This window comes from Talpa occidentalis, unplaced genomic scaffold (genome assembly GCF_014898055.3).
Source record: "Talpa occidentalis isolate TD23 unplaced genomic scaffold, MPIMG_talOcc4v2.1 talOcc4.14, whole genome shotgun sequence".
NCBI classification, from domain to species: Eukaryota; Metazoa; Chordata; class Mammalia; order Eulipotyphla; family Talpidae; genus Talpa; species Talpa occidentalis.
Window position 1 is genome coordinate 41618838 of NW_023601433.1, and position 72089 is coordinate 41690926.

General features: G+C 45.0%; 1 protein-coding gene across 1 annotated transcript; it reads right to left on the reverse strand.

Annotated features, from left to right (window-relative positions):
* Positions 1-2862: 2862 nt before the first annotated feature.
* On the reverse strand, positions 2863-41882 carry GPR137B (G protein-coupled receptor 137B). Its single transcript, XM_037510384.1, has 7 exons — positions 41381-41882; positions 19965-20014; positions 16093-16315; positions 14020-14169; positions 11355-11483; positions 5063-5187; positions 2863-3359 (listed from the first exon to the last, which is right to left on the reverse strand). Exons 1-7 carry the CDS (start codon positions 41792-41794, stop codon positions 3248-3250), a joined length of 1203 nt encoding a protein of 400 aa, XP_037366281.1. The 5' UTR covers positions 41795-41882; the 3' UTR covers positions 2863-3247.
* Positions 41883-72089: the final 30207 nt, after the last annotated feature.

Sequence of the window (72089 nt, forward strand, 5' to 3'; positions counted from 1 at the left end):
GAAGACCACGTAGAAGTGTTAACAAATGAGAAATTGGAAGAACTTAAGTCATCTATAGGGGAAGATTAAAGCAGAACCAGCAATGTGGTGGACAGTGCCAAAATGTTTAAAACTGCAGATACTAAGGGACAAAATGTGGACTGGATTCCTCCGATGGAATAAACATTAAAGTCACCTAGTGATCATCAAAGGATTATGACCTTTGCAACCAACACTTAGCTGAGTTGAAGAGAAAATTTGATTATAATGTTCTTCTAAAAGGTTTTAGCAAAATAACCAACTACTGAGGGTCCCCAATCATCAACATAGTCTGTACCTAATAACCAGATCATCGATAATCCAGGATCATCTGAAGCACACAATCCTCCTCTGACATATTACCAGAAGGGCATATAGTAGCCTAAAGCTCATCACAATGCCGCCATCATTTCATCTCCATCTCATCGTGTAGGCACTGGATCATCCCACATCACAGTAAGTGTAAGTATATTATTCTGAGAGACCACATTCACATAACTTATTACAGTATATAGTTCTGTCTTATTAATCTGTCTGTTAATCATAGGTATTATGGGAATCAAAACTTCTTATAGTCCACAGCTGTGTATATAACACACACAGATGTTTTAACCAGCTAAATTAAATAGGTTAAATTGTAAAAAGGGAAAAAAGATAATGACTGATCTCTACACAAATCAGTTGAAATCCTTAGACAATTAACTGCAGAAGTGGACACCTATTATGCATATTTCCAACAGATGAATAGAAACATTCACATATAGCCTTTTCGTGCTGAATCAGAATTGGATAATAATAATGGTTCAAAAAATTTCAGGGATATTGCCTCTTTCCCCACTTTTCATTTTTAAATTATCAGAGCTTTAATTTCCTTGTGTTGCCTTTAAAAATAGGACATTTGGGTATTTCAGAACTTCTAATCACCATTCTTTGCCCCCTTTTAGCCTTAATATTTCACATAAAGTAATTTGTTAGTGTACTTAGTAGCACAAATAAATCTAGGAAATTAAAGGAGATGTTAATTTTCCTTTCCAGTCTTGCAGCAGTTTATGGAATATGTGATTGTTTACTATAAGAGAAAGATCATGTGACAGAATCAGTTTTTTTGTATTCCAGGTGTGTTTGTGACACTTGAACATTTTTAGCCTTATTTTTAAAAGAGCAAAGAAAAATAGGCACTTGGAACATTTTTATCCTTTCTAATGAAAAGTAATAGTTAAAATACTAGCAGCTTTATTATAAAAATAATAGACTATAGCCTGTATCAGTTAATGCTGGATATTTTCTTTCTGGTAATAACAGTATAAAAGTGTTTACATTATCATAGGGTGAGTAGTAATTACATGATTTTGTGACTTTTTTCCACTGAATTTAAAAATATCTACCCTCAGCTGACTTGATGTTGAAGAATTGTAGAACTTTCTCCAAAAGCATGATTTAAAGGAGTTTTAAGCATATGCTAAATCTGCCTTTAAATTCTTATTAGTAACAAAGACAGCATGACGAGTAGGATATTCCTAAAGCTATTTAGAATAACAGCTTATATTTTAAGGCAAACTGAATTGTCAGTGCAAATTTTGCTTCAGTGTAGAATTTTCCCTGACAGTGACTCTTAAATGAAATATGACCCAAAGTCTTCCATATAGTAAAGGGCAATATCATGTGAGATTATGCAGGATCAAAATATTCTAAGCAAATGAGGAACCCAATCATGACAGATTTAAAACTTGAGATTACAATCTTAAATACCATCAAAATAAGTAGTAGACTTGATTTCTGTGAAATCAATGTCCAGAGATAAATTATTCCTGAAGACCAAAATGGGAAGAGACATCTGAAATGGGTTTCATCATGTAAGTAGGACTTATTAACTAGTGTCAGTCCCTTTTTTTCTGCCCCTCACTCTGTCCCCAGATGAGATTTCCTAGGTAGGGCAGAATGATACTTTCTCTCTGGAAACAATATTGCCTCTAGTACCTTATTTCTGTTTTGTAGAAAAAGAGAGCCATGTACACAGTGTCCTATCATAGACCATTTTACAAATGCAGAATATACCCATGGTAGAAATTCTAGAATGGCACTTACGGTTAGGGAACTGGTGTTGCATAACATATTTTTCACATAAATGAATGACAACTTGTAAACAATTGTCTGGAACATGCCCTTTCATGAGACTATAGGAATCATGCTAGAGAATATTGCAATGCTGCTGCCATTTTAAACATGCAGCTTCCAGGAGGCTGCTTTCAGGGCCATTTTAAAACATAGGGGGTTATTTTGAATATTGGAGATTACAAAGCAAATAATTATGACTCTACATAGTTTTTATAATTCAAGGGTGACTGGAATTATTAATTCCCTTTTGGGAACGTCATCTTTTTTCCCCTAGTGTGATGAATGTTCAGTCACTTGGGAACGGTGTAGTCTTGCTGAAGTACTGAGGTAAGGGATATTAGATTTCATAGGGTTGGAAAACTATGCAAAATCTCTTACGAATATAGAAGAGGAGATTTAATAGTATAAGTCAACTCTATGAACAGTTTTAACATCAAATTATCACTGGAGTATGTACATTAGTGCCCTGTTGAAAGAGTACCTAACTTCTGGCAAAATTTAGGAAATTCTTTGAGGGACTAACTGAGCCATAAAAAAACCCAAAAACTCTTGAGCCATTTACCTTGTAGTCTGTCATTAATATTCTGCTACCTTACAACGTTCAACACTGGCATTGCAGTTGGCTTTCTAGATCTCAACTGTATTGAGAATCTGTCAGTGTGCAGCTCAGAATCTGAGTGACCTGAAGAGGTAAGCATTGAGGAGTACTTCAGTCCGAAAGTCTTTAAAAACTCTCAGACCATATACTATATACCTTTAAAGTGAATTATGCATAAAAGTGTGCAAACTACAACATACATTGCAATAACATTCTCAAAAACCCCTAGTTTAGCATTATTATTTAAGTTATATAAAAGACATTTTTATAAAAGTACAGATTTAAGTTTAAATTACACCTGCTGATGTAGGCAGCCAGGCTCACTTTTAGTATACTAAAATAAGGTTTTATCAATCTATATTATTGCTTAGTCCTATGGAGTCATTAGAAACCTGTAACAAGTAAAAATAGAGTCCTATATCTTAAGGAAAAGTGTCCTAAGAATTCAGCTGTCCTTAAGTTCATCTTTCTGAAGCTTTATAGCTGAGAAGTCTTCCATAAAACTGTTAACTGATCCTATTCATGGCTTGGCTTGTCAGGATCCAAAATTGAGTCTGGTTGTAAAGTTCCTACTTGTGCCAGGAAGCTGTTAGTTTGTTGTCCCCAATCATAGTAGTCTGGAGCAAAACTTAAAAAAGAAAAAAGATATTTCAGTGACTTGTAACGTTATACTTAAACTGATGACATGTTTATTTTAGATAGAACTAGGATTTATATAAACTATAGACAATCCCAGTTTTTTAAAAAGTAGCTTCTTGAAGCTCATTTCACCACTGCTATGCAGTAACTACCCACAAGTCTACTAAATTCTATAAAATTCAGTATGGTTTTACTAGAACCATTAACCAATCATGTATGTAACAAAATGTTTTAACAACAAATTGTGTCTGAATCCTAACAAAGTGTATGTAGCTCAATACTTGCTTCGTTGGGCAAATAACTTCTGTGCTTTGATTTCTTCATCTGTAGACTAGAAGCAATATCAATAATTATCCTCATTGGGCTTCTGTGAGTTCATACCCATAAAGTGCTTGGAACAATATCTTTGTGTATATTTATACACATATATGTAAATTGTCTTATAATTGATTTTCTATGTAATAGAAAAGTTTTTTCTTCTCCTACATAGGTTGTGAGGAATCCTTCAGTTCTCTGTTGCTTCTGTCAGGTAGGGGTTAAGGGTTCTAGCAGGTTTCCAGGGACATAGTTAGCAGGAAATGTAGTGTGGTAACGATAAGAGAACAATTTTAGGACAATTTTGACCTCATATGTATTGGCTCCAGAGTTATCTATGCTTTTTCATCTGCTGACAATGTAAGCTAATCTACTTTCTTCCCAAGTATCATCTTTTATTCAAACTGGCCAGGATTTCTCTGCTCCTTGATTCACTGAGAAAGCAATGTACCCTCCCAGCTTATCTTCATTCCTCCAGTCCCTAAAACAAGGGTTCATTTTAGAGCTCTTTTAAGGTTTCCTAAGGACTTTTATTGATAGTAATAAAGCATAGCTTCTTTACCATCTTGTCCCAGAGAAGAAAGATTTACATTAAAATGTTAATGGCAGGTCTTTAAATTCACAAGGGATTGCATAAAGGTACATTTTCACTTTTATTTTTTTAAAGATTTAATTATGTATACAAGAACTGAGGTGTAGGCCAGAGGTGTGGGGACAGAGTGGGGAGCAGAACAGGTGGATCTACTGAAATACACTGCTAAGGGGAGCAGCAGGCAATACAGGAGAGGTCTGCTGCACCATGTGGGTTATCTCCCTGGCCAGCATGGAACTCATGGTATAGGGGTTAAAGACACAGTGCTACCAAGCTATCGCAAGCCACTGCAACATTTTCACTTTTAAAATAAACTCTACCTAAAGCTCCCCTTTCACAGGAACAGTGCAGATGTCCTGGGAGGACAAGCATAAAGCAGAGATGAGTTTGGCATGCACAAGTCAGCCCTTTTTGCTTTTCTAGTTCTTGCTGGTCTTAAAGTCCCAGGCCCACAGGTGGAAAGAGGAAAGTGAGCCCTAGGCAGAGGAGTGTGGCTGAAGCATCAGCAGGCTGAGGAAAGGGGAAGGAATCCCAGTAACTACCACTCTGCAGAACTGACCAGGCCAGAGGCAGACATTCTTGAAGTGCACATACTGCAGGTGGGTAAGTAGGTCTCTACTATGATTGTAGTTAGTTTCACATACTTGGGTGCTTCTCCTTTTTCTATTTGCTATACCCTCCCTCTCGCTCTGGGGCTCTTATGTAAGAATCTGTTTAGTCCGAATCTATTTCATTGGTGCAGCTCTCACCCTCATACCTTAGGCTAGCCTGAAAGAGGGTCTTACCTTCCTTGAAGTCCCTGAGGAGCAATGTTCCATGCAAGGTCATCATCACTGTCATATCTTCGAGGGTTGTCAAAGAAGTAAGATCTAGGACTGAATCCATGGCTGGGGACCATTGCAGGGTTGGTCTGGAAAGAATTTTTCAGCATGTATTTCAGATATTGTGCCTTGCACTAGCCAAAAATAAACAGGACCTCTCTTGCAGAGAGTGAATATATTCTAGTCACCTGGTGGGGGCTGCCCTCGTTCAGCTGGAGTGCTCATTTTAGTTCCTTTTACATTTAAGAGGAATTAAATTCAGTATAGGCAACATCTTATTTCAGAATTCTCCCAACAGTTAATTATAATTGTTTAAATCCCTTATTGAAAAACCAGACAATGCCCAATTTAGTCAAACTGAAGAGTCCCAAATTGGATATAAACCTGTATAAGGGGGCATTCACAGTAAATTAAAATAATGAAATAGTTGGGTTTTTTTTAACAGATTTTTATACAAGAATTGGGGTACAGGTCAGAGGCACAGGAGGGTGAGAGGATTCACCAGAGACAGCGGGGAGCAGAACAGGCAGAAGGACCGAAATACACTGCTGAGGGGAGCAGCGGGCAGGACAGAAGAGGTCTGCCGCGCCATGTGGGACTCTCCCTAGCCAGCTGGGAATTGAACCGGTGCTGCAGAGGCTGTGGACAGCTTCACAGTGCTGTGCTCAACCCACTGAGCCACTGGGGAGGCCCCAAAATAAATAGTTTGAGAGGATTTTTTATATCCTGCCTTTATGAATCATTTCATCCTGTTTCTCTCCCCCAAGCCTACCAAGTTCACTCTTCAAATTTCAAATGACTAGTTTGAAGTAAACATAAAATCAATTATATTGTGGAAAAACTAGTCCTGTGATAAAATCCAGCATTTATGTGCTGTTCTTGTTGATATCAAGAGTGGTCCATTTAAAACTTAACCAATAGAGTATAAAACAAAGTCATTATACAATGGTCATCTACATGTGGATTCCTGCTTTTCCAAAATTAATCTGCCCAAATACAGGAAGCAAAGTGTAACTTTATACAAGTTGGGATACCTTAAAATTTACTCTTTGCAGTTCGAGAATGTCTATGCAAAAGAATGAAGTTGAACCTTACCTCACATCATAAATAGTAACTCAAGATCTAAATGTTGGAGTAAAAACCATAAAACTCTTGAAGGAAAATGTAGAAGCAAATCTTCATGACCCAGGATTTGACAAAGGATTGTACCAAAACCATTAGCCACAAAAGAAACAACCAGATAAATTAAGTTCATCCAAATTAAAAACACTTGTGCTTCAAAGGCTACCATTGAGAAAGTGGAAAGACATCCACAGAATGGGAAAAGGTATTTGAAATTCATATCTGATAAAGGATTTGTATCTAAAATATATAATCAATTTCTAACTCAATAATTCAAGTCAACTGAAGGACAAAAGAACTGAACAGACATTTCGCCAAAGAAGATATGAAATGTCCAGCAAGCATAAGAAAGGATGTTCTATATCATTAATCATCAATCAAAAGTTATGATACCATTTCACACCCCTCAAGATGTACAGAATCAAAAAATTCAGATAACAAATGTTGAGGATATGGAAGAACCAGAATCTTCACCACTGGTGGGAATGTAAAATGTTATGTCCTCTGAAAAACAGTTCAAAGATTTTTCACAGTTAAACACAAAATTACAATAGGATCAGCAACTGCACTTCCAGATATGTACCCATGAGAAAAAACATATACATAGAAACTTGTACATCGTTTACAGTAGCACTATTCATAAAAATCAAAAGATGGAAAAAACCCTTTGAATGTCCAACAAATGAGTAAATAAGATAGGATACAGTGATACAATGAAATATTGTTCAGCCATAAAAAGGAATGAAATATATGAATGAACTTCGAAAACATACTAAGTGTAAGAAACCAGTCACAGAACCACAAATTTGACATTATTCATATCGAGAACAGGGAGACAGACCAAAGTAAAGTAGTTGCTTAGGGCAGGGGATGAGAAAGATAAAGGGTATGGGTTTTCTTTTTGAGCTTATAAAAATGCTCTGAGATCTCTGGTGACAGCTGCACATACCTGAATATACCAAAAACCACCAACTTGCACGTGTGGAATGAGTGAACTATATAGTAAGGGAATTATATCTTAATAAAACTGCTCATTTCATTAAATATGATAGAGGTTCTCAAACTTCACAATGCACTTAAATAACTTGGGGTACTTGCTAAGTTATTTCAGATGTGGGTTCCCAGAACCTACCCCAGAGATTCTGATCTGGGTCTAGAATATTGTGCAAGAATACTCACAGCAAGCACCTTGGGATTCTGAGAGGGACTGCAAAACGCTACACCCTATACTATTACACTGGCTTGTTTATACCTACTAAATTACGGATAACAAATGATAACATTTTAAAAGCCCCACCTGTAGAGTCGTCTTTTAAATAAGCCAGTGACTATGAGTTAAACTATAAATCTCCCCAAAAGAATATTAGGCTTTGTTCTCCAAATGATTGCAGATAGTGATAGGATTACTGTCATATGTATTAGGAATTCATTTTCTTCTCCAAATCGTATTATGACAAAGAAGGCCACAGTGTAACATAGTAACTGGAATCATGGACTGAGGAGCTAGACTGCTGTGTATTAATCCTGCCTCTTGTCCTACCAGCCATGTGACCCTGAGCCTCAGTTTCCTCATCTGAGTATAAGAAGTTTCTACCTCAAGCATTATTGTGAAAAAGAATTTAATATTTTTTTAAAGTGCTTAGGACAGCACCTAGTATATATAAAAGTAATGTATAATTATTAGCTATTTTTACCAAATTGTGAATGTAATAATGGCATTTAACTCTGGTAGTCTTGCCTATGGATATTTCAGGAACACTAATGCTTCATCCAGCCAAATACGACACTCACATTACCTGCTAATTAGAGTGACCTCATCAGTACATTTTCTGTTTATGGTATTGCGTTATTCATAATGAGTTCACTCCTTCGTAGTGAATGTGAAGATAATGTTTAGAGCAGATGAGCAGTTTTCAGTGTCCTTGAAGCCAGAGGTCCCTGAGAGCCTTTCGTAACTATTTTCATCATATATTAGGCCGTTATTTGCCTTTTCCATGTGTGAACATTTGCACTAATGGTACAAAAGCAGTCGTGAGTACACCCGCTGTGGTAGCACATATTCAAAGATGGCACCACTGCACTAGTTACAATATTCTTCACATGCAGTTAAAAAAATCCCAACTCGGGCCTCCCTGGTGGCGCAGCGGTTGAGCGCTGGGTTGTGAAGCTGCCCGCGGCCTCTGGGGCGCCGGTTCGATCCCCGGCTGCTCCCCAGCCACCGGAGGAGGGTCCCACATGGCACGCAGACCTCTCCTGCCGCCCGCTGCTCCCCTCAGCAGTGTACTTCGGTCCTTCTGCCTGCTCTGCTCCCCGCTCTGGCTCTGGTGAATTCTCTCACCCTCCCGCGCTTCTGACTGTACCCAGTGCATGTATAAACAAAACAAACAAACAAAAACATGCCTCTATTAAAAAAAAAAAAATTTTAAAAACCCAACTCATTTGAGAATGTCCTTGATGAAGCAATAAAAATTAATGCTATTAAATCTCAGCCCTTGAGTCTGTCTTTTTAATAGTCTGTGTTACAAAATAGAACGTATTCATAAAGCACTTCTGCTGTAAAAATGGTGGTTTTAAGGGAAAGAACTTATACAACTGTTTTTGAGTTGTAGCTACTTTTTTGACAAAACTCAAACAATGGTTTTTCAGACATGGGTATTTGGCAGAAATTATCTCAAAAGTGAATTAAGTAAGCTGTCACTTCAAATAAAAGTATTATCCCCGATCAGATTTGAGCTTTTAAGCAAAATTAAAGCTTTGGGAAACTTGGGTTCCCCATCATGAGCTCCCCAATAAATGAAAGATTTTTCTGATGAAATCAGTGATAATAATGAATCAGTCTGTGGGTTTGGGGTGGCAGTAGTGGTGCAAAATTGTGTAATGAAAAAGTTAACAGTTGGAAGATCTACGTAACTCAATAAGTCAGTATTTCCAAATGACCCATGCTTGATATTATAAAACCATGCACAGATAAAAGACCTTGCATTCAAAGTGCAAGATAAACCAACAGATGTTAAGCAAGAACACAATTCAAAATGTTCATTGAATTGGCTTGAGATACCATATCACAACTTTTCAGAAACCACAACCTGAGTTCGAGTATAGCATCAGAGAATAATATTCACAGTTATGTAAAAGGATATTAAAACACTTTTTTTGCAACTACATATCTCTTTGAGGCTGGTTTCTCTTCATATACTTCAACCTAAACATTACAACACAACAGATTTCAGAAGCAGATACGGGAATCCAGCGGTCTTTTAGTAGGCCAGACATTAAAAAGATTCAAAAAATTTTAAAACAATAGTTCTTGTCTCATTTTGTTTTGGAAAATGTTCTTTTTAAATAATTTTCATGGTAACATATTCTGGGCTTAATGAATTCATACATATTTTCTAAAAATTACACACATGCATACCTCCAAAAGCTTTCTGGGTTCCTCAAAGTGTGAAGTGTCCTGAGACAAGTTTGAGAACCATTGTTCTAGATAATACCCTAAACAATAAATACATTCAGACACCATAGTATGTTGGAACAGCGTAGATCAAGGATGACATGTAGAGATTGGAGTATATTATTATTCTGTATTCATTAAACAAAATAACACTGAGCAATAATATCACATTAGCTTTTCATGCCATAGGATTCAGATATATATTACCTTGGGTTTAGGGAATGGAGTTCCTAAGACTCTGAAATACTAGAGATGAAAACTGGAAGGGAAGAACAGGCAGAACCTAAGTGAAGCCTTAATGAACACAGGTTTTTGTTTAAGAGACTCCTGTCTTATCCTTTAGGCAAAATACGGTCCCAGAAAACTTCAGCTATCTTCTGAAAAGACAGGAATACCAGGCACTGGATTCAGCCTAGTCAATGGACTAGAACCTTTCACGAATTTTTTTGCCAATGAAGTGTTTAGGAGCTGACTTTTCAGAAGCCTGTAAATGTTCCCAATGCAAGTAGATATAGTGCAGAACCACAGTTCTGCAGCTAAAAATAAGGTGGAGAAACAACATATAGAATATGTTGCCTGTGGCCACCTGCCCCACTCCTATTTCACCTTTTTCCCCTATTTCTCACACATCCATGACTAGAGATGAATCAGAAAAAAAAAAAAAAAAAAAACAGATGAAACATGAGTTGTTTAACATCTGTGCTTCCTTACTGAGTTGTTTAACATCTGTGCTTCTTTACTACCCACACTTTGCTCACATTGGCTAAAAACCGTTCACTGTACTTGTCTATGGGTTTCATGGATCAGTGATTCAAAATTCTACCACTAGTAAGTGTGGTTGAAATAATTTATGAAGTAAAGCTTCCAGGAGTATCCCCATTCTACCAGGTTTTGCATTATTCTGTCTTGCCCCTATAAAGGCATTTACATAAAGCTTACTGAGCAAATACGTGAATGGCTCCAAATTGGAGTGGCTTTAGAATTCCTCAGAATGTTTTTATTTCCCTAAGATCCCATTCCCTAATCACCATCCAGCATAATACAGGGCTGAAGAACTGAATTACTATTCTCTAGTTTCTTTTGCTGAAACATACATAAGCTGATATATTTGGTCCACAGCAAGTCAGGGCTCAGAATAGTGAGGCTGTGATGCATCAGGGAAAAGAGTCACTATCTCCAGGCCTTGAAATGAAACTCACTTTTCATTTCTTTTATAAAATTAAAAAAAAAATTTCCCCTGAGGGCTTACCCTGGTGGCGCAGGCAGTTGAGCGCCGCACTGTGAAGCTGTCTGCAGCCTCTGCAGCGCTAGTTCAATCCCAGCTGGCCGGTGAGGGTCCCACATGGCGCGGCAGACCTCTCCTGTCTTACCCGCTGCTCCCCTCAGCAGTGTATTTCATCAGTCTGCCTGTTCTGTTCCCCGCTCTGTCTCTGGTGAATTCTCTCACCCTCCTGCGCTCTGGCCTGTACCCTGGTTCTTGTATGTATAAATAAATAAATCTTTAAAAAAAAAAAAATTTCCCCTTAAAGAGAAGGGAAAAGAAGGCCTCAGATAAACAAAGGAACTTTAAAAAAAAAAAAAAATTGCAATAGGAGAGAAGAAACACTGTGCTGGAAGTCTAAGAGAAAAATGTAAGTATGGTTTATGATTAGCATTAGCAGATGCAAACATAAAATCACTTACCAGGTCTTTTGTAGGATTTCTTACTCGGAAGAAGTAAACTACTAAGGTGGTAGGCAAGAGTTCCCACACAAAAAGGACCACTCCAAACACTACATATCCAGCATCTCCCAACTGGTTCTTCAAATCTGCCTGTTGAATCGGAGGAGAAGAAAGGGAAAGTCACTAGACTGAAGACAGATTTGATTGGACTCTAAACATGAACAGAGGCTAATTCTAATATAATTCCCTGCCTCTAAAATGTACATGTTGACGTCAGGTAGTAAATACCAGACCTCGGGTGGGGATTACTTAAACCATACAGGAGAGATGATTATCTTCTTCAAAATATTCAGAGACAGAAACTGCCTATGTCTGATCTTCACCCTCCAAAATCTTATGGCCAAATTAAACCTCTCAAATTTAAGCAGATTTTCTTTTTAACAACTGAACAGTGAGAATGTTACGGTCCCCCCTCCCAAATTCTTGAGAGCAGCCTAGAACTGATCCCTTTATTAGCCTTGTCCCTCGGATAAATGTGTCAGTATTCAAACTTCTCTTCACGTTGACCATATCCTGTGATTTACCCACTAGAGTTTATTTCAGGCTAGCACTAAGAAAAAACTGTTCTGGGCCTCCCTGGTGGCCTAGGGGTTAAGCCCCAGCACTATCAACCCTATGGCCTGATTTCGACCCCTGGCCAGGGAGCAACCCACATGGTGCAGAAGACTTCTTTCTCACCCACTGCCCCCACTTGGCAGTGTATTTCAGTGGATCTGCCTGTTCTGCTCCCCACTCTGTCTCTGGTGAATTCATTCACTCCCACCCCCACCTCTGGTCTACACCCAGTGGGTCAGTGTGAGGACCAACTGGACATGTTCCCCCCTCCCTCTATGTGACTAACGTGCAAAGTTAGGTTTGGCCCAAGTCTACCAGTGAGGTGGACCATCATTTCCAAGAAATACAACTCACCAAAATCGAGCCACAAAGAGCCAATCACCTAATCTAATCCTTTTACTTTCTCTACTACATCCTCCTTAAAATACTGTGACCAAAACGAATCATGCTACTCTTTAGGAAGATGTTACTCTTCAAACTTATTTTATGAAGAATCACTGCCCAGCTCCAAGAGGATGCTCAGCTCATCTCAAATTTTACATCTCATATTCCATCTATAATGTCTCAACAGTAGATTTCTTTTTGCCAATCCACATGAATAATGGGCAACTCGTGGGCATTTGTTTTGCTTGCTCCAAGATTATTTTGGTCACAACATACAGGCCTGGATAGCCATAAATAAATATTTTTGAAACAATAGAATTTTAAAAATTGTGATATTTTAAATTCATTACAATTACAAGCACTTATTTGAAAGAAAAATAAAAATATTTTGTTAAGTTTGGAGAGATGGAAAATTCCCACAGGATGATGGTGTCACAATGATGTGAATGGGCTTCCTGCTGCTGACCTACCCTGGAATGGCTGTATTTTACTATAAACCATCCCAAATGCTTTGTGTATTATGACTAAGTCTCTTCGTTGTTTGAAGTTTAGAAGTTTACATATTTATTTGATTTTCTCAAAACAGAGCACACCTTGAGCACCTCGCTCAACTTTCTCCCGGCTGTATTTGTGGCATCGATGTGATTAGCAGTGGAAGGGGTCGTTACTGTTATTTTTCATCCTTTCCAACTGCAGTGCCTCACATGTGCCTTTTCTGAATTTCATCTTTCCGTGATCACAGGTCTGACTTACCCATGGTCATTTTATTCTTTCTTACCAAGTCTTTTTTTTTTAAGATTTATTTATTTTTATACAAGAACTGGGGTACAGGCCAGAGGCGCGGGATGGTGAAAGGATTCACCAGAGACAGAGTGGGGAACAGAACAGGCAGACTGACTGAAATGCACTGCTGAGGGGAGCAGCGGGTGAGACAGGAGAGGTCTGTGGCACATTGTGGGATTCTCACTGGCCGGCCGGGATAGAACCCGCACTGTCGAGGCTGCGGACAGCTTCACAGCATGGTTCTCAACCCGCTGCACCACTGGGGAGGCCATCTTCCCAAGTCTTAATGTAGTCCAGGTTTTGAGGACTAGTGGAATTCTCAAAGTGGATTTGCACATAGAGCACTGTTGGAAAAGTCATGACGCATTTTTGCTTGAAAAACAGAAAGAATATGTCATGACTTTTCTGACAACCCAACCGTTGGGTCTTCAATATTTTTCCAGGAAAACCTAAGGAGCTTTTGCAATTTAATCACATTGAGACCACTAGTAAAATGAGCTCTTTCTAACACCTGCATATCGTCAGTCGTTTGTCCTAATTTCCTCAAATGCTATTAGATTATATGTGCCAATTTTCTGAAACCTGAATGTAATGTTTTTACCTTTGCAAATTTCACCCTTTAATATAACATTTAAAGGGAGAACACTAAAAAAATGTGGGAACACTTAAAAAAACAAAGATATAAGCACTGCCTGATGAATGCCTCCAAGCACATACATGTGCATTTCCTAGTTTTCTCAGAAAATGTGCGCTAGGACAAGGTGGGTGCTGTGACTCCCTTGTATAGATGAAGAGGTCACCTAGCATGTTCCAGCAGACAGAAGGAGCTTATGCCTTTCTGTCACATGAAGGCTGCCAGGCAAAGCGCCGTGGGCCAGACAGCACCTCCCTGGCGCCCACTGACCTGGTCGGACACATTGTACCAGTCGTAATCGAAAGAATGGACAAGCTTGCTCTGAGAAAACGATAAGATGAACAGGTTGTAGCAGGCTCGAGAGGTGTAAAGCAGGATGACAGTCACACCGATGGCAGTCACTTGACACACGGAGGATCCCTGGAAAAGCAGGAGCCGTCAGGGTGCATCCATTCAGGGCCCAGGACACCAGCCTCCTCCCAGAGCACCAACTTACTCATCCCGGGAACTCTGCAAGTGCTTGAGCCAGTGCAATCTCATCAAGCCTCATGTGGGAACCCCCACCCGCTGCCAACCTCAGCTCATTCCACATTCAAATGATTGTCATAGAGACGATTTAAATCCTGATACTTGATTTGCAGATGACTTTAATGGGATTAAAATGTGGGCCATTTGCCTACAGCATAGGTTTGATACAACAAGAAAGGTGGCTTATTAAGTGCCACTGCCTAGGTCGAAGAGGATGTTCAGCTATGAGCAGAGCACCTGGCCTCTGTCCTGGGGACAACCAATCCATCTCACAGGGCGACCCCTAGGAAGGCTGTGCTCTGACTGTCTGGACAGTGAGCACTTGCTTCCTCAAAACCCAAAACCTTGTAGGCTGGGAGTAATGGCGTCCTAATGTGACTCAGGGTTTGTAATTATGTGCAAATAGTGATTTGTGCCCTGATATATAACGCCATTAATTTCCAGTCAAAGGAGACCTACTTAGACAGGCAGTTCACACAATGTAAAAGTTAAACATTTTTGAGTTTTGCCTTTGGAAGTCACTAGCTAAATCCAAGATATGATTTTATTTTGCCAGTAGTGGTTTGTTAGCTTGTTTGCAAGGGGGTATCTCAAGTGGTATTCTGACTATAAAAATTTAACCCCTCCCTTTAATGCCACAAAATCTGTTTTTAAAAGTCTTGTGTAGCCCTACAAGGCACACAATAGAAAGTTAAAGCAAAATCTAATCTAAAATTCATCAAAATTTATAAATGAAAAAAAGGTCTCTGCAGCACTACCTTCAGAGATTGTGCAGGAGTGCAGTAAAATCACAGAACACCCCGAGGAAGGCTCTGTTTTTTTGAAGTTAGAGGCACAAATTTTAATCTGTTCACTACTGAAGACAAAATATTGTGGGAGACAGGCCAATGATAGAGCCAGATGGGCCACATGGTAAAGAAAGGGTGTGCCGAAGACACACGGTCACTGGGTTTCTGAAGCAAAATTGCTACAGGAATCTACTCCACTGCTTTAGAAGCAAGCAAGCCAAGGCTCAGAGATGTGACAGCGGGGTGGGGACCCACAGCCAGGGAGAACCTGGGGCATCTGCCCCCAGCCTCCATACTGCACTGGGCTTCCCAATGAAGGGAGAATTTGGGATCAAGTTGATGAGGGGCACGTGGCACCTTAGCTCCAGATGGCATATCTGCCCTTGTCATCACTCCTAGGAAAGGAAAGGAGAAAGAAGATTCTAGGATGTGAAACATAGCAATGAAAAAAAAAGAGGGTTCAGGGGCTTGCCTCACATCCCATTCAGGCCTGTGGTCCTGAACCCCAGAAGGAAGCCCTTTTGTGGCACAGCCCACCCGGGAGTGAGCTGAATCTGTCTCCAGGGCAGCATGACAGGGTGCAGTAGGCAGACTGCCAGGCTCCATCCTGGGCCTGTACCTCCTAAACCGTGATCTCAGGCATGCTCCCAGCCACCTTGTGCCTCAGTTTCCTTAGTGAGGAGAATACCTGTGAGGATCATGACGCTTACAAAAGTGCCTGAGTAGAGTGAACATTAGAGATCTGTTTCTGTTACTATCACCAGCACTAATATCTCGTTCGTCCTATGTCAGTCTCTAAAAGCCATGTATAAAGCCAGAGACATCACTCACTCAGTGAGGCCACACCACCTGGGGTGGAATCGTCCACATACAAAGTTGGGTGGACTCCATGCCTGTTTTGGCCACCACAGCCTGGCTAATCATTTGTAGGAGGTCAGGTGTGAAAGGTATTGGTTGAGTTCTGTTGGCAAACAAGGAAACTGTTTTTAGAAAAGTATAATGGAGTATGAGCACATTTCCACCTTACCTTAGACTCCAAGTAGATGTTGGCTAAGGACATCTTAGAGATTTTGTACAGACAGATGGACAGAGAGACGGCGCACAGCACGAAGAGCGTGTCATTAATGGCCACTCGCACGGAGACAATAACTTTCCTCTCCCAAGTCCCTGTCTTCACCAATACTGCACAGGTTAAATTCACCAGCAGGAAAACCAGACTGATGAAGAGTGAGGCCAGGTAGAGGGGCAGCCTGGAAAAGACAAGAGGGAAATTGAAGGCACCGTTCCCTATATGGCGGCTGGCACAACCTCTAGACATTGGCTGCCCATTTCGGTGTCGATCTAGAATGAAATGGGATATTGTCTAGTTAACTGTGCAAAGCAAAACATGCACCAAAGTTAAACACTTAAAAAGCATGGCCTTTTGGAGTGGTAGTTCCTGGACTCAAATTACAAACGGACTGCAGATTGTACTCAGGAAGGTTCTGTACCTCCCTTTTCCTGTTGCTGGGAGGTTTGTGAGGACTGAGTGAGACTGTGTCCCTGATAGGGGAAGCACCTCACTGCTCCCAGGGACAAGCTAAGCATGAGGCACACAGGCTGGAGAAGCAGCTGCTTCTCAGAGCACGAGGAATTCTACACTCTATGAACGTGAGCGAAATCAAACTGCTTGAGCCTTAGTGTCATCTGGAAATACAATAAACAATATCTACCTTTCAGTTTGCTTTTCAGGATTGAGATAAATTAGGAAAAGGTTTTATCCTAAAAAAATCACTGATGAAGTGGGCATGTTGGGGACATTCACTTTTACCTGGGGACACTTGCTACGGGGTGCAGTGGTCTGCTGTGACTTGCTGAATGGACGCAAGCTGAGTCGCTGGCCATTTTTAACATGTGGTCTTTCTGAGCTACACACTTCCTAAGGGACTGTGTACAGTCTACACAAAGATTTCTTAGATTTACTAAAACTGAAATCATCAGCCTTGAATTCTTTTTCAGGACTGCCCCATCACGTCGATTTCAGGTAGATATCACTCAGTCCTCAACATGCAAATAAGGAACAGACCACTCAGCTCAAAAATAAAACGGCTTAGGGCCTCCCTGGTGTCGCAGGTGGTTGAGCAATGCACTGTGAAGCTGTCCACAGCCTCTGCAGGGCAGGTTCAATCCCGGCCGGCTGGTGAGAATCCCACATGGCGAGGCAGACCTCTCCTGTCTCGCCCGCTGCTCCCCTCACCAGTGTATTTCATCAGTCTGCCTGTTCTGTTCCCTGCTCTGTCTCTGGTGAATCCTCTCACCCTCCCACGCATCTGTATCCTGGTTCTTGTATAAAAATAAATAAATCTTTAAAAAAAAAAAAAAAAGCCTATGTTAACTCTTCTTGCAAGTCCCAAAACAGAAAACCATCAACAAAAGGTAGCTCTGAAGCTAGAGATGACAAGGGAGTCTTCAAAATCCATCAAAGATGGGGACATGGCATGTGGAGTCCAGTCCCAGCTCCAGACACTGCAACTGACAGGGCATGTGTCGGGGGCAGGGGAGGGGCAATGGTGCAGCTGTGGCTTTATTTCCTGCCCTCATATCAGGTTATATAATAAATCCTGACGGCATAGTTAATTTGAATGGGATTTTATGTCTTGCAATTAATAATTTACTATCCACTGGCAAAGTCTGTCACACAATTTTCAGAACCCACATTCTACCAAAGGAACATTGCTACCTCAGTCCTCAATTTCATGTCTTGGCTTAAAGGCGCTGTGATTTTGCAGATTCTGAAACCATAGAGCTCCTCTTTGAATCCGTGTTCTACCCCCACTCAATCGGTTATCAGATTCAGCCCATTCTTTACCCCCTCCAGTTTCCTGCCGGGGCCCTCTCCTATCACCGCCACTCCCACACACCTTCTGGCCAGAAACCACTGTGTGTCCGAATTCATCCCCGCCCTAAGCCCCTACTCCCTTATACTCTGGAGCCAGACCACTCTGTGGGCACCCCACATGCTAATGAAGTCAGTCTATGCACTGTCCCTCAAACCCGTCTTGTGTGCCCCCCAACTCCCTGTCTTTATGCAAGCTGGTCATTCTGCTTTCTCAAACCTCCCTGCCCCCTGGATTTCTTCTGATCAAATCCTACTCTCTGAGCCTATAGGACCACTTGCTGAGCAAAAACCTGATACTGTCTGAAAGAAACAGAAGGTGTGTGAGATGTGAAACAATGGAAAAGTTACTTATGATTGAACATGAAAATAAGAGGTCAGAAAGCAAAATTGGAAATGCAATCAGGTATCAGATTTGTCTTGGAAAATGTCTATGAAAACCTACAGTGAATTACGTCCTTTTATTTCCTTAGGGTTGGGGGGTAAGGGGAGAGTTCACAGACATGTCTTCTTTCTTTCCATATGTCAAAATCCACATATTTGCTGTCTTTTTCTATTTTATCACCTTCCCAATGAGCTTCTGTAATATTTATAATGAAAAGAAAAATAACTTGCAAGACATAACCTTTCCCCTTGGCCTGAAGTTCTGGAATTAAGAGGGAGATTTGGAGATAGAGAATTTTAAAAGGGAAGGCGGGGGGCGGGGGGAGGAGACCGTATCACAAGAGTGTGTTTCCGTGGGAAAAACATTTTGTACATTGACCAAAAAACACTTTCAAAACAAACCACAGGGTTACAATAACCAGCTGATAGGGAGAAAAAGACCAAAAACAAGAAAGTAAGTGTGACCGCACATCTGAGCAGAACACCTTGCTGCATGACCAGAAGCAGCAGCTTCTGGCTGGTCAGTCAGCGCAGAGGAGACACACTCTCGTGACCCTGTTGGCCTCAAGCAGGACATGCTGGAACCAGGACAGGAAGTGCAGGCCAGTGCTGCCAGCAAATCCAGTATTTGACCACCTCCCACCAAGACAGGAGAGTTGGGACTGTGAAGCCAATTTAAATTTCTCCCCCAGTAGCCTAGATTTCTTATAGAAAGGGAAAAGCAAAATCTGGCTCACATTTTTTATTTATTAAAAAAAAAATCAAAGATTTATTTCTAAACAAGGTATATACGCTGCAGACCCAGCAAGTGGTGACTCAGAGAGCTGATTCTTCATGCAATGGGTAAGATGCTTACAGCCCCTCACTTAGCAATGTTAAAAAAAGAGCGGGCGGGCAAAATGGAGCCGTTTATGCCTAGCCCCACCAAGACTTAACCTACTGTGGTTTTACCCTCTCCCAAAAGTGAGATTTTAAACTAATCAACCTGGAATTTTCTGGTCCACACTCATAAGGTAATCTGCATAAAAATCCTCCTACTCCCCTTACCCAAGGAAAGGTGACGGCCTGAAATCTTTCTTCTCTTGTCCCATCATCTTTTCCAGCTATAAAAACCTTCCATTTTGTACAACTTTTTGTGACTCCTTTCTACTTGCTAGAGGGAATGCTGCCTGATTCATAACCATTTAATAAAGTCAAACAGGGGCCTCCCTGGTGGCGCAAGAGGTTGAGCACAGCACTATGAAGCAATCCCAGCCACAGCAGCACGAGTTTGACCTGTCGGCCAGGGAGCTACCCACATGGCACAGCAGACCTCTCCTGGCTCGCTCGCTGTGTCCATCTACAGTGTATTTCAGTAGATCTGCCTGTTCTACTTCCTACTCTGTTTCTGGTGAATCCTCTGACCCCCACACCTCTGGCCTATAGCGCAGTTCTTGTATGCATAAATAAAATCGTTAAAATATAAAATAAATCAGAGCATTAAAATTAACTCAGTTTGATTTTGTTTTTTCAAAACAAGCAGCAGGTCTGCTTGGGGCAGCTCACAGTGATGTGCAATTCCCACCCCTGGAGAAACAGGCCTCACATGTGAGCCTTTTACTTACCATCAGAGATAGAAGCACCCTGGGGTGCAGACTTACCGGTACTTGAGTAATTCTGGAGAGTATTTTGACTTGGCTTTGAAAATCACCTGCAATGACAGAAAAACATGGTGGTTGGAGACACGATCTGCTGATATCTGATTTCCCTTTCAACTGATTTCCCTTTCCCTTCATACCCAAGAGTTGGGACAGTTTTTGAAACTGAGATGTCTGCTTTGTGAGAAAGTTTAAGCTAAACATGTTTTAGGCTGTACATACCATTTTCAAAGTAATAAAGTAAAATTCAAAATCCACAAGCAGCTATAAACCAGAGACACACTGTGGGGGGAGCGGTGGAGAGGGGAGGAGGGATTAGGGTCAAAATAAGGGGGGTGGGAATTGTATGGGGAATATAACCAAGATGAAAATGCATACATTGTGCAAAAATGAAAAATGATGTAAAAAATATATTTAAAAAATAGAAATAAAATAAAATGCAAAAAAAAAAAAAAAAAAAAGGAAAGGTTTGACTTGTTCACCACCGCCAAGTACTTGTCTTATTTGAAGATTTCAATGTGCGCAGCAGCAGGCCACCCTCACGCTGCATTAGCATTTCCCAAGGAACCCAGTTTACGCAGGGGGAGCACAAGGGAGTATAAGGGAACGCTACACTTAAAATGTCTCCGCTACAGAAGTGTCAAGCCCCTTCATTTCCTATAGGAGAAAAACTGCATGCTGGGATTACTCCAGCTCATTAGCAGCCTGCACAACTGCTAACGTGTCCACACAGGCCGAAGCAGCACAGCAGTAGCCTCTGGCCCAGGGGAGCCTTTGAGAAGGTGAAGAGGAGAGGACAAAGTAGGTGTCAGTTCAAGCTCCAGCCCCAAAAGACATGGCTGCTAGGTCCAGTGTGTTCATGGGAGCTTCTCCAGGACCTGGGCTAGAGGGTAGGGGGCGGGGGGTGGGGGTGGGGGGACAACAGCAGTACCCTGCCCTGGTGTTGGGGCTGGGAGCAGCACTGGGAAAAGGAAAGGGGTCTAGCAGCATGAAGAAGAGGGGGTATGTTCCCAGAGAAACCTGGTATCAGAAGCCATGTGTTGCCTGCTTCCAAGCAAGCCTTCTGCACGGCATTCCTGGTGCAATGAGCTTCAAGGTCCTCTTCACCCACCGCCACCCCCAACTCCCTTCACTCACCCCGCCCAGGCACACACACTGTCTCCCTCCTCTCAGCTCACTTTGCACGGACTGCTCTCAGCCCCTGCAAGTCCCTGTGGGCAGGAGCACACTGCCTGACTCGGAGCCAAGGACAAAAGGAGAACAGAATGGAGAGTGAGAAGGGGTTTCTGGAGGGAGGGAGGAGGGACAGGAAACCCGGGACCTGTGGGGACACCAAGGGATGAGACACGTTGCCCCTTGACTGAGGAGGAAGCAGCAGTGAGAAATCACCTTGCTGGCAGGATATCTGCAAGTAACCACAGGAAACCCTTCAGTGGATCCCAAAGGCCCGGCCAAGGTGGCTGATGCAGATCACACAGGGGCAGATGACATGACATCCCACATGACTCTATGGGCCAATTCCCAGAAGACGTGTGCAGTAGAAACCATTTCCCTTTGAGGGCCTCTTAAAGATGTTCTTCTGAGGCGCTTAGGTGCTCATTCTTGGACTTAATGTGTGCAGGAGAATATCCTGCGGAACTAATAAAGATGCAAGCCCCCTCCCAAGTGCCAACCTTTGGGACCAGGCTGGCCCAGAAATCTTCATTTTAATCAGCTCCTTGCCTCAATAATTCTGAGCACCTCTTGAGAAATAGTGTCCTAGAGGGAAGAAGCCGTCTGACCTAAAATTCTTGAATAACTCTGCAATCATTAATCTAAAACATACAGAAATAAGCGATGACAATATCTGCATGACACCGAAAGAGTCAGAGTGAGGCATAAAACCAGAGGCCGGGTACCCACAGTGCTGTGACAGTTTGAATGCACAGAATCTGGATCTGGGGGAGACAGGAATTACAGCTGTGCCTACAGTTTTTATTATCAACAAATCCACCTGCCCCCATTAAAATTTTTTTCACAAGATGAGCATTCCAAAATTATGGAAGAATTATTTGGTTTCTGGATGCATTTTGTCTCTGTCCTACATCCTTTCTGGAAGGAGATAAGATTTCAATCATAAGTTAGTTAAAATTGCTGCTAACAGCACAAATAGATGGCACAAGTCCAATCCCTTGCTTTGAAGGGTGCTGGGTACAGCTTTATCTGACAACCTTCCATGGGATTTAGGTAAGTCGCAATACCTTTGGTATTTCTCCCTGGTCCATAAGGAGAGCTATTCCAACTAAGCAACCTCTCTTGAGCCCTTACACAGTGTAGGTGGGGACATAAACCGGTACAGCCATTTTGGAAAACCATTTGGACTTACCTTAGAAAATGAAAAATGGAGGGGCCTCCCTGGTGGTGCAGGGGTTAAGTCTCAGCACTGTCAAGCTATCACCAGCCACTGTGGCCTGAGTTCGATCCCTGGCCAGGAAGCTAACCCACACGGTGCAGCAGACCTCTCCTGTCTCACCCGCTGCTCCCCTCAGCAGTGTATTTCAGTGTATCCACCTGTTCTACTCCCCACTCTCTCTGGTGAATCCTCTCACCCCCTGTACCTTTGGCCTATACTCCAGTTCTTGTATACATAAATAAAATAAATCTTTAAAAAAAAATCTAAAAAGGAAACTACCAAATGACCCAGTAATCCCACTCTTTGGTATTTAGTGAAAAAATAGGAAACCTAAATCTTCAAAAAAAAAAAAAAAAAAAAGAATAGGAAACCATCCACCTCCAAAAGTATGTGCTCCACAAGGTTTACTGCAGGATTGTTTACTTTAGCAAGGACACGGAAGTGAGTGAAGTGCCCACTGGCATAACTACACGGGGAAGATGGGTCTATCCACACAAGGGAATGCTGTTCAGCTACAAGAGGAACTGTCATCATTCACTGCAAAATGGAAGGAGCTTGTGGAAATTATGAGCAGTAAATAAGTCAGAAAGATAAAGATAAATACCGCACATTTTCATAAATGAGTAAAATGATGAATCATAGTAGATGAATTGACAAAGCAAAATAATTACAAGCTAGACATGCATAAGCAAAGTGTGGTTTCTGAGGTTAAGAGGGAGGGGAAGGGTCAGAGAGGTTTAAGGGAAGGTGGAGGGGGAAAAAACACTTCTTGTAGTAAAGGTTACAGGTTATGCCACTCGTACAAAAAAAACAAAATAGCCAAAAAATAGCCTCTCTGAGGAACAACCAATAATAGATTGATACATGATTCCAAAGTTCTGTGACAAAATACTGATTCATAATAAGGTAATAACGCTCAGAAAGCGCTCTTCTGTGACACAGTTCTGGGGGGTGTTGCTTTTAATAACTAAGAAAATTCTTCACCAATAGCAAAATGAAAAGAAACTATGCTATTTTAAAAAAGCATTTGACCTTGTTAAGGCTATTAGTTGATATCGTTTTAAGATTTAGCTATGCTGGGAGGGGTGGGGAAGGAGCTTCCAAAGAGGCAGGTAGCCTCAGCATATGTCGCTGGGTTTACTCTTGCTCACCATGGCCTGCAGAAGAGCTCAGCCACCACCCACAGGTCACTCCATGGGTGGAGTGACCCTCTTAACCCCCTGCTGGGCACAACTAGGTGGTCCTTTCCTATGGATTCAGCTCTATGCAAGGTACTGTCAGGAATCAAAAGAAAAATATGAACAACCCACCTTCAATAGGCTGATAGTCCTATTGCAGACTTAAGATTCAGAGAGACAAGACCACAGAGAAGTTGCAAACCAGAAAGGTTCTGGCTCCAAACTGGTGGGGGCACAGGTAGCTGATTCACCAGCCGTGGGCTCAGCCGCACAGTGCCCGTTCTTCTCTCCTGCCCTGTCCTGCATGTCCAGCTCCTAGACCCAGATGGAAGGCAGGAGTATGGGTGGACCGGGGTCAACTCAAGGTCAACTGGACCCCAGCTCACTCCCACCACTTGGCTAGTGCTTGGCCTTCTGGGCTGGGATCTGCAGCATGCTATTCCCAGCCAGGAGCTGCAAAAGCAGCGACATGCGGTTCCACCTGGAAGTGCAGGCTACCTACTCACTATCATCCTTTATGAAAAAGAAATACTTCCCCCCATCACCCTTGGCCCCCTGCAGCTCAATCCTCACATGTTCAATGGAGGAATAGAGTCAACAGTCAGCTGTGGCAATGGGAGTGGCAATGTTAGTGTGCAGACTGAGGGGCTCCCTGGGCCCCCCAAACTTATATGCTCTAAAGGGCTTCTGCCATCTGCTGCATAAAGACAAAGCATACTCTCAGTGCAAAAGAACTTCAATAGGATTAGTGTGCCTAGAGAGAGAAGAGAAAAAAGGATAATAGTTTCCCAATAAAACACCAAGTTACCCATCCTCTTGTGGGCAAATGCCCAGCCAAACAGGGCTGGCCTGAAGCAGGGTTGCTAAGGCCTGAAAACTTGTCACAAATCCAAGGCACCTTCTGGCAGGGAAGTACAGGAAAGGGACAGAAGGAGCCAGGCAAGTCTGGGATGAAAGGAGAAAAATCAAAGTACAAATCAAGGTAGCAACTGCTATTGCCAGCCTCCCCACTTGCCTCTCACCCACGTTTCTCTTCCAAGTGTCTCTGCATGTCTCAGCTTCATACGTCTCTCAGGCCCCTAGCACAAGTCCAAAGCGGAGAAACCAGCATGCCCTTTGCTTCCAGGTGCCTCCTCCAGTCTCTCCAAGTCTCCTGTAGCTTCTCCTGGCTGCTCTGCTCCACCCTTCATTAGGTGGGGCAGGAAGCATGGAACCTCCCCGTTTTATGGAGATTCTTCTATAACAACCCCTTTCTGTAACAGCAGGACAGCCTGAACCCAAGAACACCCTTCTTAGAATGCCCTGCCCTGGAATAGACAGGATCCCAGTCATAGCTGTCAAACATTTGATCCAGTATTAGAGCTTTATAAACATGCATATGCCTTGTCCCAAAATTCCACTTACAAGAATTTTCAAGTGGAAGGCGGGTCTTCTCAAGGTGTTCCCACAGAATTGGGAATTAATAACTGTTACTGGAATTAAATGCCATGTGATTCGATTTAGTAACTGCTCGGCTAAACAGCTCACTCCCTACCCCTGCAGGCATTTCCAGAACCTCTTCTGTAAACCTTCAAGGGAAACAGGGTATGCCGCAGTTTCCCAAACCTATTTGGAGGCTTAAGGTGTTCTTAATGAGTGTTTCAGGGAACAAAATTGGGAACCACTGCCCTGTGGCCCTAAGCATGGATGGCATATCTCCTGCAGTCTTAATAACAGTAACAACAATAATTAATGCACAATAATAACAACCACAATAAGAAGCAATGACAACTTTAACATGATGCTCAGTCATGGCTTCCATGAATATGGACAGAAATCAAGCAGCTGAGAACAGGTTAAACATTCTACCCCAAAGGGGACATAAAGCTCTATCCCACCCCAACCTCCTACAGGGACTCATGCAGCCTCTCAAAAGTCAAAAGTCATTTCATCATTGGCCCCCCACCTGGTGTCAGAAGGGGTTAAGATGCAGCACTATGAAGCTATCCACAGCCACTGCAGCACGAGTTCGATCCCCGGCCAGGAAGGTGACCCACATGGCACAGCAGACCTCTGCTGACTCACCTGCTGCTCCCTCAGCAGTGTATTTCAGTAGATCTGCCTATTCTGCTCCCCACTCTGTCTTTGGTGAATCCTCTCACCCACTGTATCCCTGGCCTACACCCCAGTTCTTGCATGCATAAATAAATCTTTTAAAAAATAATTTCATCATTAAGTCCAGATCCCTGTCTGAGGTGAAAAAGTCACCGCCAGCTAAGGGTACAATCAGATATTAAATAGATCATTTCAACCTTCCAGGCTAAAAGCAAAGGTGATAAAATAATTAAAATAAAACTTCTTGGGGGGCCTCCCCGGTGGCGCAGCGGTTGAGCGCCGGGTTGCGAGGCTGCCCACAGCCTCTGCGGCGCCAGTTCCATCCCGGGCTGCTCCCCGGCCACCGGAGGAGGGTCCCACATAGCGCGCAGACCTCTCCTGCCGCCCGCTGCTCCCCTCAGCAGTGTGCTTCGGTCCTTCTGCCTGCTCTGCTCCCCGCTCTGGCTCTGGTGAATTCCCTCACCCTCCCGCGCTTCTGACTGTACCCAGTGCTTGTATAAATAAATAAATAAATCTTTTTAAAAAAAATAAATTAATTAAAAAAAAAAGTCTTGGCCATGATCTATAAAAGCTCTACCCACCCTGTATCATCAGTGCCAATTAAATGCCTTGATATCAACTGGGCCTATTCAAGCCATGCTTAGGAACCTTCCTTGCCCCCAAGCCAGTTAATCTTTAACCTCAACTTCCTTAAAGCTGTATTTAAATTCCTAGCATTTTAAGCTGCAACTCCTGACATGTATATCAATATAGATATATAAATTGATTTGTATAAAATACAAAACTTAATATTTACATAACACTGTTTTTTAAATCTCATGAAGAGTCTGGACTAAGTTTAAAAAGAATAAATCCAAACTCTCCTACACACCCCACCCCACTCTATGCTCCCAGAGACTTCATTCAAGATTGACTATGCCCAGAACTAGAGCTCAACCTCCCAGGCCAACTCCTGCCCTCGGGCCTGCTGGTGACCTCTTATCTCACTGCCCATCTCCTATCGGCTCCCACAGACCTCAGCAGCAACTCTGCTGGGAGGAGGAGAGGCCTCCAGAACAGGAACAGGCAGATTAATCACTCCTATGTGTCATGGTGCTACTGACAGCCGAGGTTCTATCCACTGAGGGCAAAATCAGGCCTACAGACCCAGAGAGCAGGAAGACCAGGACCATGTGAGTGAAGATCAAATGAGGTCAGATAAAAACTCAAATTGTCCTCACATTCAAATTAGTGTTCACATCGTATTAACTGGCACTGAGCATTTCATCTAGACTGAAGAATTACAAAATTGAGGAACTAGGCAGAGACACACCAGTGGTTTGAGGAAGGTGGAGGTGTGAGGTGATATAAGGAGTAAAGAGGTATGGGAAGATGTGAGGTGATGTGAGGTGTACAGAGCTGTGGGGAGGTATGGGATGGTGTGCTCTGGAGTGGAGAGGTATGGGGGAGGTGTAGGGAGGTGTAAGGAGGTACAATGTGGTCTTGTCGGGGTGTGAGGAAATTTGAGAAGGCAGGGAGAGGAGGTGGCCAGAGGGAAGCAGTGAAGCCCTGGGGACCGCAGTACAGGCAAGAGTGAGACTGGGCTGGACGCGAGTCAGGACTGTGCACCTCCCTGGGTGAGAGAACACAGAAGGCTTTCAGCAGAGTTAATGCAATTAGAAATCAGATCTGTGCTTTGAGAGGGGGGCAGGGCCTGGACTATGATTGAGAGAGAAAGTAAAAATGAAGGTATATGTTTAAAGCAGATCAAAATTCCAGAACACAGATGAGTGGGTGTCTAAGTCTGAGAGACTGGGGAGAATGGGGAAGGGATGCTATTGGCCACAGGGTTTCTTTTGGGTACATAAAAATGCTCTAAAGTGGATAGTGGGCCCCCCTTGTGGCGCAAGGGTTAAGCATAGCACTGTGAAGCTATCTGCAGCCACTGCAGCACGAGTTCAATCCCTGAGTTTGATCCCTGGCTGGCCAGGGAACTAGCCACATGGCGCAGCAGACCTCTCCTGTCTGGCCTGCTGCTCCCCTCAGCAGTGTATTTCAGTCAATCTGCCTGTTCTGCTCCCCACTCTGTCTCTGGTGAATCCTCCTGCCCTGCACACTATTTCTCTGGCCTGTACCCCAGCTCTTGTATACATAAATATATAAATCTTTAAAAAAATAAAGTGAATAGTGATGACAGCTGCACAACTCAGTGAATATAGTTCACTCTTGATGGAGAATTGTCTGGAACATGAATTACATCTCAATCAACAGAAAGGAATAGTGAGGACCACAGAAGTGGCCCCGGCAGTCAGAGCAGCATGGGGCATCAAGACCTCAGAAACCATGAGAGAGATCGGGTCGGGGGGACAGTCAGGGTGTCCAAGCTGCCAGAAGGGTAGACAGAATGACCGCAGCGACTGGCCACCTGCTCTGGCAAATTGGGAAGGGCCCTGGAGGAGGGAAACAGGCAGGAGAAAGTGGGAGCTGTGAGTCAACTGTAGAACTTAAGCTACCTCTTAAAATCATGTTTGTGAAATGAAAGAGATTATTCAAGGAGACCAGGGCTGTTTTCAAGATTGAGAGACCCAAACATGACCAGGAGTCTGATGATGGCAGAGAGGAGGGAGGGAGAGTCAGAAGGGAAACTGAGGCAGAACAGAGGTCGGGGGAGGAAGCCAGGCTGGACCTCTGAAGTGAAGGCTGAATCCCAGCTGCTTTTTAGCAAACTTGATCAGGAAACAAATAAGGAGGTGTAAAAGAGGATCTGGCCTCTCTCAGCATCTACACAGTCTGTGAGCACCCCAGAGTTTTGCAGGCATTCCCTGTGTGGTGAGGGAGAGGGAGGACAGGGGAGGAGAGCTGGAGAGATAAACTGCAGCTTCCATTAGAAACTCCTTTCTCCCAATCACCCACGCCCTTAGGTCCCGGCATTTGTACTGCTTTAAAAGTCCTGCCCAGAACGAACCTCAATGACAGCCAAGCTAGGTAACTGAAGATTTAGCTCAAGTATGGGGATAACCTTGTGTGTGTCCCCGCTTCTGATTCTCATTTGACTGAGTTCCAGGTAGGCCTGGGGTAAAGTGGGAAGACACCCCCAGGTTGGTCCTCAGGAAGCTGGACTGCTTGCACTGGGTCACAGTTCTGCTCTCCCAGACAATGGGTGCAGGCCCCGAACCTGTGTTTGCCCTCAGAACCCCCTCAGTGACCCCTAGCTCTCCACCCACCCTTCAGATGACGCAGGCGGGCCCAGAGATTAGTGGATGACGTGCTTGCTTTGCCAAAAGAGCTAAGTTCTAGAAGTAACTGTTGAACTCTGCCTCCCCCCTAATAAATTACAATCCCTGAATATCACTGATTCTGTTCCCACCCTTTGAACTCCTGCCCGCCTGGTTTTTTCTTCTACTGACTCGAGTTGGCATTTGCTATCTTATAATCATTTTTCTTAATGTCATGGTGGCGGTGCTGGCAGAAACGTCCCAAGCTACTCTTTGTGGGTATGACAGTATCCCTTGTGCATTCAGTGAAACTAAACAAAAGTAATCTCTTCTGTCCCCACAGGCAGCATCTGTGACGATGAAATGAAGCACTATGCCTCCAGACTTGCCCTTTTTTCGGAATTTCTCTATGTAGCCATTTTGCTTTATAAATCACCCTCTCCCCCAAAAATAAATATTATACCTCAGCCTCCAAGCCTCCACTTTGGTGCCACCACTCCCTGAACTGCAGCCCTTTTAGAGATAAATGACAGAGTGGACGCTTCACAATGCCTCCCCACCTCACCCAACCCTTCACAGGCTGCAGCCCCAAAGCCCAGGCTGATACCTGATCTTATATACTGTGCTACTGTGCACACATTCCCCTGCCCTGCAAAGGTCATCATGACCTGAATTTGGTGTTATCATACCCAGGCAGGATTATTCTTTCACTATATGTGTATGTATTCCCAAACAACATATACTACTATCTTGCATGGTCTTTCACGTGAGTTAAACAACTGCATTAAAGCCTTCCATCCCCTTCTGCAATGTGTCTGCTCACCTAACATGGTGTGTGTGCAATGGATCAAGATTGAAACACACAGGTCTAGTTCATGCCTCCTCACCAAGGCACAGGGTTCTCCCATATACAGGTCACAACTGTGTGTCCCTCTCCAGCAGGGAGACAACTAGAGATGGTTAAGAGTGTGGATTCTGGGGCTGGGTCTTGTGGATTTGAATCCTGGCTCTACCAATAATCATCAGCTGTGTGACTTTGGAAAAGTTACCTAACCTCTCTGTGCCTCAAGTAGCTCTTATATACAATGAGACACTAGTAACCACCTCATAGATTTTTGTGCAGACCAGCTGAATACAAGTAGAGCACTCAGATAAATGCCTGCCATCTAATAGACCCTATGTGTTTATATACATCTGCTGTCCCTGCTATGATTATTAGTCCTGTAAATGTCCTCAAACCATGTTTCTGAATGTATAACGACTAAACTGTGACCATAAAAGCTTTCTTGACCATAAAAGGAATTTTCATATACAAAATGGTTAGGAACCACTGACATATTTGCTATTTGCTCTCGTGGTCCCTGTGTGTTACCCACTTCCTGATATATTGGGGAAATTATGCAAAGCCCAAGGTCCTGTCACCCTCTTAGGGTGATAGTCATGAGTCAATTGCCTCTTTTTCCACATGCTGAGCATCTCATTCACCAGAGCAAGAGATCACAGCCACCAGAGTTCCTGCAGCCAAATGCAGCATCTGTCCCGAAGAAGCACTGAGGACACCTTTCAGGGGGACCAGCATTTGAGGTCAACTCTCTAAACAACCCAAGGTGAGGGCAATGTCTCCATGTTTGAAGAGACGGTCCATATTTCTAAAGCCATGGGACCCCATGAAGGAAAAAGGAATATGCTGTCCATGTCATATAATTCTGGGGAACAGTAACCTGAAGCCAAGGTGTGCAGTCTGTGTCCCAGGCTGGCCAGGTGTCTGAGGCTCCCAAGAAGGTGACTGGGTTCCAATATTAAGGCTACACCATGTCAGCTCCTGCCTGTGAACTTGCTAAGTGTGTGGCCTTGGGAGTCCCGAGTTCTGCTCACTTCCTGGCCTTATACCTACCCTGGGAGCACAGAGCCCCCAGCACTTAGACAAGTTTCTTCTAAATGCAATCTCGGGACAACAGCGACAGTGCCTCTGCTCTGGACTTGTGTAAAGCCCAGAACCCCCTGGAAGTATTCTCAGCCTTCCTGAAAGTGCCTCTGTCATAGCCTATCTAGGTGACTGGAGAAAGAAAGACAAGCACAGAGATATACAGACAGACAGACAGGCTGACTGACTTACCCTCACAGTCAGATTGTGGACCCCATGAAGGCAGGCACCCAGCCTCACACCTCAATGGCTTCTCAATGGCTTTAGTTCATGATAAAGGGCTGCCTCGTCCCTTCCTTAAGGATTCCTGTCTGTTTTGGCTGAGTTCCTTTGCCTCCTCCATCCCTCCATGGACTCACAAGCATCTCCCTGCCCTTGCAAATGGAACTGTGTCTCCATCAAACAGTGCCCATGCCAGCTGGGCCCCCCCCAGAAGGCTCCGGGCTCATGTTGACAAAGTCCGGCCCGGCAGGCAGCCCCAAGCGGGCCAGTGACCCTAGCGAGTGAGTCTCTGTCCAAATCAACCTAACAACATTATAAATGGGAACCTGCCCTGTCTTTCTGCAGTTTCTCTGCTTTTCTCTTGTCTCTGTCACCTGAATCTGGATTCAAGGGCGCAGCTGGCTGGGGTACTGAGTTGCTCACCCCATGAACTCTCCTGACCTATCTTTGTCTTTTATCTACAAGATAAGATGATTAGTACCCTGTATCCCCACCTGGTGACACTCAGCCTTGCTTCAGAGTGGGCCCCACCTGTCTGTGGAGCAAGGAGGCCAGCAGGCCGCAGGGACAACACAGGCAGAGCAGCACAGTCCTGCCAATGTCCGCTGACTCCTTGGGGCACAGGCCATGCAGGGATGCACCTGCCCACTCACTGGTGCAGGCAGAGATTACTCACCCAGATGGGCCTCCCTGGCAGGATGCTCTCTCCAGGGCAAGAGTGGGAAGGGCTGTGGCCACAAAAGGTAACATTACTGCTATTTTGTTTCTGAACCGCTCCCGCCACAATTGCAGCTCATCATTACCAGCCCCAAATTGTGCCAAATATGCTTAAATAAGGTAACACATCAAACATGGCAGATACATTTCTCTGCAGGGGAAGTGAGGCAGGGTGTCCCCTGGCTCCATGAAGGAAGGATCCACACTGGGGGCAATCATGTCTGACACTGTACCCTGTCCTGGTGGCAGAGCACTTAAAAGCTCTGTTAGCAATGGCAACGCTTCTGCCCCTCCCCACACACAAAATAACTTTCTGCCTCAGAAGTAAGGAAAATTCTGGTTTCATGGGAACTCTGGCCCTTGCCAGGAGCAGATCGGTGTCTATTATGGGCTGTATGGCTGTGTTACCACCACCACACACACCCTCCAACAAATGATAGGTTGAAATCCTAACCCTCAGTGTGATATTAAGAAACGAGACCTTTTGAAGGCATGAGGCTGGTGCCCTCATGACTGGGATCGGTGCCCTTCTAAAAGGAATCTCAGAGAACTCTCTCTGGTCTCCAGCGACAAGAAGTCAGCAGCTACAACTTGGAAGGAGGCCCTCACCAGAAGTCAGCCGTGCCAATACCCTAATCTCGGACTTCCAGCCTCTGGAACTGTAAGAATTACATGTCTGCTCTTTAGTTCACCCAGTCTGCACTATTCTGCTAGAGCAGCCCGAATGGACAGAGACAGTATTAGGTGACGTCCTTGCTTCCTGCCCCAGACAGACTTGCTGTGGTTCCTTCCATACAGGAGGCAACGTGGAGTGAGAGAGAAACTGTCTGCTGAGAGCAAGACAACAGTCCCAACTCACCGTGGGACACCGCTGTGATAAGGGTCAAACCCCCATCTTATCAACAACAATGGAAGGAACTAAGAAAGATAGTTCTTAGCAGGGAGGAAGCAACAGATGTGGTCAAAACTGGGAAGGGCTGTCTGTGGTGGGAGGAGCGACGTACTTTCTCTGCATGGCCCCAGGGGACCCCAAGCACCACCTTCCCATCCTGATATGGGCTGCACCCCAGGGAGCTGCTTGACCAAACCAGGGTCGAGACATTGGCTTATACTTATATAGTAGCAAGGGCCACTGGTTCTTTTTAAAACATGTATTTTGGTGGCATAATCACAGAGATAGAATCCTAGAAATGAAGGAGCAAATGCAGCTCCAGCTTTCTACTGGAAACAACCCACGCTACAAGCCACTCCATAAGGTCTGTCACCAAATCAGTTGAGTCAACGCCACAATGGAGACATTACTGGCCCAATGGAGTCTGTTGTCCCTGCTCCACACTAATTTCCATGAATGCAGGACCCTCGTTTAACCTAGTGTCTAGAGAATCAAAGGCACTCAACCACACGTGATAAAGCAACCTAAATGCCCACCCTGGGATGAGTGGGCAAACCGTGGGAGCCACTCACAGTGGAAGATCACCCCACCTTAAAGGGGGGCGATGCAGTGGTGCATCAACAGCATGGGTGAACCTCAAAAGAGTGAGACACAGAAGATCACTTGTCCGATTCCTCTGATGTGAAATATCCAGAATAGGTAAATCCAGAGAGGCAGAGTACACTGTGGCTGGCTGCCAGGGGCAGGGGCGAGGGAGAACAGGGAGCAACTGATGACTGTGGAGGGACTGTCTTTTGGGGGGATGAAAATATTCACAAGCCAAATAGAGGTGAGAATTGCATAACAACGTGAGTGTGTGAATGCCCCTTATCTGTGCCTATCAAACTGGCTGATTTTATGTTCTATACACTTCACCTTGATTTAAAAAACACACTGTTGAATGAATAAAAGGAGTCTTCATTGTGCAGTGGCAATTTATGTTACTCTGTGAAAGCCGGGAGGGTGCACAGACGTTTTCTCAGGACAGGAGTTGGTCCTGAACAAAGCCTGGCTCCTGGGGGCCGGTGGCGCTCCCTGCCTGTCTCTCTGCCGCTGGTCATCCATGATGGACAGCCATCACCTGAGGGGAAACTGACCCCTGACAGCACTTAGGTCTGGGAGCAGCTTATAAGGTGGAGTCCAGCCCAGGGAGCTGGGTGGACTTTTACCCTGTGTTTTACAGACCATCTCTTAGCAAGTGTATCTGCCATTAAAAGGGGCAGCTGATGCCATCACATGACATCAAGGCCATTGAAGCCCCACACCTGCATCTCCCTGGCCCCCAGCAGGCAGGGGACAGGTTCATTTGTGTGCTGTGGATGACAGGTGGGTCATAAGACTCATTTCTATTTATGTCCATTCTTCCCAATAGGAAGTGACCCTTTAGAGCAGTGATCGCCACACATTGAGACCCCAGAGACCTGCATGTATATGATGGTGAGCTGTTCACTGAGCAAATGACAGTCTCTGACCCTGAGACAACAATCCACAGCCTCTTCCCAACTTGCCCGAATATGTGTCCTGGCCAAATGAACAGAATAAAAGTGGTCCTGACCTTGTCTTAGGACAAGTCCAGCAGCCTGTTTTTATATGGCCTGTAAGCTAAGAATAGTTTTTATCTTTTTTAAGAGATGTTTAAAAACAAAAACAAAACAAAAACAAAAAATATGCAAAAGAGACCACGCGGGGCAAAGATACTGCCAGGGGCTCGCTGCTTCCTTTCAGGCACAAGTTCAAGGAAATCAACCCATTTGTAGGAAAAAAAAAAAAAAAAAAAAAACCACGCGGACTTCATCTGTCCTCCTGGGTTAATAGACTCTAAATTTTAGCCACAAGATAAATAAGAAGTAAAATATTTACAAGGCCTTGCAGACCTCTGCGGGTGCCTGTGTGCTGGGTATTGTCTGAACTGTTTGCCGAGGCTATTTCTGTCCTGAGAAAGCTGACCTGCCAGAACGTCAGGGCCGAGGCTGCCCCGCAAACCAGGAAGCGGCCTTGCTCCTCTCACTGGAACTGCGAGGTGAACAGGAACTGACCGAGGAAGGCAGCTCTTAGGATCACATGATGCGTTGTTTTCAAAGAACCTAAGAGTCTCTTGGTGATGGTATTTGAACGAGCAGCCTTGTCCTCCTCCCTTCAGCCTCTCCCTCACCTTGGGCACAAGCAGTCCCTGGGGTTGGGAGCTGGGAGGAATGGGCAAACAGTGGGAACCACTTACAGTGGAAGGTCACCCCCCCTTAGAGTGGAGGGATGACAGCATGGATGAACCCCGAAAACAGGACACTAAGTGAGAAAAGTCACACGCAGGAGGCCACGTATTATCTGATTCCTTTGATGAGAAATATCCAGAATAGGTAACTCCCGAGAGGCAGAGCAGACTGCTGGCTGGTTGCCAGGGGCTGGGACAAGGGGGACACCTTGGGTGTTTAGATGGTGGGGGGCCCTTGAGGCCTTCAGGAGAGGGGGCCGCTGTGAGACACAGCTAAGGTCAGCCCAGCCTTGGCAAAGCTCTTTCTCCCTGCCAGTCTCTGCTTGTCTGACTCAGCAAAGGCAAGGGAGCAAAAAGACGTAAATAAGTCAGAAAGAAAAAGAAAAATGCCGGATGGTCTTACACATCGCAGGAATTTAGAAAACCTAAATAAGGGACCAGGAAAAAGACTAATTAATACAAAGTAAAAATCAAAATCAACAAGCAATTATAAACCAGAGACACACTAAGCCAGGGCAGGGAGAGGAAGGACGAGGGTCAAAATAGGGGGGGTACAACTGTATGGGGAATATAACCAAAATGAAAATGCATACATTGTGCAAAAATGAAAAATGATGCAAGAATTATATAAAATATTAAACAAAACAAAAACAAAAGACGCAGCTAAACCCTGCAGATACTGGGGTGTATGGGACCCAGACTGAGCCTCCCAAGGGGACTAAGAGCCGCCAGTCTGTGCTCACTGCCAGAGACCAAGCTGGCAGCGCTTGGCTCAGTCTGCCCTGTTGGGAAATCAAGACTTCGTGGTCAGTGGGCTTGGATTTCAGATACACTTTGAGTAGTCCAATTGTTCCCAAGAGCATGGAGGGAATTAGAGAAATTTGGTTCACCTTAATTTGGCAGGGTGGATGACCCCTTAGGCACCAAACAACAATGGGGTTGGAAAGAAGGAAAAACTAGCGCTTAGAGGAGAGAGCTCAGGAAACTGGATTGTATAATTAGAAGGTTTCTTGTTGGGGGAAATTTTTAGAAGTAAAATTAGGAAGCTACTTCCTGGGAGGTGCTGGTAGTGGGTGGTAGGCTGAATGCAAAAAAGGAAACTTCTCCTGGGTCCGGTGTGTGCCTGCACACAGGCGTGCACGCATGTACACTCCTGGTAGCTGTGCACCCACTGGGTGATCATGAGGGGACAGTGCCAGGGCCCATGGTGTGCAGCACAGAGGCAAGATCAAGAATATTCCCTGTGCCAGGTGACCATGGTCCCAGCTTTGACATAAGGTACTTGGGGACTGGCAAAGGCATGCCTGGTGTGTTCCTAAGCTCAAGAGGAACAGATGCTTCCTTCTTCACATTTCCTAGCTAGCGTAGGGCCTGCCTACAATAGACGCTCAGGAAATATTTCTCGAATAAATCCACTGCCAAGAGTCACAGCAAGGCCTATTTCTATATTCCTAAAATCACACCTGTCTCTTCATGGTGGAGATGCGGGGGAGGGGGAGCAGTCCCTGAAGTCAACTGTGGCTGCCTTCTACTTCTCTATCAGGAAGGATGAGGACCGGGATGCATTTCCAGTCAGGGGTGGTATATGCAGCAAGCACAGGCTCAGGGATGCCAGACCTTGTCCCAGCTCTTTACAGCTGGCTGGAGACCTTGGACAAGTCACCAGAGGTCTCCAGGCCTCAGATGGTTCATCTGCAAAATGAAGGATTGGGCTGCTGAGTCTCCTACTCCCTTGAGTTCTAAGATTCAAGGGCTGCAGCTGGGAGGAGCTGGTGATTCCCATACCCTCACTAAGTGTTGTGCCAAGTGTCACTGCCATTTTACAAACTTAAAAGTTGTAACTTGGTGGTAAGTCATTTTAATGACGTGCAGGGTTGAAAAGAGCAGAACCAGTGCTGGGGCCTGACCTTCAGGACTGTGGTTTTTGGTATCTAAGCAAGAGCCTCGTCTGGTTGTTAGTGTAGAAAGAGCAAAGGGATGCTGCACAGACTAGATCTCCTTTAACCTGCTCCAACCCGGGGGAACAAATGCCAGGGTTTCTAGCCCCTGGTCAGTCAGGGAGGTCAGTAACTGGCTACTGGGCAAAGCCAGGATTCGAACCTAGCTTTGCCCTCCCCTTCCAGGTTCAGAGTTGCCTCCTGATGGACAGGTCCTCACTGCCATCGGGACACCCAGGCCCCATGGTGATCTCCAACACCCACCCTGAGCCTCAGGTAGCCCCCACACTCCCTTGCAGCTGCACACTATGGTGTCTGATGTCCCAGCTGTGTCAGCATCTATTAATCACGCCACCTCTCCCCCAACCGAGAGGGACCGCTTCTCCTTTTCCTTCCGCAAACCACCTAACTGAAATGGCAGGAATTTATCACAGGGCTTAACACATGGCTGAACCATGGGGAAGCTGAGCCTGCTGCCTTCAAACAAAATCAGGAACCCCAGAAGTCTGAGGTCCAGACAGTCAATTCTGAGAGAAAATGGCTGGGACATGCAACAACCTGGGTGTCACCGAGCCCACCGCCTCACCACACCCCGCCACATAGGACCCTTTGCCCCATGAGCTGCCCTGGCACAGAAGTGAGGGGCCTCTGCTGCTGAGCACTACTCAAAAGCCTGGCAATGGAGACACCCCAATACCTCAGCACGAAGAGCCTGTGCCTCAGGTGTCAAGGTCTTCCCCAATCTAAGGCGGATTATAAAGGCAACAACTAACATGGTCCTAGAAGAACAGGCTCTGGCATAAATGCCCCATGTAGGCCTGGGTCCAACCACTTTCTGACATAGCAGGCAGCTGAGTGGGAGCTTGGCTATAGCCCAGACCTGGCACTAGGGCCAGGCTGGAAACAGGCAGTCGATATTCCACGTCCCAAGGAAAGCCCCAAACATCTGGGGGCAGGCTCACATACTCCACACAAAGGACATCCTAAGAGTCATTAGCAGAACCAGTCCTACTACCAGTCCTAGCCACCTCCCTGCCTTCTCTCCTGTGGAGAAGGTGAAGGGACATGAGGAAAAGAGTTAGCAGCTTGTCAGCAGGAGAGTGGAGTTCATGGTGGGACATGATGGGCCTCCACCCTGGTCTGTGAGGAGAAAGCTCCTTAGGAACTCAGGGAAATGAGAAAGAAAGGGGCCCTAGCCCCCCACTTCCCAGGTGCTCACTGAGCTGGGAACATACAGGCCTAAAAGGTGTAGACCCCACAGCAAAGGGAGTTGTAGAAGGGGAGTCCTGGCCAAGACCAGCCTGTGTCTTGGGGGTCTGAGAAATTTGGAGGATGGGGTCTGCTGTCCCCTGGGATCCTGTAGGGGGCAAGGCAGAGTGCAGAGTGAGAAGAAGCAGGTGAGAGGTGGTGGTTGGGCACCAACCTGGGTGCTCCGGTGAAGGGGAACGGGGAGAGGAGATGAGCAGAGGGAGCCAGGATGAAGCTGACCCCACCATGTAGACATGGCAGAGTCGCACACAGAGGCAAAGGCAGAGCGAGACAGGGAGGTGACCAGGCAGACAGTCACATGAGACAACCCTGCCCCCAACCTCCTGGGCCAAGCCCAGAAGAGTCAGATTCCCAAGATGGAGGGGGAGAGGCTGACAGCGCAGGACACACCCTTCCAGCCCAAACCCGGGACTCTAAGCCTGGCCTGCCCTGGAGAGGAATGGACAGGTTGACACTGCATGTAAAGCTTTCACCACTGGGCATGGTAGTGGTCATGGCTGAGTAGAAAGTGACTTAACTGAGTTTTATAACAATGAAGTGGGGAAAACAGTCAATCAAATTGAGTCTCCTCAGTACTGGATTACATGAAGAGGGGAGGCTCCGGCCAGGCCAGAGCTACTCACAGTTGTGCAGTAGGTGCTGGGGCGGGGGTGGTGGGGAGAAGCAGGGAGGGGGCCACAGAAGGGCAGGAGGGACAAGACTACAACTCCAGTGGCCAGGACTGGAGCCCTCAGTGAAGTGCCACATAGGCCACAGGGCACTTTCCACTGCCCTTTCCTCTTTGCCACCCAACCTCCTAACCTGGGAGCTGGTGCAAACCCACCACCTCCTCTCTGAGGCTGGTGAGTCCCCTGAAGTCTCCTAACGTTCAAATATATGCTCCCCTAAGTCCCTTGTGTTATTACTTAACGTATGTGCAAACTCTGTCTACCCAGCTGGAGGCTAAGCTCCTAGAGAACAGGTGCTAACATTTAGAAAAGGGTATGTTTTCCCTTGTAGGTTTCAAAGATTGTAGCCAAAAGTTAAGTCTTACACTCAGATGTCACAGAGGGGGTGTAATCCTCAGCTCCACCAAGCACGGACCTTGAGTGAGCCATTTAATCTCTGAGCCACCTCTGTAAAATGGTGCCACTACCAGTACTTTCTCTGGAGGGTTGTTGGAAAGAATAACTGAGACAAATCACCTAAAACTGCACCTAGCACATATTAAGTACACACTTCTGCTATTCCCTTCCCTCCAAAATCTGATTTACTGGCAGCCATTCTTAAAGCCCGCCTGGTGACGCCTGTGGTTGAAAACTGTGTAAGGGAAGGGGTGTGGAGGAGAGCAGTGTCTGAGCTGGGAGTCTCCTACTCAGAAAGATCTGTGCGTTTGTCAGCAAGTCAAGGAAGGACTTTGTTCTGCCACGCTCTGTGGTGTCAGTCCTGAGGGGCCAGCTTCCCTGTCAGTCACTCCAGAGACAGAAAAGAATAAAGACCTGGAGATATAAAGGCTTGGGGCCTTTCTGCTTGACTGGTTTTGTCAAACTGGTCACTCTTTTCCTCACTCAGCATTTACTTGCCAACCAGCAGATGGTGCAGAAAATGTGCAGTCCTGCCCCTAATGCCAGCTCCAAGTGGAGAATTTGCATGTGATTATCAGACAGCAATGGCGCTGCCCTACATTTCTCTCTCTCTCTCGCTCTCTCTCAAAAAGGGACAAGAATGAAGATCTCAAGGTGTGCTGTGACCACAGTCATAGCTCTTGAAATATTTTTGCTACCTTCCTGGAAGCACCCCTTTCAATCCAGTTTAAATAACTAGAGTCTGCAATGTCTCAGACTGTCGAAAGTGGTTTTCAGGTTTAGAAGCAGCATTTGGAGATCACGTACATTAGTGGGGACTGGAAAACAGGCGGATGCACTGGTTTTCTATGAAGGCTTTGAGTATACCTTTTGATAAGTTTGTTATCGTTACTAAACGGTACATAGGCTATTTTTTAGCCAAAAGTTATTTCCTCCAAATTTTCAGTCAGGGGCTCCCCCTACACAGGGCAATCCTTGTTCTACCTTTTCTTTTCTTTCCTTAACCAAAGACATTTTCTTTTGAGAAACATGGACACAGATAAAAGGAATGGCATGCCTGCCTACACTCAGCCTGGGCTCATGAGAAGCCTTGGGGATTACCCTCATCATGACACACTGGTGCCTGAGCAGAGAGAAAGGGACATTTTAGAGTTTGGAAAGCTGACAGGAATCAGAAATGAGGAAGGGCATGGTATTGTGTTATTAAGCCTTTATATATAAAAAAAAAAAAACTTCACACAGTATTTGCAAAGTACTTGACAATTACTGCACTTTCATTAAGTCAGCGGTCACAGCAGCCAAGCCCAGCTGAATGTTCTCCCATTAACTTATTAACAACACGCCTCATAAAGTGACTCGAGTGCGCCAGTAAAAGAGCCTCAGTAAACTTTTACAGCTTTTTCTTGGGGTCTCAGAAGACTTCAGACAACAAAGCCTGACCTGCAGCAGCAGCTCGGGAGCAGGGTGTTACCCCAGACTGCTGTTTAGCAACCCTGTGGAATGAGTTAGTAAGTTGTAGTTCAGTGGGGTTCCTGGGCTGGAAGTTCCAAATGTCTCATACAAACCAGGACAGTCCCTCCCTGCCCCACTCAAAAAAAAAAAAAAAAAATTTTTTTTTTAGAAAGCCAGTGTCAGGGCCTCCCTGATGGCACAAGGGGTTAAGCACAGCGCTATGAAGCAATATGCAGCCTCTGCAGCACGAGTTCGATCCCTGACCATCCAGTCAGCAACCCACATGGGAAGCAGACCTCTCCAGTCTCGCCTGCTGCTCCCCTCAGCAGTGTACTTCGGTCAATCTGCCTGTTCTGCTCCCCACTGTGCCTCTGGCGAATCCTCTCTCTCCCCGCGTCTCTGGCCTGGACCCCAGCTCTTGTACGCATAAATAAATAAATCTCTAAAAAGAATAAAAATAAAAAGCCAGTGTCCATTCAAAGCCAAAAGCCAACTGCAGATGACCTTTCGGGACACGGGGTGAGGTGCCTTTCGATGAGGGGACAGAGGAAAATCGAGTTCAAGTCTCCCTGGAGGGCACCCCTCGGTGCCAGTTCTGAGCTGGGTGTGCACAAAGATGCCGCTGCGCCCAGGACCCACGGATTGGCGACTGGATGCTGAGCTAAGTAAGGGCGGAGGCTGGTGAGTGGGGGCTCGCCCGCTGTCCTCTTCCCTGGCCTCTTTGGGGAAGGGGAGTCAGATACTGTTCCCCGAGAGCCCAGATCCGCCTGCCCTCGCTCTCGCTCTCGGCCCCGTGGCTCCGCCACCAGCGCCAGGTGAGCGTCCCCGCGACTCACCTGCGTGAAGTACAAGTTCATGAGCGTGAGGGTGAAGAACTGCAGGCACACCGGGAAGCAGTAGAGCAGCCAGAAGACGAAGGGGGTGAGCGCATTGGCCGCCACGAAGTCTTTGAAGTAGAAGGAGAATAGGATGGTCCGCAGGGAGGCCCAGAACAGACAGAGGAAGAGGAAGACGCTCTGGTAGCTGAGCCGCTTGTGGCGGTAGCGCAGCACCAGCCAGAGCTGCACGTAGATGAACACGAAGAGCAGCGAGTAGAAGACGGTGTAGACGATGGTCAGGCCGAGCTTCACGTAGGGGGGCACGGCCGGGGTCAGCGTGGGCTGCAGCGTGTCGTTGCCAGGAGGGTCCCACGGCAGGGCCGCCATCGGACCGGGGGCGCTGCGGCGCTGCCGGGGGCGCTCGGGCTTCATCGGGGCCGGCGCCCGCCGCCGCTCCCCACGCGGGGGTCTCCGGGCATCGCGCTCCTCCCGGAGCCGGGCGACTGGAGGAAAGAAAACAAGCAGCACTTCCTCCCCCGGCACCACATGATTCACTGGGGCGGCCTTTGTCTGCGATTGGCCGCGCCGAACCCGCCGCCCCCGCGCGCCCGCCGGCCCCGCGCGCCCCCGCCCCGCACGGTGCGCCCCCGACGCCCCCCCGCCGGCGCCGCGCTGCCGGCCCCCCAGCCCCGCGCACGCCCGCCCCGCACGGCGCTCCCCCGCCCCGCCCCGCCCCGCCCCTCCCCGCCCGGGACACCGCCCCGCGCCCCACGCCCACCCGCGGGCGCACCGCCCCCCGCGCTGCGCCCTGCGCGCCGCCGCCCTGCGCCTTAGCCGAAGCCCCCTGGACCTCCCGCCCAGGTGCCCCACCTGCGGCCGCTCCGAAACTGTGCCCAGGGCGCTTTGTGCAAAAGTTAAATCTTTTCTTTCAAAAACAACTGCTGGAAGTCCTTTAATAGTGAAATTGGACGGCTCCGGCCGTGAGCTGGCTGGCGTTTTCCCCTTGGAAATGTATTGCTGAGTGATGTCTATTTCTGAACCACAAAGGCCAGGTTTGCGATTTTGAGGTCAAGCTTGGGTACTCAGGGTCGCGCTGCATGTGGATGCTGCCTCATCTTGGTTGCAGAGTTCCTTGCAGTGCGTCCCGCATCGCGATTCCGGAGAGGATGCTGCGCCCTCCCTTTGCAGCAAAGCGGCTGGTGCCACGAACGCTAGGGGCGGGCTGGCGATGTAGCCCGGGGGACTTCAGAGTGATGTGCCTCACATTTACGGGACATCCCAACTGTGACAGGGTGATCCCAGGCAAAGGAGAAGCCCCAGGTTTCCTACTCATCCAAGGGAGGGTGGAGCTGAGCGGAGAAAAGCTGGAGAGGAGACTGGAGAAGGAAGGAAGAGGATTGGGTGCTAGGAGACCTGGAGGAGGCACATGGAACAGAGGACGTGAAAAAAATGGCACTTGCTTCTTTGTCCTGGACCATTGAAATAGATGTGGGTGGGAGACGGGGGGAGGTTAACAATGGCAGCTTTTATGTTGGTTTTGATTTTGCTCTTTTCCTCCCAGACTTGTCTATGCCTGCTTATGACACTTTTCTATGGGTCTCCTCCGGAGGGTGCTTTAGAGTTGTGGCAGGCTTTCGTGCCTCTGTGGCCCTGCTTTGGGTTAACCCTGTTTGGCTGGACATTTACCCATGAGGGAATGGGCAACTTTGGATGCTTGATTTCAAAACTTTATTCTTCCCTTTTCTGTATTACACTAATTGTATTAAAATTCCTTTCCACTGAAAGTGTTATGGACTAGAGTATGTTTTGTCTTGATGCGGCTGATGGCAAAACCTATTTAGAGTGGGCCGGTGTGGGGGTTCTGGGTTGCCTCTCACCCTGACCAGTAACAACCAGTAGGTTGAGCAGTCACCCAGATCAACAAACCCCCTGTTGCTATGACTGGGTGGGTCCCTCAGCAGGCGTTTATGCCTCTCTGGCATTACTCCAGAGGTGACAGCACTTGTAAGTGCTCTGGGCACAGATGAGGTGCTAAGCTGCCATCTGAAAGCATTTCTTGGCGAGCAATTGGGTTAAGAGAAGAAAGGGCTATGAATCGCCAAGGCTCCAGGAATTTCTTGTGATTTCTTTACCACCTTATATTAATAATCTACTCCATGCCTAATTGTGAGGGTGTTTTTCCTAAAGAAAAGGGTCCCATGGATCCTAGATCCAACCCTGCTTTTCCTCCTAATTAATATTTACACACTCCCAATATATTACAGATGCTTCATCAAGGCCAAGTGTATATTTGTGTCAAACGCCTTTCCAGTTCCTCTATTCTTTTTCCCTCTCTCCCTGTCACTATTGGAAGTAAAAATATGGAATTTCTTTTCTGATCTTGTTCCCATCAATCCATTCTGCCCAGAGTAACTGGAATGGTCTAAGAATAAACCTGGCCATGTCACTCCTTTGCCCCTCTCTGTTCTGAGGACAAAGTCCAGACTCCTACTCTAGCTTACCTCCCTGACCTGTCCACTCAAGAGGTGTTAATGCGTGTTAAACCTCCTGGGTCAACAAAATTATTTCTATCTCTTCCTTCTACAACTGGTCAAATCCTATTCATCTGTAAAGGGGTTAGTGCCTCTAGAAAATCTTCCCAGATCACTCCACCCACCATCTACTGGGAATTAGACTAAGGTGCACCATGCATGTACTTACAGAACATGCTTGCATAATTGTCAGTCACTATGCTCCCCCCCAACAACTTTTTTTATAAGTTTCCTTAGGAAACAGATATGTCTTGTTTCTCAAAACCTTCCCCAGGCTTGCCTGGCACATTAACAAAAAAGACCTGTTCCTATTTCACTTTACTGAAAGAATATGGTTTGTTAGTCAGAGACCCAGACTCTGATATTCTCCTCTACTATGAAAGTCTCTATTCCCAAGACTGCCTTAGACTCCAAGATGGCTGCCAGCTCTCCAACCATTGTGTCCACCTCTGAGCCTGGCTTTAAGAGGAACATGGGAGGACTCCAGGTCTCTTGTCCTCTCCTGGTTATCGAGCCTTTCCAGAAATACCGCACAATGAATCCACTTTCACCTCATTGGCAGAATTTAGTTATCTTACTAAGACCAAAATGTGGCGTGGAGCCAGAGTTAACATAATTCTGAAGCAAGATGGGAAGTCATCCTTGCCAGAGTAAACAAAACAGCTTTTGGAGTTCTTTGCTTATTGGGAAGGGGGACAGGGGAAGCATTTTCCTCTAGGGGCTGTATGGGTTTGCTGCATTGAAGTCAGCCGTTTAGTAAGCTTATGATAAAGATTTGTCACTCTCTAAGGCCATCTTCCACATAAAATGAACAGGTAGATGGGATGTTGTAAGAATTTGCAGCTTCTGTTCATTTAAGTTCAGGTCTAAGCATGGATGCAAGATTGTTGTCTGTTTGTCTGTTGTTCTGTCATGTGAATTATGTAGGTCCTAGGGACTTAGATCTGCCAAAGATATCTTCCTTGCCAAAGCTATATGATGTGCAGGCAACTTTGATTCCCAGATTGGCCCCAGAACTGGTTGTGTCACAATGGATGCCTTCACCTGAGATGACCTCACCTCTCCTGGTGGTTGTATCACCTCTGGCCTCTGGCACCTGGAATCCTGAGGGGGTGAAGGGCATGGTTCAACCAGCACGTCTCAACAACATCCTTGATGGTCATAAAATCACCGTGAGAGTGCTTGTAAGAGGTGGGGGTGCTTCACTCACCAATGTATTTCTCAATGATTTGATGAAAGGACTGTCTTCTGGTCCCTATCAGGGGATGATTAGGGAAGTGATGAGCCATACACAATATATCCACACCAAATCCTACTTTCTTGGGTTCCTGCTTCTACATTATGCAAAGGAAATTCAGGCATCTTAACTGTTCCTGCAGGTTTCAGACAGTCAAGGAAGCAAGCAGTTAGATCCACTCCCATTGCTCCAGAAAGTACATTGACCTAGAATCTCTTGGGAGAGATCCTGTTCCTTCCTCCCTGGTTTAACACCCTAAGAATTAATTCCCATATGTATTCCCAAGACTTGTATCAATATAAAAGTCACACTTTTGTTTTTGTTTTGGTGTAACAGTCTCCTCTACTCTGATTTGGCTTTGTACCATGAGGAACAGGGTGCTATCTAGCTCTGGTTTTGTTCTGAAGACAATAAGAAGAGGGGAGTGGGAAAGGGACTAGAATTTCCCTTGCAAAGTGACTTCCTCAGACAAGAACATTATAGATCTTTAAGCAGGTGAGAAACAGCTTTTCCTACAGGGAAAGGAGCTACTTCCTGTGACAAGGGAAGCTCTCTGTAGTGAGTGCTCCATCCCTAAGTCCCCATTCGAAATCTCCCAATTTTCACTCTTTCCAATCAGCCCCCAAATTATCAAAGCGAGACCAGAGGAAGTTGCGAGTCTAGTAGATGTTGTAATTCAAGAAGCCACAGCACCTCCTTTGGGTTTCATTGTGGTTGCAGAAGATAAGATATTCTTTGAGTGTAGTCATTGAAAATCCCTGGTTTTCATTCTATACCTTGAATTGGAATTTAAGCCCCGTCATTCATTTCCTAAGTTTTCAGCCATGGGCATCAACCAATCCATTCCAAAGTTCTTAAATTCACTGTGTCCTTAATTCAGCAGCGACCAGTAGATTTCTAAAGACCTGAACTTCTGTGGCAACTTCATTGTTCTGGGTAACTTTCATGGCACGTGATCATTTGTGCCAGAAACTGTCTAAAACTATTTGAATTTGTATTGTCTGCAGATCCAACCAGATCAGATAATCTCAAATTCTCCCCCATCCCCTGGGATATGTTGCTGTCATCTCTCCTGGCATCAAATTCTTTTTTTCTCAGAATTGTTGATTGTAAGCAACAAAAATAAGTTTTGGCTAATTTTTTTAAACCTTGATTTCTGCCTTCATCTTCACATGATGTTGTGTGTGTGTGTGTGTGTGTGTGTGTGTGTGTGGTCCAAATTTTTTTTTCTTATAAGGAAGTCAGTGATAATTGGATTAGAACCTATCTAATGATTTCATCTCTTTTTCTTATGAAACTTTGGTTCATTTAAGTAGAAAAAGAATGTCTTGAAAGGCTCATTATACAGCTCACAAAATCTTCAAGTCTTCTGAAGGAGTTGAGGTTAAGAAAGAGGAATGAAACCGAAAATAATGCTGCAGAACTGGTTCTATAACAATGTTGCTGCTACCACCACTGACTCCAACTGGTAGTTGCAGCACCAGCTACGCCAATGCTGGACACTGGAAACTGCCTATGTCAGTTAGGAATGAAGACTGTTGTAAGTAACATGGCTAATGACAGGTAAAAGTAAAGAACTACTTTTTTGCACAATTTTCTTAGAAGTCAGATGTTGCAAGCACGGATTCAACTGTCCAAAAAATCTCCCAGGGGCACTGACTGTTTCAAGCTGCTCTATCACCCTCAGCACATTGACTTTGATGCTCCGAGTTGTCTCCCCATGGATGCAAGATAATTGCTTCATCCCTACATATTACCAAAGAAGGGTGGCTCCTATATTAGGAAGGCAAGAGTTTTCCAAGAAATCTCATGATAGGTCTCCTCCTACATCTCCAGGGCCAGCAGTATGCCAACAGCCATCTAGAAATGCAAAGGAATCCAGGAAAGCACCTATTAGGCATGACCAGCCTCAGGGGTAAGCGCAGGCATGGGGAAGGGGTTAAATGGTGTTGGCTGAGTGAATTCCTTTCTAGACTAGATTATGAAGCTCCTGCTTCTTTGAGTCAAGAAACTCCCTTTCATTCTGGGGCAGGACCATCTGACTGGCAGTCTGGAACATAGGCCCCCATTACCAGCAGTAATAGCAGCTGCAAGCATGGAAACCTAGCATCTTCAGCTTTTCTGGTGGGGGTATCTACTTCCTAAAGTAGAAATCCCCAGTGTAGGAAGGGAGTTCAGTATGTGGGGTAAGTGAATTGGTCAGGCTTTTACACCCTCTGTGGCTATCACCTGTGGACTTGAATGCAGAAGGAGGTTAGGAGCGTGGGCACAGGGCACACATGCCTGATGGTGGACACCTGGAGTATGGTGTGGGCATGAGCAAGTGGGCGCACCTGAGCCTGGAGGCTGAGGCTGTAAGGGCAACGTCACACAGAGAAGAACAGCTATGAGGACATGAGTCAAGGCCACGAGAGAAAGAGGCCAGAAGAGAATACAAGAGACAGCCCAGAGGAAAGAGCGTATAGAGATTCGCAGAGGGACCCAAGTTGTGGTCTCCCTGCTGGTTTGTTTCCCCTGTGTACTATTAAAAAACCCGTCAGGATGATACCAAGAGCTCCAAATTTCTCTGTTAAGCTGCCTGAACCGACAGTGAACCTACCCAGCCTGGGGTGGTTGCAAAACAAGTAGCTGGGAGACCAAAATTATCTTCCCATCTTGTAGATCTTCCCAGATGATTGTTTGCAGGTTGTTAAAAATTTGGAATGAACTCTTTAGGAAAGGATATAACATATGTGTGAAGTTACCTTATTTTAGTATCTATCAGCTATCCTAAGACATTCTTTCAAATATTTAAGGGGTAAGGAGAAGGCAAGCCAAAGAAGGACTGTTTTGCACCTTGGCTGGCTGCTGAGATCCAGCTACCACCAGGCCTCTCAGCTCTGAATTATCCTGAAAGAATAGCCAGGCATTTGGGAACCCCCAGCTGTGCAGCTGCCCCAGGCTTACTGACCACAGACAGCTGGTCATGCCCCCATCCATGCTCCATGCCCTGCAACACATCAGCCTGTGTTCCTCATCAAAGGGATGTGGAACTAGGATTCCCACGGTGGCAAGAAACTCATTTCAATAAACAAGTCCTTGCTGTTATTTTCCTGGGAAAAAACACTTGGCACTGTTCTTTACTGCTGATTCTAGCTACAAAAATATATGATCTTTAGAAACAACAAATCCAAGCACAGCCTGCCTAGCTTGGGATATTAACAGGGGCCCCCTGCACAGACTCACTAACCAGGAATATGGGTCCAGCGAGTAGGATCTGCTTTTGGGAAAATGGAAAGTATTTCCATTTTGTATTAATGCAAATTGTTGGATGAAATTATTTAAACAGTGACAGTAGCCACAGAATTATTACTTTATATTTTAAAAATTCAACCCAGAAATCTTAAAGTCATGTGAATTTGTCTCCAGATTTCACACCTAAAAGACATTTGTTTTGCCCTAAGCAACGATGTGTCTCCCTTAGCCAAGGCTAAAGTAATAGACTTAATTTCTGTGATCAGCACAGAGTGTTTGATTCATTATTGAACAAGCAACTGATTTGCTGTCTGTAATTTTTGTTTTTAGCCATTCAGAATAAAGTCAGTCTTGTGGGTTTTTAGTCTAAACTGCAATCTTAAACTGAATGTTTAGGATTGCAAAAGTTTCAGGAATGCTAAGAGATTCAAAGGGGAGTAGTTGAGATAGCATAAGTGATAAGGTATTTTTTCAAGCTAAGATTATTCTTGTGTAAAGTTCCCATTTCAATCAATCTTACTTTTTGTATACCTTTTTTTTTTTTTGCTGTCATGATTATAATTAAATTTAAAAGCCATCAGCTATCTGATTTTTAAAAACAATTTTATTGGATCATAAAATTCACCCATATCCATTGTGTAATTCAGTGACCTTGAGCAACTTCACCATAATTCTTTGTTACAATGTTTTTGTAGGTTTTTTCCCTTTCCTTTTTTACATTTTAAAGGGGCAGGTTTATTAGGAAAAGGAGAAAGAAAAAGAGAGCCACCTGCATAGTCACAGGCGGGTGGGAGAGTTCTGTTGGAATGTTTTTAGCGCCCCCCCCCCAAGAATTTATAACAGATTTCAACTCAGGTAGCCCTACTGGGGTTATTTATAACAACCTCCAATTTGGGACAATCCTGAATCAGTACCTAATGATTCGGTTACAGATACGTCTTCATGAAAGGGGGAAGAGCTTTGAATAGGTGCCAATTTCCCCACCCCTGCTACACACAGCTGCCTTGGATCAGACTCCCAGGAGGCCATGAACCAGCCTTCCAGACAAGAGGCAGCTGGGAAGGAGTGAGGCAACTATATAATGGAGGGGGGGGGTCTTTAGGAGGGGGCACGACAACATCTTCAAGGTATTTGGAAGAGACACGTGGCTTGGCTGAGAGACACACAGGGAGGCTGTTCCTGGCCCTTGGCAGGGACAATGGCAGCCGTTATCTTGGTTTCATGTGGGATTATGTGGCACATTTTGAATTGACTCTCTCCTGTCCCAGCACTCTGGTAACAGCCTAACCCCTCTCTTAGGGTTCCCAGCCAGAAGGTGCCTTAGACTTGTGGCAAGCTTTTGGGCTCCCACAGCCCCACTTCGGGCCGGGCCTATTTGCCAGGCATTTGTCCACAAGGGGATGAGTACTTTTATAGTTTTATTGGGAATCTGTTATTTGGAATCCTTTCTTCTCTTTCCCTGCACACCAATTCTATTAAAAACCTTTCATGCTAAGACTATGCTTTCCTTCCCTTTTTACCTGTAGCTGCCCAGACCCCATTTACAGCATGCACCCCTTAACAGTCTGGAGTCCCTGGGACTGGAGTTGCTGGGTACCCTCAGCTGCACATTAACAATTATATAACCTCATTGAAACTTGGGTGTTAATTGGATCTGGGATAAAAAGGGAACTCAGTATAAATTGGGTCAAGAGCATGGAATATTGTCTATTTACCTAAAAAAGTGAATTTTTAATGAATTTCCTAAAGCATGTTAGCATGATTCTCTGTTTAGGGGGAGTCATTGTAAATGCTTTGCTCAAGTTTGAGGAAAGAAAACTTGATCTAGTTCTTGAAAAGGCATGTGAGATGCCTGCATTCCTCCTGTGGAACTTCATTAGGTCCACATTCTATTTACATGTCCACATCATTACAACCATGTCTTATTTTCAGGTCTGTAAGATTCACGCACAGGAGGAAAAAGTAGTTATTATGATCACACTGCGGGTCTCCCTGTCATACACATGTTTATCCACTGAGAGCAATTGGGCTATCTCAGTCCAGAGAGTAATGCACAGGGCAGTGCAAAAAGGAATGAGGTGAGGGTATATAAAAAGTCATGCAAGAGAAAGCTGAAGAGGCCAGATCTTGAAATGTACTCAATACCGGAAAGTCTCTTTAAGGAAAGAAAAAAAAATACTACAAATAAAAAAATTAGGCACTAAAGTAAATATTAGAGCAACAAATTGTACATTTTAAGAAGCTGACTAGTATTATGAACATCACAAAATACAGGAGTATAATATAACAATTTTACTTATTGTCTGAGGCATTTCTCAGTACCTTTTCCCTATACTTTTTGACTCCTCATGTAAGAATGACTCTGTAATATGATTTCTGTTGTGATAATTGAGATAACTTTTTCTCTGGCATGATTGCTCAACTCTTTTTTTTTATCAGCAAAGTTTAAGTTAGACAATTCCTTATTGTAGATTTTAAGGATTGTTGTCAGTTTGGGAAACTTCCATGAACTTTTCCTTCATTTATGATTCATGGCTTTAGGGCATCTCATGTTTTCTCAAGTTGTGATTAACCTTCAGTTATCTTTGAATTGATCACACTCATTACCCAGTTTGTTGTAAGGTTCTTGTTGTGAGTACTAAGATCTATAAGTCATCTTCATATTTTAGACAGTCTGCTATAAAGGAAAACAAAAGTCATCCTAAAAAATTGCAGATCAGCTCTTGGGGCCCTGGACTCAGCTACACCCAGAGTCTCATTTGCATTTTTCCTGTACTGTGTATAGTGCCTGCTTTATGTTTAAAAGGAAAGAAAGGGGGCCTCCCCTGGTGGCACAGCAGTTGAGTGCTGGGCTGTGAAGCTGCCCGCAGCCTCTGCAGCACCTGTTTGGCCTGTGAGGGTCCCACATGGTGCGACAGACCTCTCCTGCCGCGCCTGCTCTCCCATCAGCAGTGTGTTTTGTCAGTCTGCCTGTTCTGTTCCTTGCTCTGGCTCTGGTGAATTCTCTCACCCTCCTGTGCTTCTGACTGTACTCAGTGCTTGTATAAATAAATAAATAAATAAATAAATAAATAAATCTTTAAAAAAAACATTAAAAAATAAATAAATAAAAAAGGAAGAATGTGTTCCCTGCCCATGGTCCCCCAGTCCTCTGGTGTCCTCTACTTTGGAGACCGGGATGGGGAGGGAAGAGAAGGCAAACAAGGCCAATTGAGGGGCTCCTCAATTGGGGAGGGGCCAGCTGGGCATCTGGCAGGCTGGGCTGGTAGGATTTGACTGGCAGAGGCTGAGAGTAGGACACACACCCTGGAAATGGACCAATCCTTCTAGTGTAGAGAATTTATACTTTGGTTCAAAAGAATCTAGAAGCGGATCCCAAACAAAGAGATTGCTAATTGTGCTTGCAAAATGTGCAAACAGGACCAGGGATAATTTCAACAGTATGTCCATTCTCCTGTACTGAACTGAGAATAAGAAAACATACTATTCATCTGCTAGGGTTGCCATAACAAGACACCATAGATGGGGGCTTGGACAACAGAAATGAATTTTCCAACACTTCTATAATGGAAACAATGATGTAAACCAATGTTAACTCAATAAAAACATTAAAGAAAAAAATGTACTCAGGAAAGGCTCCATAAATGAGTAGGATCTAGAGATGTTAATAGAGAAAGAAAGGATGGGTAAAAGCTCATATAAAAATATGAGCAAGGATGGTGAGCCAGACTGGAATAACTCTGAAAAGGTCACAACATGAAAAGGTGGGGGTTCAAAGGACCAGAGAGAATGATATTGAATAGGCTGGAGATAAACCAAAAAAGCAGACTAACAACAATCATTTTTTAAGGTGTTAAAGCACTTTCCTGCAGAGTATTTCATTCTCAGCACCTCCCAATTAATTTACAATACTGTACTCTCTGGCTAATAGGAGAAGAAAGGCTCAGAGGTTAGGGGCCTTCGCTATAGGCACACAGCTCACAGAGGGCAGAGCTGGCCCAGGAAGCCCATGTCAACTCTGAACCACAAAGCCCATGCCAATGCTGCCATCAAAGCAGTGATCACCCACCCCCCACCAACCATGATAAGACACAGCTTGTGTGGTGCAGCAGAGCTGTGACTTCATGAACTGCAACTCCCTTCACCATCTTCCCCTTCCCTAGCCTGCGATCCTTTAATATACAGCCAGGCTCTGGACTGGTCAGCCCAGCCCAGGGCCAGCAGGCAGCTGGCCACTTCAGTAAGAGATGCCCAAGTAGACACTCTGCAGTGGCATTTTAATTACAAGTTTCTTTATAGATTTGGTCTTGGTTTGGTTCCCATTTGACTCCAATTGCAAATTGTTAAGAGACTTGATGCTGGCCTGCAGTTGCCATCTCTGTGGGCACTACAGGACCCCCTGGGAACTGAGGACAAGCACAGACTTCCCAGCTGATAAATTCAACACACAAGCCAGTAACATGGCAGGTTCTGAGAATGCTGAGGTGGTTACAGCTCCAGCCTGGGCCTTGAGGAACCCAAGATGCCCAAACTCAAGGGACACACACTCCCATGTGACACAGGAAAGTCCCGGGGGCGGGGGCACTTCAGCCTCAGGATGGGGAATCTGAGTGATATCTGCAGGTTGGAGAACCAGGGGTGCCAAGACCCCTGGTCCCTGGAACATTCTGGCACTACTGGCACAGGTTGAAGGCCTGCCCACAGCTACTAACAAGGAGCTGCTAAGTTACCATCATATTCTATAGAGACTGTATTAGTCTCTAAAGTTGCAAACTTCACAAACCACCTCTAATTAACTTTAGCATTAAAGTGGGTGGGTTAACCAAGAAATCAAAGCTTAGGATTAAGGAAGAGACAAGGCAGGACTCCAGGCCAGCATTTGCTCTGTCTCCCTGGTTTGAGGATCAACTTCTCCCAATGGTAGGGCTCTGGCGACCACGGCTCTGCGCACTTTCTTTTTTTTTTTTTTTTTAAGATTTATTTATTTATGCATACAAGAACTGGGGTACAGGTCAGAGGTGTGGGAAGTGAGAGGATTCACCAGAGACAGAGTGGGGAACAGAACAGGCGGATTGACTGAGACACACTGCTGAGGGGAGCAGCGGGCAAGACATGAGAGGTTTGCTGTGCCACGTGGGTCACCTCCCTGGCTGGGGCTCAAACTCATGCTTCAGTGGCTGCAGACAGCTTCACAGTGGTGCGTCTTAACTCCTTGAGCCACCAGCAAGGCCCCTGCACGAACACTTTCAAAGAGTTGACCGGGGAGGCGGCTTCCACCCCAGGAAGAGGAGACATCCTAGGATAGGCGCTGCGCAGCCTGCTCCAGGTGACACTCCTCCAGGTCCCCTTCTGATGGAAATGCTCCTGGCACATCCCTAGCTTACTGGTTGCACAGGGCCTGACTAAAAAACAAAAACAATACTTCTCCAGTTTAATATTCTTGGGAAATGAGGGACTAAGCAAGGAGTGTTGGTTCGGGAGGGGTGCCATAAAGAAGCTCCACACAGGGGGTGGTTTAAACAGAAAAATTCATTGTAACATTCTGCAGGTAGGGAATCCAAGATCAAGGTGTTGGTAGGGCTGGTTTCTCCAGAGGGTCTTGTTCCTTGGCTTGCAGATGACCCTCTTCTCCCTGTCTTTCCTGTTTGTATCCATGTCCTTGTCTCCTCTTATAAGGACACCAGTCAGATTGAATTAGGGTCCACTCTGAGAACCTCGTTTTACCTTAATTCCTCTTCAAAGCCCCTTTCTACAAATACAGCACTGAGGTGCTGGGGGTTAGGGCTTCAATATATGAATTTCAGGGAGATAGAATTCAGTCCATAACTCAAGGATTAGTAGGTCATTTGAGGTGACTTGTAGCTAGGAGGTAAGAGTGCACATGATAATTTCTAGTGCTCATTGGGTTTTGTCTTTATGCCAGGCTCTGTTCTAAGACCTTTTCATGAAGTAACTGATTTTATCCTTGTGAAACCATGGCCAATCCACCTCAGCAGGAACAGCTGGGCGTGGTTAACTACGTTTGGAGCTTGTCTTCACAGAAGCAACAGAACAAGACGCCTGTCTATGAGTCATACAGCCCAAATGCACAGAAGTAATTGACTGTAAATTTCCAGGACCAGGAAGAGAGCCACACAGACCATGTTCAGAATTGAGGTGTCTATTCACCAGGAAGATCTGGTCACTTGAAAAGGACCTCTCCCCATGTGGGCAATTTTTTTGTTTGTTGGTTTTTTTGTGGGACCCTCGCCGGTGGCCGGGGAATGAACCGGCGCTGCAGAGGCTGCGGGCAGCCTCGCAGCCCAGAGCTCAACCGCTGCGCCACCAGGGGAGGCCCCCATGTGGGCAATTTGTAACTATCTAATGAACATTAGCCAAGTCTACAGTCCTTTGCCCTTGGTCTACTCGTTAGCCAATAAAGTTTAACTGGTTCTCCCTGGTGGTGCAGGTGGTTGAGCACAGTGCTGTGAAGCTGTCCGCAGCCTCTGCAGTGAGGGTTCAATCACAGCCGGCCAGGGAGATACCCACATGGCATGGCAGACCTCTCCTGTCTCGCCCGCTGCTCCCCTTAGCAGTGTATTTCTGTCAGTCTGCCTGTTCTGTTTCCCACTCTGTCTCTGGTGAATCCTCTCACCCTCATGTACATCTGGCCTGTACCCTGGTTCTTGTATAAATAAAAAAATCAAATCTTTAAAAAAATAAAGTTTAACTTCTCTGTTCTTAATGCTACTCCCTCCTAGTACATAAAAACCCATGACTTTTCTGGGTAACATATTTGAATTTTAACTCCTGTCTCCTTGCTAGTTGACTTGCAAGTAAGTCCTTTCTTTTGAAATGCTGCTGTCATAATATGGGCCTTATGTTCATCAGGCAGTGAGACCCTTGGGTCAGTATCAAAAATAACAACCAATGAATTGAGGCTTCCCAATAAACTGCTTACATTCATAAAAGTCAAAAATAAAAAGTAAAATAAAACAAAAGCCCAGATGCAGGGACTGGTGTTGAATTGGAGCAGTAAAGATGTGGTGTTGATTATTAACTGTATTAAAAAACAAACTGTATTCAAATAAGTTTGAAGTCATAATTGGTTTTACTCAATGATTCTTTAATATGGCAGCATCCCATCTAGCAAGTAGAGAGATACCACAAGTAGGTATACAAAATGGAAGATTTATAGTTAGAAAGAGTGGGACAAAGTTATTACAAAATATATGATTGTTTCTAGCAAAATCACCTTCTCTTGGGGAATGGGGAAGGGGGCTTATCATGCAGATGAACTCACTAGTGTTGACCAGGAAATTCCAAATTGACTGGTTTAAAATTCTACTTTTGGGAGGGACTAAAACAGCAATTAGATTAGGTATTAAGTTTGGATGGAGCTTGGCATAAATGACTCCACTTGGGGACAGTTTCTTTTTAACAGTTGGAACCATCCTTTTCAGCATGGCTGTCTGCTCATCTTTAATGCATGTTGCAAAGTCACCTTTCTTTCTAAAGTGTAATTGTATAAGGCCTTCCTTCTACTTTCAATCCAGAGGGAGGGGCTCACCCTCATGAACAACAGGAAATTCCCACACACCACCAGGGTGCTGGAGAATTTACCTCAATTCTGACATTGTTTACCCAGAGATAGCATCAGACTCCACGGCCTAAAGGTTCAGTCCTACAAGATTGCCCCACCCCACCCCATTCCCCTCAAGTTATTATACTTTTGGCTGCCTGTTATAAATCAGAGGTCCCCACAACCCCACCTCAGGTCAGATTAATTAGCTTGAGCAGCTCATAGAAATCAGAAATATTTCACTTATTAGCTCACCAGTTTATTATAAAAGGATTTAACTCAGAAGCAGCAGATGGAAGAGATCCTCTCTGTCCAAACCTCCCTGTGTTTACCAACCTGGAAGGTCTCTGAATCCCCATCATATGCATCAATAATGTAATGACTCTAACTGATTGAAAAGTGAGGGTAAATGAGATGGAGCAAATTACAATATTAATGACAAATACCATTTGTTTACAAAGATACTTATAACCAGACATGCAACAGGGAAGGACAGATAAATTCTGTCTGTGTTGAAAGGCTCTACTGAAATTAAAATTAATAGGTGATCCTGATAATATGCCTCTGAAAAGTGATGCAAATATAGACACCAAAATTGAGGCAATTTGAGATGCTTATGGACTCCACAACCTGACATCTTCTCTAGATTTACGTGAGAGCTGCAGGGACTCTCCCCCAGCAGTGGTATTTCCTGCCCCTGCAGCTGTCAAGCTGCCAGGAACTCAGTGGACCCAATCCTGCCTGCTTTGCATTGCCAGTCTACCAAAGTTGGCCAAAGCAAAGAGGTTTGTCATACCAATTGAATTTTATGCTTACTGCAATATGGATTCCCCCCTATAAATTATATGGTGGTTATATGCATTTGGCTTGAGGGGTAAGTGAAATCCTCCTGCTCCCTGGAAATTAGCACCCTAGAGATCCTGAATCTAACAATACATCCCTATTATTTTTGGGAGGTTATAGAGGTTACATTACATAAAGGTGATTGATGAATTCATTGGCCATTGGTGGTTGAATCTACTTCTAGCCTTCCTATTTGGAGGTAGAAAGTGGGGAACTAAAAACTCCAATCCTTGAGTAGCTGCTTGGCAACCAGCCAGATCCTTAAGTCCAAAAGCCACTATATTAACATACAAAAGACACTTTTTTTTTTTTTTTCATTTTAAACCTCAGGAGATTCCAAGGTTTGAGGGAGCAATAACCCAGAAATTCTCATCAAAGACCAAATATATATGAGCAATATATTTTGGCCACCTAAATGATCACATAGACATTTGTAAGGGCGGAACAGGACACAGAGCAGGTTTTCTGATCCCATGCAGACTGGGTAAAGGAGCAGTCAGAGTCCTCAGTGGTTTTTTTGCAGGTCTTTTATTGGGGTTCACCAGGCATATGGCAGGCAGGGGTGCTGGCTGGGGGGCTGGGAGGCTTGGCAGGCACTCTATCTGGGCTCTCTAGCACTCGTTCTGCTGCTTCTCGGCTTCTCTTTCGGCTTCTGCTTTGGCTTCTCCTGGTGTCCCCGTGACACCACCCTGAAAAGCACAGTCTTAGCCCAGGTGTACCCACTTCAGGTGCCCGCCATCAGGCATGCATTCAGGATCACAGGGTTCCCTCATCTATCCTGATGGTGGGAGGGCAGAAAAGCCTGATACCTTTTACCTTACCCTACAACATTTTTCTTACAAATTACAATATTACAAATATCCATTATTTAAATCAAGTTCATCAACAGCTATCTATTGGCGATGTGCTCAGTATTGGAACAGAACAAAATAGTTGGAAAACTTGTAAGTATAAGACACAATCCTGCGGATGAAATACTTTTGTGTTTATTCATATATGTGTAAAGAAAGGCTAGAATGCTACAAAAGAAACCAATAGTAATTCTTAGCTGTGGGTGGAACTGGGCAGGTGAGGACAGAGGAATGAAATCTGTCACTCTATACATTTTTGTGTATTTTGGTATTTTTTGAACCATGTATCTATATGGCCTATTCACAAAAATTAAGAAAAAGAGAGTTAGACATGAACCCATCTCCCAAGGGATCTATCATTAGTCACATTTGTATCAGGCTTAAACTTTAACAACACAGTAAATCTAAAATGATCTCACCTCAGTCTTTGAGAACACGTAGGCGCGGAACCATTATCCTTGCTTTGTAATTAAAGAACTGAGTCCTAACTCAGAGTGTGGACAGAACAACTTGGCAAGGGTGACTGAGCCTAAACCAGGGCCCAGGGCCTGATGCCTTATTTGAGCCCCTCTTCATACAATACCCGATTGGTGCTCAGAGAATGATGACAAAGGAAGTAACTATTATTCATTCAACAAATGTGTGTGAACAAAATATGCATGGTCCCCAGCCTTTGGGGAATTTACATTTTTAGTACCAGGAAAACACAGAGCAGGAACTCTATGATCCGAGAAGAGAGGTAACAAAGAGTCCTGGAACCCTCGATGGCATTTCAGGCTTTTACTGAGCTTTTACCGGATACACAGCAGGCAGGGGTGCCAGGGGGCCAAGAGGCTGACAGGCCTCCCAGCCCCTGGCAAGTCTTCACTCTTTCTGGGCTCTCTGGCCTTCTCATTCTTCTCTCGTGTTCTCTCTCTCTTCTCCCCTGTTTGTTCCCTATGACTCCGCCCTTATGAGCCCATTTTCTTAGCCCAGGTGTGCCCACCTATGCATGCCCACCTATGCATGCCCACACCCCACTCCAGATGTCTGCCATCAGGCATGCATGTAGGACTGCAGGGATCCATCATCAACGCTAATGGCAGGAGGGTGGAAAAACCTGATACTTTTTCACTTACCCTACAACATTCCATTGGGAAAAATAAGTACTCAAGTGAACATATACTTACCAGTCCTTGCAGGTTGTATAAAGGAGAATAAAGAGACACCATGCGAGGGACTATTGGGGATAATACTTGAGGTGGGGTGGTCCAGGAAGCTCTGGCACAGTGAGAGGCAAAGAGCGCAGGAAGGTCTTTGAAACATGCTCATGATTGTAAAAGAGGAAAAAGTTGACATGAAGGGCCTCCCTGGTGGCACAGGGTGTTGAGTGCAGTGCTGTAAGGTTGTCCACGGACTTTGCAGCACAAGTTTGATCCCCAGCAGGCTGGGGAGCAACCCACATGGCGCAGCAGACCTCTCCTGTCTCGCCCCCTGTTCCCCTCAGCAGTGTATTTCAGTCCATCTGCCTGTTCTGTTCCCCACTCTGTCTCTGGTGAATCCTCTCACTCTCCCGCACATCTGGCCTGTACCCCAGTTCTTAAAAAAGAACAAGTTGACATGAAGAGTGAGTCATTCCAGCTCTCAAAAATCTGTGAACTAAGGACAAAATACAGTTTTGTAGTTCTCTGTTGGTCCATCAACAGTGGAACAAATAGCAATGTGCCCAACTCAAAACCAGATCATTAGGGCTGAAAAATGAAGCAGGCAACATGTGTCTTGGCCTCAAGAAGCTGGAGACATAAATGTCACCTGCAGTACCATCACACACAGTTGTAGGGAGTCTTGGGATTGGGGAAGAAAGAACTGTGGGCAAGGAATTGAAGCAGGTGGGGCTGGTTACAGAGAGAGGAGCTTGTGGTTCTGGATCAGGTGTGGCTCTGATCCCCAGTTCCTCTGTGTGCCAGATGAAGCACATTGGACGAGTTTCTTTTCTCTCTGCCCCACCCCAGTTTCTTGCTTTCTTCCCCTTATGCGGTTGTAAATATTAAGTGAAGTAAGTTAGATGTAGGACTTTAAAGCCTGAAAAGCTTGTGCCCCCTAGCCGTGAACATGCAGGCGGACCTCCCCTAGGGAGAGGCAGCATTTGGTGAAATTCCAGTCTGCTGCAGCTACCAGCTCAGCCTCCTGGTTCACGACTAGCTTGGGGACTAGAGACAATAGTACAAATCTGTGCTCCCTAATTAACAGGTTTGGCTAAATGATAGGTGGGTTTTGAGAAAACCCTGTACAATCAGGAAGAAAATCGTCTGTGTTCTTACAAAGAAATTTCATCTCTCCCCCTCTCCCCTCCCTTCTTCTTCCCCCGCCCACCCCCAGTTCAACATCTTTCAAAGAACTCTAAGTAGGATCTATCATGCAGATTTCTCAAATATATCATTTCCATCAACTCCTAACATATGACAATAGTTAACACCAAGCGTGCAGCTGAAGTTCTTTCTTCCAGAAAAGTGTCTTCAACAACTTGATCATTTATATAAGCAACAGTCATGTAGAATATACCTGGGAAGATGTGGATGAATTGTAACAATCTTACATGAAATGTAAACAATCTTCAACTGTACGTGTTTCCTCTTCCTGAATTTGAGGATTGAAAGAGATCTAAATATCCCTTCTTTTTACACATTGAAGGAGGTTTCTGTGCATGATGAGGCCACCAACCAATTAGTGACAGATTCAGAAGAAAATAGGACTCAAGTATCCAGAACCAGACAAGATCTCTTTCAGCTGCCCCACTATGCCTCTCTGTCTTACGTGAGCCCCCATGGGTTAGCAACTCTTACAAGCTGCCATCAGGAATCAGGCACAGTCCCCTGGCCTGGCAGGCCAGAGTACCACTGTAGTGCCAGCAAGGTATGAGGCAGGTTCTCAATCAATTCAGGTAGATGAGTAAAGAGAGTCCTGGAGTCTTTAGTGGCTTTTTCAGTCTTTAATGCCAATTGTTGTGGGATAAGCCCTCAGGATGACAAGGATGAGGAGGCTGGGGGGTAAAGGACAGGAGGCTGGCAGGCCTTCCAGCCCCCTGCGAATCTGTACATTTTCTGTTTACTCTTCGGGCTCTCTCTGGCATCATCTGGTGGTCCTGCCTCCCTCTAATCACTTGTCCTCTCGTAGCCAATCTGCCATCCTCCTCAGCCGCTCTCCACCACTCTCTACAGCACGGCCTCTGAGTAATGCGACCCTCCGAGGGTGCCTCCTAGGCATAGGTGTACACACTTGCGCATGCCCCAAGCCCATGCTCCCAAGGCCTCCTGTGTTCAAGGCCTTAGGTAATAGCCACAGAGGCCAACAGCACAAAAGCCTGACCATCACTTAACCTACAGCCCCCATCACATACTTCTAGCTCTCCTTGGAGGACACTGAGCAGGAGGCTAGAGAGGAGTTTCCCTCAATCACTGGACTTCTTCACTATTGTGGTGTGACTTTATAGTAAACTTCTCTAAATTGGGGTGTTTGTAAAATGCCTTCTGGTAATAAGTCTTTCTACCCTAATCTAGCACTTTATTTTCTTATTTTCCTGGGACTGGCAGGGACGGCATTCATTTCCACTCAGCCTCCTGTCATCCCTGGGAGTTCCCTCAATAGTAGTGGTAAGGAACAGGACATAGTGGGAAAGAACAGGACTTCCCAAGACCTGGCTTCTAATCCTAACTGTCCTCCACCAAGAGATTGCTCTAAATGAAAGAGGGTACAGGAGACTTCAGGTCTGGTTCATTGATCTTGCATCTATCTATCATGCAAGTATAAGGTATTATGTTAAATCCTGAAATGTAAAGAGGGCAAATAATTTCTGTATGCTTAGGGGATTGTAGTGAGGCACAAGACCAGTGCACAAGCAATTACTGTATAACCTAAGCTCTGGAATAGAGTGACAGGGTGTGGAGACACTAAGGCATGATAAAAATCTGATTTTCCAACACTGGAACTACAAACTGTTCTATACTGCAGAATATAAAGGATTAAATGTAAAGACAGTGTTAGAAGATACCAGTGGCCAGATTACAAGGAGCATTCTATATCTAACCAAGGAGGTTAGGTTTTATCCTCTCAATTCAGAGCACACTTGAAGATTTGTAGGAAGGATCTAATTTCCCTATTAGAAAGATCATACTGGTTGAAAGGGCAAGCCCAGAAGCAGGGAAACCAGCCAGGTGATTCTTGCGCCATTCCAGGGAGTAGGGAAGCCGGAACAAAAATAGACCCCAGAGGAAGGAGGAAACCCTGGAGAGAAAAAATGTTATAGAAGTCACAGGAGGAGAAAATTACCAGGAGAGAGTGGGAATCAGGATTGTCTAATACACAGATCAGAAGCAAGACAGATGTGGAGTCAGCCCATGGGGATCACCAGCTGGAGGTGTCAACAACCTTCAGGGGACCAGTTTCAGGGCAGCCGTGAACAGAAGCCAGACTGCAAATGTTTTTTTGTTTGTTTGTTTTTGTTTTTGGGTTTTTTGTTTTGTTTTTTAAAGATTTTACTTATTTATGCTGTAGGGGCAGGAAGGGACACTGAGCACGTTTTCTGATCCAGCAGACCGGGTAAAGGAGGAGTCAGTCCTCAGTGGTTTTTGCAGGTCTTTTATTTAGATTTACCAGGCACATGGCAGGAATGGGTGCTGGGGGGCCGGGAGGCTGGCAGTCCTCCCAGCCCCCAGCAAATCCTCACTCTATCTGGGCTCTCTCTGGTGTTCTCTCTGCTTCTCTTCTCTCAGCTTCTGCTGGTGTCCCCACGAAGCCACCATTATAAACTCAGTCTCCCACCCACTTCAAGTGCCCTCCATCAGGCATGCATTCAGGACCACAGGGTTCCCTCATCTATCCTAGTGGTGGGATGGCAGAAAAGCCTGATACTTTTTCCTTACCCTACAATGCATACAAGAGCTTGGGTATAGGCCAGAAGTGCGGGGGGTGAGAGGATTCACCAGAGACAGAGTGGGGAACAGAATAGGCGGAAGTACACTGCTGAGGGGAGCAGCAGGTGAGGCAGGAAAGAGAGGTTTGCTGCGCCTTGTGGGTTGCTCCCTGGCAGGCCAGGGATTGAACTCGTCTGCAGAGGCTGTGGAGAGCTCCATAGGCTGTGTCTTAACCCCTTGCGCCACCAGGGAGGCCTCAGACTGCAAATGTTGAGGAGAAAACAAGAAAGCAAGATGAAAAGAGAGGAAGAAAGCATCAGTTTCCTTACCTAACCCTTGGAGCATTTAGAAAATGTTTCAGTGAGACTGTTGATTCAAAACCTTACATACAAGATGATTCAAAAAAAAGCTCTGGAGCTGGATGACAGTGATGGTTGCAGAACAATGTGAAAGGACTTAATGCCGCTGAACTGGACTCTTAAAATCGTAAATGTGTGTTACGTATGTTTTACCACTGTTGTCTAAAAGATTTAAAATTTTCTACGAAAAACTAAAGCATTCTGTGCAAGTTTTGTTTATTTATTTAGAAGGCTCAGAGGAAGAAGTATGCACTGGCTTTCAGCCGCACTGCACAAGAAGAGGATTGAACCCTTAGAAGTCCAAGGTATTGAGAACATGCAGGAGGAAAAGAGGCCACCGGCCCTCTGCGGTAACGCCTCACAAGTGCTGCAGGGAGCGTTCAGCCTGCGATCTCGGTGCAGAAGCAGCGCCCCCTCGTGGCAATACGGGTGGCTGCAATTAGTCATCAAGTTACTTCCAGGATCAAATGAGAGGCTGTGTGTGACACACTGCGTGCAATTCCGCCTGTTGAATAATCACGAGGTACATTACTATCATTGCTCCTCTGATATTGCAACTTTGCATTATAGATACTAATACAGCTTCAAATAATTTTTTCTTTGACAAGAATTTGGATACAGAAAGTGTAGAAAACTACCAAATAAAAGCTAGCCATTGTTTCATCACCTAAATACTGAATTTCATAACATAACTTTTAGATAACTTGTCTTTTTTTATTTTAAATGTTTTTTTAAGATTTATTTTATTTATTCATACAAGCACTGGTTACAGTCAGAAGCGCGGGAGGGTGAGAGAATTCACCAGAGCCAGAGTGGAGAGCAGAGCAGGCAGACTGACCAAGTACATTGCTGAGGGAAGCAGTGGGCGGCAGGAGGTCTGCGCGCCATGTGGGATCCTCACTCAGCAGCCAGGGATCAAACCGGTGCTGCAGAGGCTGTGGACAGCTTTGCAACCCAGCCCTCAGCCGCTGCGCCACCAGGGAAGGCCCAAATTTTCTTATTATAGTTGCTATTCATATTTGTTGTTGATAATATGGAAAATATAGAGAAGTATAAACAAATGACCTGTGATCCTACAGGCTAGTGTATTTGCATAGCACACAGTTTAGCACATTTATTGACCATCCGTTTTTCAGTGCCTTTTCTTCCACTACAGATAACATGATTATTTTTATCATATCATGAATATTCTTTTAAAACCTTATTTAAAATAATAGTGTTGCATACCATCTTAATGCATGTAGCATTCACTATTTGCACATTTGTTTTTAGTTTTCAGGAAAAAAAGAAATATTTTCTGTTCTTTTAAGTTAATTGATGATTCTGTGCAGCATAGACAAACACAGAAACAGGTAAAAAGTCATTTGCAATCCATCACATAGATAGCCAGTTTACACTGGACCTGTTCAAGTTTTTTTCATTTTCTTATAAACATACGAACATGTAAGTGCTCATATATATTGAATTAGAAATTGATACTGAGCATTTTATCACATCAATAAATATTTTGCAAAATGATTTTAAAAGGCTGTTGTTTGCATGATATTTCATGTTCAAAATAGATCGCGATTCACTTAACTACTTCTCTATTGAATATTTCAACCATTCATTTTTCAATATCATAAATTATATCCCATGTGATAGGATATTATGCAGTCTTTAAAATAATTTTCTAAAATATTTCACAACTTGATCAAATGCTGATGCTATATTATAAAATGGGAAAATATTATAAAATGTTATCACAAAATAGCTTAAACATGTCAAAACAACAAATTGTATGCTTTAAATATGTATGGTTTACATTCACTACAACTCAGTAAAGGGGTTTTTAACAGTAAGGTTAAATGCATTTCTTTTTAAAAATCTTATATTTGTGTGATGAGCATCTTAATGCATACATCTTTGTCCATTCTTCGAGCAGGTCCTCAGATGTGGAATTCCTTTTTCTGGATTTCTTGACAACTCCTGACAAATTGCGGGGGTATGTTCTAACACTAAATAAGATAGGAGGACTGAAAAAGATACAAGAAAATGACTCCCCCAACACGCACAAAAATATTTTAAAATCTATTTTGACTCCATATTAGAAGAGGAAGAAACAGAGCCCTATGCAAACACTGCACAGGAGGACACTGGAGCAGAAAGTGCCTCTGCCTGTCTGCACCTCCACGCCTTCACCCTTAAGCAGCGTGCAGAAAACCAATGACTCCAGCCTTGGAGCTGGAAGGGACAAGGATGCTTTCTCCCCTAGAACCTCAGGGGACACCCTGATTGCAAGCTTCCCGCCTTCAGAACTGTAAGAACAGCTTCTGTTGTGTCAAGGGGCCCAGTTTGTGCTTCTCTACCATAGATCCCCTAAGACACTAAAACACCAGGCAAATCTGTCTGTGCCTCTGGCTAGAACAAGGAAATCTCCCCTGAACACAAAAACACTTGCACTTTTCAAATGATTTACACCATTTAAGTCACATCTGTCTCCGACATGCACCTGTAAACTCCACGAGTGGAGCCATCTCTCCCTCCGCAATGCCTGGCATGGAACATTAGGACAGCTGGGAATGAACGAGTTGTGGTCCTTTACCTGTCACCTATCACCTGTCAATTGGAAGTGCATGGGACACAGGAAGTCAACGTGCCATCCTTTCACTCTGGTTCTGGGCACTTTGCAGCGGCTGGGGCACCGGCCATACCCTGTGGACAGCGCAGACCCGCCTGGGCTTACCTCAGTTAACCCTTACAGTGGTTCGGTCAGCCTGTCTCTACGTGCCTCCTTCTTTGCAGAACAAGACATGAAGCTTTGCCTAAGATCCCACAGCCAGAGAGCCGCAAAGCCAGAACTTGAATTTAGGTTTATCTGCTTCAAATCCAGGGGTGTTGAAGAGCCCAGAGCTCCCGGTCCCTTCTGTTAACCAGTCCAGGGACTAAGCTATGGGGGTTACACTTGAAGTTCAAGTTGACAAAGGAAATGTGCAAATGGGATTATTCTTTGGCGGGGTTCCTTATTTGCCCTCCATTCTGCACATAGAGTATAGCAATTTCCCTCATACCAGTCACCTGCTTTCCATCCTGCCTCCTTCTGTAAGTTCCCTGGTGCTGTGCATGCTGACTCAGCTAATGCTCCCAGTTCACCGGTCTGCCCACAGCGCTGCTGGTCGAGATTCTAGTCAGCACAGGTCATCTGTAGCCCCCCAAGCGCTGCTGTCTACACCCTCCCACCGCCACTCTCTGAAGGAGCCTCTCCCTCTGTTATAGCTACTCCCGCCTGGGCAGGCTCTGTGGTCACCTGCTCCAAGAAACAGCCCCTCACCCAGTCTGGGCTGGACACCTCAGCACTATCATGTTGGCCTGAGCCACCTCTTCACACAGGACTCTTGGTTACCGGCTTCTCCCATCAGACATCTGGATCACCTGTGTGGTTGGAAGGTGGAGTAGCTTCCTGCTGAGGTGTGGGGAGGGAAGTCTCTGGCCCTGGCACCAGGCAGACCTGGCTTTGCATCCTGTCTTCCCCAGATGCTTGCTGGGACACCTAGGACAGTCACTCAGCTGATCTGAGATTTCTTTCCCTCAGTAGTTAACTGGGCATCCTCTTATCTATCTCAAAGGGTTGTAGGGATACTGGATTATATATAAAAAGAATCGTATGTATTAAAAATGCCAGGTATATAGTGAAATTTCACTCTCTGCATCCATTTCCGCAGAGCTGACATCTTTAGCCAATGAGAGTAATTCCACTGAAAGTTCCAGGCATGACTTTATGCTTTTCTCCATCCTATAAGCCTTGGCAAGTCCTGCTGATACCCTCTACATCTGTGCTTTCCAAAGTGGTAGCCACTAGCCATGTGAACCCACTGAACCTTTGAAAAGTGACCAGTGCAAGTTGAGTGAAATGCACCATTGCTTTTGAAGACTTGATTGGAATAAAAGAATGTAGGCTATTTCAAAGTAATTTTGACTATTGATGGTGTATTGTAGGGTAGGTAAAAGTATCAGGCTTTTCTGCCCTCCCACAATTAGGATTGATGATGGATCCCTGTGGTCCTGAATGCATGCCTGATGGCAGGCACCTGGAGTAGGGTGTGGGCATGCGTAAGTGGGTACACCTATGCTGAGAGACTGGGCTTATAGGGGCAGTGTCACAGGGATGCCAGCAGAACCACGAGAGAAGCAGAGAGAACACGAGAAGGCCAGAGAACCCAGAAAGAGTGAAGTCTTGCCAGGGGCTGAGAGGCTTGCCAGCTGGTACCTCTGCCTGCTGTGTACCCAGTAAAATCCCAGTAAAAGCCTGAAAAGCCACTGAGGACTCCAGGACTCCTCCTTTACTCAGTTTGCTCAGATCATAGAGATCCTGCACTGTACCCTTCCTGCCGCTACACGTATGCTTATGATCATTGAGATTATTGGGTTAAATGAAGTGTATTATTAAAATTATTGTCACATTTCTTTTTACTTTTTTATGAGTAGAGTAAAAACTACTTTAAATTACAGATATAATTCATGGGCTCACAGACTACCCTACTATAGTGGCAAGGGACAGGTTTTCTATTGACTCAGGGTAAAGGAGAGTCCAGAAGCCTTCAATGGCTTTTTCAGGATTTTCATCATCTTTCTATGCCATTTGTAGTGAGGCAACCAGGCACAGGGCAGGCAGGGGGCCAGAGGCTGGAAGGCTAGCAGGCCTCCCAGCCCCTGGCAGGATCTTTACTCTTTGGGCTTTCTCTGACGTTGTCTCATGGTTATTTCCTCTGGTAGAATCTTTTCTGCTCTCTCCCACACTGACCTCTGCCCCCCTTCTAGGCTCTGTCTCAGCTCAGGTGTGCCCACTTACGCATGCCCACACTGTACTCCAGGTGCCCGCCATCAGGCATGCATGGAGGACCGCAGGGATTCATCATTAGTGCTAATGGTGGGAGGGCGGAAAAGCCTGATACATTTTTCACTTACCCTACAGTGTGTGTACTAAGCTTCATGATTGGCACTCTTCTAAGGGGTCATAGATATAAGGGACCAATCAAACTGAAGCCACAGAGGGGAACTAAGTGTGGGACATTGGTCACAGAAGAGGCTTCATAAAAAGCAGAGTCCACTTCACTTGCTATGACATTGGGTTTTCCTTGGGCTTATATAACTCAAGTCTCCACGTCTTGGGAGGCACTTTGCTGCTTTGGCTTCTCCCACAGCATCTGGGCCCAGATCCATTCATGCAGGTACAACCTAGGGAGTCAATCAAGTGCCTACCTGCTGAGGCTGGTGTGGGCGGCGAACTTCAGACTTTCCAAGATGCTTTCAGTAAGATAGTCATCAAATGAGTGGGGTAAACACCCATTTGCAGATGGAAACATGGAGGCCCAAAGGGCAAAAGCCTTTGTATTAAATAATACTATCCACTCTGTGTTAGACTCTTACTCAATCCACATCAAATTAAAAAAAAAATTCTGATTCCAAGAATGATGGCTTTGAGGAATTATGACTCACCCTTGGAAATTTCTGAGAAAATTAGGTGGTAGAGACCAGAAGGCAGATGAAATGAGGATCTAATTAAAGAGTGAAAAAATGCTCATTTACCTCAAATGTCTTTCAAGGAAAAGAATTGCAGAAACCAAGCAGTCAGTTGTAAATTAAAAAAAAAAAAAAAAAAAAAAGGAAAAGAAAAGAAATAAGTCAAAGAAAAACTACCGTACTTCAGTAAGGAGATACATCAAAAAGCCTGAAAGATAATTAAAGATGAGAATCTAATTACAGAGTATAGGTTTATAAAAATAATCAAAAGCTCTGCAAGCACATGTGGAAAGTGGGACAATAACACCAAATTTAGAGAAAGAAGTCCAACTTGTTCAGTTCCTTCACCTCCAGAGTCTTCACTTCCTCCCTGGTACTGATGTCAAATCTCCTTTCACATCTAAATTTAAGATTCTGTATGAGACAGAATTAAATGAAAAGTGTTTTTTTTTTTTAAAGAAGATTTATTTATTTATACAAGCCCTGGGTGCAGTCAGAAGCACGGGAGGGTGAGAGAATTCACCAGAGCCAGAGAGGGGAACAGAACAGGCAGACTGACGAAATACACTGCTGAGGGGAGCAGCGGGCATGGCAGGAGAGGTCTGCGCGCCATGTGGGATCCTCCCCGGTGGCCAGGGATCAAACCAGCGCTGGAGAGGCTGCGGGCAGCTTTGCAGCCCAGAGCTCAACTGCTGTGCCACCAGGGAGGCCCCAAAGTGTTTATTTTAACTCAAAATTCACAAAGGTAATTTTTGTAGAAAAAGGAAAAATATTGCATCTGAGCAAAAAAGGAAAATCAAAATCATCACTCTCACCAACCGGGGAAAGCTACTGTGAATAGTGAAATGTACATTCTCCCAGATTCATATATATATGTATATTTTTGTGTTTTGTATAAATTTTATTACCTTTTTTTTCACTAAATACACTATTTCAGGGATATTTTTGTCATAGTTTTGTTACCAATGCACCAGAGTATAATATTAGTCACAGGATGTCTTACAGTGCACATCTGAATCGAAGTTGAGCGGGGAACAAACTATGAGTGACGCCTTCTAATTTACAAAGGACTTTTTACGTAATAGCTTTGTAATCCACTAAGTGTTTTCACATGTCTCCTCACTGCTCGGCTAGCATAGTACCTGGCACATAGGAAACATCAAAAAAACCTTCTGAATAGATGAAAAATGAATAAATATGCATTAGCTTATGTAATCCCCATAAAATTGGGTTGAGATAGGTATTATGGTCATCATTTTACAGATTTTTTGTCTTGTTAAAATCCATTCTAAATTGCATTGCGTTTTGCACAAACTCATCTTATTTGAGCTTCAAAACGGCTGTGTAATTGTAAGGGCAGGAATGGGCACAGTGCAGCTTTTCTATGATTCCGAGCAGACGGGGTAAAGGAGGAGTCCTGGAGCCCTCGGTGGCTTTTGCAGGCTTTTATTGGGATTCATCAGGTACATGGAAGGCAGGGGTGCTGGAGGGCTGGGGGGCTGGGAGGCTGGCAGGCCTCCAGCATCCCAGCCCCCAGCAAGTCTTCACTCTGGGCTCTCCGGCCTTCTCTTGAATTCTCTCTGCTTCTTCTGTGGTTTTGCTCTCGTGCTCTTCCATTCGTCCTCTGTACCACACCACCACACTGCCCTCTGCTGTGCCACCCTTATAAGCCCAGTCTCTCAGCCCAGGTGTACCCACCTATGCATGCCCACACCCCACTCCAGGTGTCCGCCATCAGGCGTGCCTTTGGGGCCACAGGATCCATCATTAGTCCTAATGGTGGGAGGGCAGAAAAGCCTGATACTTCGTTTACCCTACAGTAATTTAATAGAATTTTAGTCCCATTAGAGAGAGATCATTTCAGCTCAAGTCGTCAGGGTCAGACAGTAAACACATGGGAGGGCTTGATTTTCAATGCAAACTAAGACACGTTCCATTGCTTCCCAATAGTGAGTTGTCCTGCTCCACCTTTATTTAAGCAGTCTGCATTGTGGTTGAGACAGAATCACCTGTGTGTAGGTAAATGTTTAACATTCAGCTATGGGAGAGGAAGGAGGCCCCATGTGTGTTTGCTGATTTTCCCTGGTATTAATCCTTCTACTGTGGCTGCTTTTAAGCTATAAACCAACTTGATGCCCCTGAATGCAGAAATAAATAGGAGATTCCCATACATCACACCGGTGCCAATGACTATAACACACTCCTGGGTGAAATAAATTTTTCCATGCACCTGATTATTAATTCTTGGAGGCCAGGGACTGTGTGTCTTTTCATCTTCACAATGTCATGCACATGACAGATAGATGTTCGGTATAAATCTAGCTTGGCTTTGTTATTTTTCCTTCTCTTTGTTCTCTTTGCCAGCTCAGTTCTCTTCCCTTGGAGTAGGCAGAGTGCGGACACAATTCTGTTTCTTCACCTCCATTGTGTTCTGCTCGTGGTCTGGGGCACTGTCATGGGCCTAATGAGAGAAGGGGACCCTTAGGGTGGGGGTTGGAGAGGGGATTCAGGGTCCCATCTTTATAGTCTTTTAAGTCCTCTTCTGTTCTGGGGTGCCAGCGCCTCAGTTTCCCAAAACATCTGGGCTGTTGCTTCGGTGAGGATCAGTAGGAGGTGGAGGTGGCAGGTAGGCAGTAAGGCTGGTCTTCAGACCCACTGGTACATTTCTTCCAAACTGAACTGGCATAAAATCCATGAACAATTTGGAAATCTGGAAGTTGCTAGTTATACTAGCCACGACTCTTACACGGGATTTTCTGCCATGAATCTTAACTAGAGTTTATCTGTGCTGATAAAGAAATTTCCATTTTTAATTTTTAAAAATTTTCTTGACGGTGAAATTCTGAGTGAAACAGTAAAGGGTGAAATTCTGAGTGAAACTGTAAAGGGTAGGGAGGAAGGTGGAGAACAGGCTTTGGCGCCATCTTCTGGAGGCATCTGTGTTTACATGCCATGTATGAGTTAAAATTGACAAAACAATGTTCTCTTCTGATATATGGTCAACTATCGGTTTAAATTTTAACTTTTTTTTTTAAAAAGATTTACTTATCTATACAAGAGATGGGGTACAGGCCAGAGGCACATGAAGGTGAGAGGATTCACCAGAAACAGAGTGGGGAGCAAACAGGCAGAACGACTGAAGCACACTGCTGCAGGGAGCAGCAGGTGAGACAGGAGAGGTCTGCTGCACCATGTGGGTATCTCCCTGGCCAGCCGGGACTCAAACCTGCATTGCAGAGGCTGCGGACAGTCTTACAGCGCTGCGCTCAACCCACTACGCCACCAGGAGGGAGGCCCTAATTTTTAACTCTTATTTCCCCCCTCCAACCTACTCTCCCTCAGATACCAAAAACCCAGTAGTAAAGCCAAGGGCTAGAGAAGGGACAAAAGCAAAGACTATAAAAGACCACCAACCTGGGACCTCGCTGGTGGTGCAAGGGTTTAAGCGCAGCACTGTGAAGCTGTCCGCAGCCTCTGCAGCACCTACTGCTCCCCTACTGCTCTGAGTCACCTACTGCTCCCCTCAGCAGTGTTCTTTAGTCTATCTGCCTATTCTTTTCCCCACTCTGTCTCTGGTGGATCTTTGCACCTCCCGCACCTCTGGCCTGTACCCCAGTTCTTGTATGCATAAATAAATAAATCTTAAAAAAAAAAAAAAAAAACCACTGGCCTGGAGAAACTGAGAGAGTATTCCATATGTAAAGCAAATACACAGCCCTCTCT

Excerpts from the sequence above, each read along its gene's own strand:
- GPR137B (XM_037510384.1), bottom strand. The coding sequence starts at position 41,794 with ATGAAGCCCGAGCGCCCCCGGCAGCGCCGCAGCGCCCCCGGTCCGATG. Across the intron at positions 11,484-14,019 it reads GGTACAATGTGTCCGACCAG|GCAGATTTGAAGAACCAGTT; the intron begins GTCAGTGGGCGC and ends CCGATTCAACAG. Across the intron at positions 3,360-5,062 it reads CCTCAGGGACTTCAAGGAAG|TTTTGCTCCAGACTACTATG; the intron begins GTAAGACCCTCT and ends TTCTTTTTTAAG.